This window comes from Aegilops tauschii, chromosome 5, assembly GCF_002575655.3.
Source record: "Aegilops tauschii subsp. strangulata cultivar AL8/78 chromosome 5, Aet v6.0, whole genome shotgun sequence".
Classification (NCBI taxonomy): domain Eukaryota; kingdom Viridiplantae; phylum Streptophyta; class Magnoliopsida; order Poales; family Poaceae; genus Aegilops; species Aegilops tauschii.
Window position 1 is genome coordinate 274,442,765 of NC_053039.3, and position 72,089 is coordinate 274,514,853.

The window sequence follows — 72,089 nt, forward strand, 5'->3', positions numbered from 1 at the left end:
CAAGAGGCGTGGCTATGGTTCGGATACGACCAAGCCCCCAAGTGATTCTGTGGCTTTACACCGATCAAGAGGCGTAGCCATGGTTCGGGTTCGACCATGCTCCCAAGTGATGCTATGGCATTGCGCCGATCAAGAGGTGTAGCTATGGTTCGGATACGACCAAGCCCCCAAGTGATCTGATATCAAGCTTTAAGAAGCTAAATCAAGGGGTAAACCGGACGCCGCTTTGTAAGCTCCATGTAACCACACGTGATGTAAGAAAACAACAGATACCCCGCTTTAGCTGAGGTTCCGGTTTATTATATTGATCATAATATATACAATGTCATAATATGTACATAAGCAGAGCCTGCTCAAGTATAGTAGGGCCGAAGATGAGCAATATTCCACGACCGGTTGGTCTCCTCCTCTGATTTACGTGAATCTTTGCGCTCTCGAACATCGATTAGGTAGTACGACCCATTGTGCAGATCCTTGCTGACCACAAAAGGTCCTTCCCAAGGGGGGGTAGCTTGTGCATATCCGTCTGATCCTAGATGAGTCGAAGCACCAAATCTCCTTCTTGAAAGGTTCTGGTTCTAACCCGGCGGCTATGATAACGACGCAGATCTTGCTGATAAATCGCCGAACGGGCTGCCGCCATGTCACGCTCCTCATCTAACAGGTCAAGAGCTTCCTGCCGTGCCTTCTCATTATCCGCTTCAACATATGCCGCTACGAGGCGAGTCATGACGGATATCACTAGGAAGAACCGCTTCCGCTCCATAAACCATGAAGAACGGCGTGTAGCCTGTCGATATGTTGGGTGTAGTATTGATGCTCCATAACACTGAAGGTAACTCCTCAACCCAACAACCCGGCGTCCATTGCAAAGGAACCATAAGCCGGGGTTTGATGCCTCTCAAGATCTCTTGATTGGCCCTCTCCGCTTGACCATTGGACTGGGGGTGAGCCACTGATGACACGTCAAGCCGGATGTGCTCACGTTGACAGAACTCCTTCATGGCACCCTTTGACAGATTGGTACCATTGTCTGTTATAATACTGTGTGGAAAGCCAAACCGGAAGATCACCTTTTTGATGAATTGAACTGCCATGGCTGCATCACACTTACTAACTGGCTCTGCCTCCACCCACTTCGTGAACTTATCAACCGCCACCAAAAGGTGGGTCTTCTTATACTTGGACCTCTTGAAAGGCCCAACCATATCTAGCCCCCAAGTTGCAAACGGCCAGGTGATTGGAATCATCCTCAATTCTTGAGCTGGTGCATGAGCACGCCGTGAGAATTTCTGACAGCCATCACATCTTTTAACCAACTCCTCGGCATCAGCATGAGCTGTCAACCAATAGAAACCATGACGAAACGCCTTGGCCACCAAAGATTTTGAACCGACGTGGTGCCCACAATCTCCTTCGTGGATCTCACGCAAAATTTCACGGCCTTCCTTAGGAGATACACAGCGTTTAAACACCCCTGTCACACTGCAATGATGTAACTCTCCATTGATAATAGTCATGGACTTGGACCGCCGGGTTATCTGTCTGGCCAAAGTTTCATCCTCTGGTAACTCGCCCCGGTTTATATACGCCAGATACGGAACCGTCCAATTCGGGATAACATGTAGAGCTGCCACCAACTGAGCCTCCGGATCAGGAATGGCCAAATCCTCTTCACCAGGGAGCTTGACGGACGGATTATGCAAAATATCCAGGAAGACATTAGGTGGAACCGGTTTACGTTGGGAACCCAGGCGGCTTAAAGCGTCTGCCGCTTCATTCTTCCGCCGGTCCACATGATCCACCTGATAACCTTTGAAGTGACCTGCAACAATATCCACCTCACGACGATATGCTACCATTAGTGGGTCATTGGAATCCCAAGTGCCAGACACTTGTTGAGCCACCAGATCCGAGTCACCGAAGCATTTAACTCGGCTGAGATTCATCTCCTTAGCCATCCGTAGACCATGGAGTAAGGCCTCATATTCAGCTGCATTATTAGTGCAAGGGGACATTAAACAGAGAACATAACAAAACTTATACCTCGTGGGGAAGTTAACACGACTCTAGCCCCCGAGCCCTCCAATTGCCTGGACCCATCAAAATGAATAGTCCAATAAGTGTGATCCGGCTTCTCTTCTGGCGCTTGTAATTCTGTCCAATCATTGATGAAATCCACAAGTGCCTGAGATTTGATCGCCGTTCGGGGTATGTATTTCAACCCATGAGGCCCGAGCTTGATAGCCCACTTAGCAATTCGACCAGTTGCCTCCCTATTCTGGATTATATCCCCCAAAGGAGCAGAGCTGACCACCGTGATGGGATGACCTTGGAAATACTACTTAAGCTTCCGGCTTGCCATGAAAACCCCATACACCAATTTTTGCCAATGCGGGTACCTCTGCTTGGATTCAATGAGTACCCCACTAATATAGTAAACCGGCCGCTGAACCGGATATTCCTTTCCTGCCTCCTTGCGCTCCACCACAATAGCCACACTAACAGCCCGAGCGTTAGCTGCCACATATAGCAGCAATGGTTCTTTATCAACCGAAGCAGCGAGAAACAGCGGATTAGCTAGCTGCCGCTTTAAGTCCTCAAATGCTTCATTAGCGGCGTCACTCCAGACGAAGTTATCCGTTTTCTTCAGCATCTGATACAAAGGAATGGCCTTCTCACCAAGACGACTGACAAACCGGCTCAACGCGGCAATCCAGCCTGCCAGGCGTTGAACATCATTGATACACTTTGGTTTAGCCAAGGAGGTGATGGCCTTGATCTTTTCCGGATTAGCTTCAATGCCCCTGTTAGACACCAAAAAGCCCAAGAGCTTGCCTGCAGGTACACCAAAGACGCACTTGGCCGGATTAAGCATCATTTTATAAACCCGCAGGTTATCAAAGGTTTCCTTCAAGTCATCAATCAATGTCTCCTTCTTCCTTGATTTTACCACAATATCATCCACATAGGCATGAACATTGCGGCCGGTCTGTTTATGAAGACAATTCTGTACACACCGTTGATAAGTTGCCTGTGCACTCTTAAGCCCAAAGGGCATGGACACATAGCAGAAGGCTCCAAAGGGAGTTATGAAGGTTGTCTTCTCCTGGTCCTTAACTGCCATTTTGATCTGATGATAACCAGAATATGCATCCAAAAAACTTAAACGCTCACAACCCGCCGTAGCATCAATAATTTGATCAATACGGGGGAGGGCAAAGGGATCTGCTGGACAAGCTTTGTTGAGATCTGTGTAGTCCACACACATACGCCAAGTGCCATTCTTCTTGAGGACCAGCACCGGATTAGCCAACCACTCAGGATGGAATACTTCAACAATAAATCCAGCCGCCAAGAGCCTGGCTACTTCTTCTCCAATAGCTTTGCGTCTTTCTTCATTGAACCGGCGGAGAAACTGCTTGACCGGTTCATACTTAGGATCAACATTGAGAGTGTGCTCAGCGAGTTCTCTCGGTACACCAGGCATGTCAGAAGGCTTCCATGCAAAGATGTCCCGATTCTCACGGATGAACTCGATGAGCGCGCTTTCCTATTTCGGATCCAAGTTAGCGCTGATGCTAAACTGCTTGGATGAATCGCCAGGCACGAAGTCAACAAGTTTAGTCTCATCAGCCGATTTAAACTTCAGGGCCGGATCATGCTCCGTAGTTGGTTTCTTCAATGAAGTCATATCTGCCGGATCAACATTGTCTTTGTAAAACTTCAACTCCTCTGTTGCACAAACCGACTCAGCATAAGCCGCATCACCTTCTTCACACTCCAGAGCAACCTTGCGGCTTCCATGCACGGTTATAGTTCCCTTGTGACCCGGCATCTTGAGCTGTAGATAGACATAACAAGGCCGTGCCATAAACTTAGCATAAGCTGGCCGTCCAAATAGGGCATGATACGGGCTTCTGATTTTCACCACTTCAAAGGTCAAGGTTTCTGATCTCGAGTCATGCTCATCTCCAAAAGCCACCTCTAGGGCTATCTTACCAACAGGATATACCGACTTACCAGGCACCACACCATGGAACACCGTATTGGACGGTTTAAGATTTTTATCTGTAAGCCCCATGCGACGGAAAGTTTCATAATAAAGGATATTGATACTACTCCCTTCATCCATGAGTACCTTAGTGAACTTATAACCTCCCACCTGAGGTGCCACCACCAGAGCCAGATGACCCGGATTGTCAACCCGGGGTGGATGATCGTCTCTACTCCACACAATGGGTTGCTCGGACCAGCGCAAATAACGGGGCACCGCTGGTTCAACGGCATTCACCATCCTTTTATGAAGCTTCTGATCGCGCTTGTCCAAGCTAGTGGTGAAGACATGATACTGTCCGCTATTCAACTGTTTCGGGTTGCTCTGGTAACCCGACTGCTGCTGCTGCTGATTGCCCTGATGATTATAGCCACCTTGGTTACCTTGATTACTTTGATTGTTATGTCCACCCTGATTGCCATGGAATCCCGAACCGGAATTTCCTCCGCCATAACCCGGCCCATGAGAGCCAGAGCCCGAACCGCCTCCTGATCCATGATCATACCGGAAAGAGTCCGAATTTTTGAACTCTTGCATGATATAACAATCTTTCCAGAGGTGTGTAGATGGTTCCTCCTTCGTCCCATGCTTTGGACAGGGCTGGTTCAACAGATACGACAAACGGTCCGGATTAGGATTCGGCATTCCATTCCGCCGGGGCGGTTTACCCTTACGCCGCTGGCCCTTGTCGTGCGTATTAGTGTTAGCCACAAAGGCTAAACCGTGGTCCGCTTTACGCTTGCCACCGTTTCCATGACCCGCCGGGTTGTGGTGCTGCCCCTTGGCGTTGCCGCTCTTCTTTCCCTTCCCTGTCTTGTCATCGTCAGACTCGGGATCCTTGGTACTATCAGAGTCGGCATACTTCACTAGTGCAGCCATGAGGGTTCCCATGTCATTACAATGACGTTTGAGCCGTCCCAACTTCAACTTCAAGGGTTGAAACCGGCAATTGCCTTCCAATGTTAAAACTGCGGTGTCAGCGTTGATGCGGTCTGATGAATGCAAAATCTCCGAAACCCGGCGCACCCAATGGGTTGTTGACTCTCCTTCCTCCTGGACACATGCAGCTAAGTCCACAATTGACATGGGCTGCTTGCATGTATCCTTGAAATTCTGAACAAACCGGGCTCTCAACTCAGCCCATGACCTGATAGAATTAGCCGGTAAACTCTTTAGCCAAGTGCGGGCCGTTCCTTCTAGCATCATGGTGAAGTACTTCGCACATGCCGCATCATCCACGTCCAGCATCTCCATGGCCATCTCGTAGCTTTCAACCCATGTTTCAGGGGACAAATCGGCGGTGTAATTCGGCACCTTGCGCGGGCCCTTGAAATTCTTGGGCAGGCGCACATTGCGCAATGTTGGGACAAGACATGGCACTCCCAAGGAACTAGAGGTAACTCCTGGTTCCACCGATGTGGTTGGACGAACCGGAGTAAGCTGTCGGGCCTCATGCTGCGCCACTAACTCGGCCTCTCTGCGTGCCCGAGCCCGGTCCACCACATCCTGAGCCTCACCGGCACCACCCGCCGGGTTATGGCCATGGGGCGGATCATGGTTCCGCGCATTGCTTGATACTGCCGGTTCATCCATACGCCTGATGTAACTCCGGCTTGGACGGGGAGTGGAATTAACCCGATCGCGACTATATGAGTAAGCCTCCTGTTGAATCAAGGCTGTCTGAAGAAGCTCCTTAACCCGACGCGTCTCAACCGCTGCTGGAGAATCGCCTTCGATCGGGATGGCCGCCAGCCGTGAAGCGGCAGCGACAATGTTGTCCATTGGGTTAGAGTAATGACCTGGTGGTGTGGGGACATGAGGTACCACAACGTTGTTCTGACGAGGCGGATCCACCAACGTGGCTGAACCGGCGCCCCTGCTCCGGGTGCCTCTGCCCGGTTTACCACCGGCGGATTGCTAGTTCCTGCTCCTGGGGTGTTAAAGAGATTTCTAGCTTCATAAACCGGCGGCAAGCGAGATCGGTGCCTCCTCTTCAGGACTTCGTTCAACGCACTCTGATCCAGCATAATCCGGTAAGCTTGTGCATCCAAAGCGGCCCGCTCCGCGGCTATCCTGGTATCCTCAGCTGCTAAGTCGGCTTTTGCCTGGGTGATCTGATCTTTCACTTTCCCGACTTCCGCATTGTGTGCATCCTAATCCGCCGGGTTAACCTCCGCCATCAGGGTTGCCAACACATCAAACAAATCAGATAGAACCTGAGCTGGCGGTCGCACAGGGCCTCCTGCCCCAGCCGCTGCCGCCGCTGTTGATCCGGAAATCATCACCGCTGCGGTCGAAGAGTTGAGCGCCGGTTGCGTGCCGGCCATGAAAATCGCCACCCGGTTTGGCAGATCAAAGGGGTCCGGAATACTGTCGCCATCGGAACAGCCCCCAATCTGGCCATCTTGTAACTGATATAACGACTCGGTCTCTCCAGTCGATGACTCGTCGCCGGAATAAACGACGGTCTCACCACCAGATTCCGATCTATCCTCAGATTCACCTCCATGGATAACTCCCACGAAGGCACGTTTCATGACAGGCTTGACCCGGGCAGATCTCGCACGCTGAGCCGCGGTGTAGATGTTCGGCTCAGGGCCCGGTTCACCGATCTTGCCAATGAAAACGTGTATGCCACCAAAGGGGACCCGGTACCCGTACTCGATTGAGCCGGCCTCAGGGCCCCGGCCTGCATCGTCGATGTAGAGCTTGCCGCGACGACTCTTGGTCATCCGGCCCACAGCGTAACCCTTGAGTCCTTCGAAGATGCCCTCCAAGAACTTGAAACCATCGTGCGATAGCCCCACGGTGGGCGCCAACTATCGTGGTTTTGTTACGGCAGATGTCCTAGAGAAAGGACTTAGTCGTGGAGCCATCGCTACGGGTTAGCTTGAAGGGGTTAAAGCGGACAAGGGACGCAAGAGAGTTTTTATACTAGTTCGGACCCTTCGATGAAGGTAAAAGCCTACGTCTAGTTGTGATGGAATTGATGGGGTTTCGATGACCAGGGAGCGAATACGCTTTGCCTGAGTCTCGAGTTGTTGTCTATTGTCCCTGAACCGCCGCCGGGTCGTCCCCTTATATACATGGGTTGACGCCTGTCGGTTTACAGACTCCGAGGCCGGCTCATAATCGTGTCCGGCTCGGTCTCTGCTACGCATATCTTACAACACAAGTTTACATCTCAATGCCAGTTTGTGTCTACATGCCTTAAACCGGCTTTGGGCCCTGGGCCTTCATGAAGCGTCACCGTCTGTCTTCATGGGCTTCAGATACAGATGAACTACTTATGAAGTTAACCCGGCCTCTCCTGGCCGGTTTACGCCCAGTGGTAATATCCCCAACACCATGTGTTACATGTATCTTGGCTATATGCATCAGAGCAAATGATGTAAATATGGGAAATGTACCTTCATGCTCATGAGTCCTTCTTGCAAACAGTATGTACATTAGCAAGAAGTTCTTATGCACATGACTGAGATGCATATACTTTCCTTGTGGTCTTGAGTTGGCTTAGGAAAGAATGAACCTGAGTAAACAAGGTTAGATAACACAGATACATCTAATAGCCAAAGCAAACAAAAGAAACCACAAGAGTACCAAGGCTGGGATGACATGTAGGGAGTGAGTACTGAGTACTCTATTGGATATAGACATGTCCCCAAAGGTAAAGATGTGTAATGAATTCGAGGATTTACTTCCCTTAGATGTCTTGCTCCCCCTGAATCTTGCATGGGATATTGGGAGAAGATAGGGAACAGAAAATCAGAGCAACGAAAAGAAAAAAAGGGCTAATGCAAACAATCAAATATGAACATGTCTTTACCCTCTTAAAGACATGTGACTTCTCTCCTCTTGAACACCAAGCATCTGGGGTTTCTTAAACTCTCCGCCTGAGTATTCTTTCCCCCTATAGGAATGATTTAGCTTAAGCTTTGATGTAATCTCTCTCTCCCCCTTTGACATCAATTTCCAAGAAGGGCTCTTCTGGATTTTTATTTCAAAAGGGTTTGGTCCTTGAGTCTCAAAGCAAAGTAGCAAGTCGAATGTGATGCTGGTAGAGGACAAGAATCATTGAGTGGAGCTGGAGCAGAAAGAATGCAGAAACAAGTGGCAAGCTGTCTTTTCTGCAGCGAAATCGGTAGCACCGAGTTGTGTGCTTCGGTGGCACCGAATGAATTCGGTTGGGCCGAAGAAAACAAACCGGTGGGACCGAGTTCATCACAGTGAAACACTTGTCATCTCAGCTCACTAGGCAATTAAGATCTCACAAGGATTTGCAAGGAATTTAGCTGAAAGATTTGCAATGAATTTCATGCAGAAAATGCAGAATCAGAAAAGAAAAGACAAGAAATGAAAAGATCTAGATGAAGTTTTTTTTTGAAAGGGGAAACACATATGCATGAGACAAATGCAAGAGGAAACACAAGAGAACTTCATCTAGAATTGGGCGGTGACAAAGTCACCTATGTTAGAGTATATTGACTTAGGAGACAAGTGAGGTCACTTGATCATAGGTCATACTCATCGTTTAAGCTCAAAATGGGGTTACCATTTTTCGTTTAAGCATCTTGATGTATTCACATCTTGTTGAGTTGCTTTGCCCCATGATTTGGAGTAAAGCTTCTCTAAGATGGAATAACATACCTTGGGTGGTGGTGTTGGTCTTGATCACGTAGTTGAACTTGTGTGGGTTGCTCAAGGTTGATGTAGCTCATCAAGAGTTGGGAGCACCACTTGGAATTTGAGTTCATCTACCTACATGGGTTAGTTTTGCAAGGAAGAACACTTGTGTATCCGAAATGACAATCATAAGATTTAACATAGAACTTGTCAAAGGATATATTTGAAGGGTTTTGTGCTTCCTTGTCTTCAACCACCATTTTGTGGAGACTTGGTGATGTAGAAATTGCTCAAGATATGAGTGAGTTGCAATTTCGTGGATTTAGATTCATCCAAGTACCTACAAGGGTTAGGTAGCATGCAAGGGTGCAAGAATATCCAAGACATATAGATAGCATCATGAAAGGAATATCAAGGATTAGTCAAAGGCTCATGCCTTGCATGTATTCAAATGAAGTTCCCACTCCAAGTTTGAAGCATCAATGATGTTCAATTCACCTCTCAAACGGAAAAAGACTTTCTCATCAAGCGGTTTGGTGAATATATCCGCCAATTGCTTATCGGTGCGAACATGCTTAAGATCAATGTCCCCTTTAGCAACATGATCTCGAATGAAATGATGACGAACTTCAATATGCTTAGTTCGAGAATGTTGCACGGGATTGTGAGCAATCTTAATAGCACTTTCATTGTCACAAAGCAATGGAACATGTTTCACATATATCCCATAATCTTTAAGAGTTTGGGTCATCTAAAGTAATTGAGCACAACATGATCCAGCGGCAATGTATTCCGCTTCGGCGGTGGATAAGGATATCGAGTTTTGTTTGTTTCTTGGAGGACCAAGGCACAAGAGATCTACCAAGAAATTAACAAGTACCCGAAGTGGACTTTCTATTAACCTTGTCTCCGGCATAGTCCGAATCGGAGTAAACAACAAGATCGAAAGAAGACCTCTTAGGATACCAAATGCCAAAATTTGGTGTGTGAATTAAGTATCTCACTATCCTTTTCACAGCCTTAAGTTGACACTCTTTAGAGGCCGCTTGATATCATGCACACATGCACACACTTAGCATAATATCAGGACAAGAGGCACATAGATATAACAATGAACCAATCATAGAGCGGTAAACTTTTTGATCAACCGGTTCACCGTCCTTAGTCAAGTCAAGATGTCCACTAGTAGGCATGGGTGTAGACATACCTTTGCATTCTTGCATATTGAACTTCTTGAATAAGTCCTTGGTGTACTTTGTTTGAGAAACAAAGGTACCTTCCTTAGTTTGCTTGATTTTCAAACCAAGAAATAATTTGAGTTCACTCATCATAGACATCTCAAACTTCTCCGACATTAGCTTTCCAAACTTCTCACTAAAATGAGGGTTAGTCGAACCAAATATGATATCATCAACATAAATTTGGCACACAAATAGTTCTCCATTAACCCTTTTAGTAAAAAGAGTAGAATCTATTTTTCCAATTTCAAAGCCTTTTTCAATAAGGAACTTGGTCAAGCATTTATACCACGCTCTAGGAGCTTGTTTAAGACCATAAAGGGCTTTGTGAAGTTTGTAAACATGATTAGGTTTCTTAGGATTGACAAAGCCGGGAGGTTGCTTAACATAAACTTCCTCCTCGATTTCACCATTTAGGAAAGCACTTTTAATGTCCATTTGGTACAAAGTGATGTCATGGTGATTAGCATAAGCAAGTAAGATGCGAATGACTCAAGTCTAGCAACGGGAGCATATGTCTCACCATAGTCCATACCTTCGACTTGAGTGTAGCCTTGGGCGACTAGGCGTGCTTTGTTGCGGACGACTTGACCATCTTCATCTTGCTTTTTGCGAAACACCCATTTGGTACCAATGATGTTGTGGTTGTTGTCGGGCTTCTCGACCAATGTCCACACTTGGTTTCTCTCAAAGTTGTGTAGCTCTTCATGCATAGCGTTAATCCAACCCGGATCTTCCAATGCTTCTTCAACCTTCATAGGTTCAATGCTAGAGATGAATGAGTAATGTTCACAAAAGTTAGCCAAACGAGTTTTACAGCGAGTGATTCTCCCGGTTTGGATATCATTGTAGATTTGTTCGACGGGATGGTCTTTGGCGATTCTTGCTCGAACTCGTGGAAGCTTTGGCTTGGCTCGGGGTGGAACATCCTCTTCATCTTGTTCTTCTTCTTGGTCTTCTTCATTGTTGACGTTATCATTCTCTTGTCTTGGTGGAGAAGGAGGTTGTTGATGTTCATCTTGGTGTACTTACTCGTTTTCTTCGTCTTGGTGTGTCCCGCTTGTGGATGCTTCCGTATCAATTTTTGGTTCACCTTGTCGTGAGGTAGAAGCTTCCACTTGGACGGATGAGGTAGTCTCCTTCACCTCCGTTGGACGAATCTTGCCAATAGACAAGTCTTGGATTGCTTCCGAAGGGTCTTTGTCTCCTACATCAATTGGCAATTGCTCTACTTGCGAGCCGTTAGATTCATCAAACTTCACATCTACCGTCTCTTCAACCTTTCGGGTGAAATTGTTGTAGACACGGTAAGTGTGAGAGTTTGAGCCATAACCAAGTAGGAAACCTTCATGAGATTTAGGAGCAAATTTAGAACGACGATGCTTATCAAGAATGTAGCACTTTGAGCCGAATACTCAAAATTATCCAACTTGGGGTTTGTTACCGGTGAGGAGCTTGTATGCCGTCTTGCCGAGTAGCTTGTGAAGATACAAGCGATTTGTTGCATGACAAGCTGTCTCAACCGCTTCCGCCCAAAAGTGTTTTGGAGTCTTGTACTCATCAAGCATCATTCTTGCCATCTCAATAAGAGTCCGGTTCTTTCTCTCAACAACTCCATTTTGTTGAGGCGTGTACGTAGCCGAGAACTCATGTGAAATCCCTTCTTCGTCAAGAAAGGTGTCCACATTTGCGTTCTTGAACTCTGTTTCGTTGTCGCTCCGAACCTTCTATATCTTCACGTCAAATTGATTTTGGGCCTTCCTAGCAAAGTTTTTGAAGATCTTTTGGACCTGCGATTTGTCATCAAGAAAGAACACCCACGTAAATCTTGAAAAATCATCAACTGTGACTAGACCAAATGAGTTACCACCGAGACTCTTGTAGGCATTGGGACCAAAGAGATCCATGTGAAGTAGCTCGAGTGGTCTTCTCGTGGTCATGATGTTCTTTGCGCGATGACTTCCTCCAACCTGTTTTCCTGCCTAACAAGCACTACAAAGTCTATCCTTGTCAAATATGACATCTTTTATTCCAAGGATATGATCACCTTTAATAAGCTTATCAAGATTTCGCATACCCACATGACCTAGCCTTCTATGCCACAACCAACCCTTAGAAGATTTAGCAATTAAGCAAGTTCTAGGTTGAGCCTTTTTAGTGAAATCAACAATGTAGAGATCACCTCTACGTATACCGGTAAAGACCATTTTATGATTGTCTCTTCGAAACACTTGGCAATCTACCTCAGTAAATAGGACATTGAAACCGAAATCAGCAAGTCTAGATACTGAAAGTAAATTGTACCCAAGAGATTCAACGAGCATGACATTTTGTATGGAGCTATCATGTGAGATGGCCACCTTACCGAGGCCAACCACCTTACCCTTTGAGTTATCACCAAAAGTGGCATACTTCCAAGGGCCGTCGTTTTCAGCAAGCTCACGGAACATATCTTTATCTCCGGTCATATGATCAGTACATCCACTATCAAGGACCCATTCATTTCCTCCAGCCATGTAGCCGTGAAGATTTGCCATAAGACCAAAGTGTCTCATAGCATCATCAAGATCATAGTCACTATCATCATCCTCATCATAGTATCCATGTTCAACATCATCTTGTGATTGATCAACTCCTAGAGAGGGTAATTCATTAGATAAATGATCATTTCTATGGTTATCTCTGTGAATTCTAATAGCTTCGGAAATGATATTGCTAATGATCCCAACATCTCCTATGGCACGCATGAGATTGGTAAGCTCAAATAGACAATCACCAAAGTTAGGATCACTAGAATTCATCTTACTCAAGGCAATAGACTTATGGAGAATTTCGTCTAAATTTTTCAAGGAATAATTTGGAAATCGTTCCTCAAGAAATCTCCATATAGTATAGGCACAATCAAGAGTAGGTAAATTAGCAATCAAATTTTTGGGCAATCCTCTTATGATAAGATTGATAGTTCTAAGATTGCGAATCATGTCAAGATCCTCTTCGGGTGTGGGATGCAAAGGATCAATAAGAGGTGCACAAGGGCTAGTAATGTACTTGTTTAAATGATATTCATTGAAAATCTCAAGCATTTCATTTTTCCACTCATGAAAATATTCTCCATCAAGAATAGGCACTCTACGTCTAAGACTCCCCAAAGTAGACACATCCATCTTCCTCCAAAGGTGTTTAAACCAAGGCAATGGAGACCAAGGCTCTGATACCAATTGAAAGGATCGAGAAGAGGTGTCTAGAGGGGGGGTGAATCGACTCTAATCAAGAAAAGTTGCAGTTTTTAATTCTTTAAGTTTATGTGGAGTTTTAGCACAAGTTTAAACATTCACAATACATATCAAGCAAGCATGCCAAGAGTATATGAGCAGCGGAAAGTAAAGTGTGCAAGTTGCAAGAATGTAAAGAGAAGGGATTGGAGTGTGCAAACGCAATTTGGAGACACGGAGATTTTTTATTCGTGGTTCCGGTAGGTGGTGCTATCGTACATCCACGTTGATGGAGACTTCAACCCACGAAGGGTAACAGTTGCGCGAATCCACGGAGGGCTCCACCCACGAAGGGTCCACGAAGAAGCAACCTTGTCTATCCCACCATGGCCGTCGCCCACGAAGGACTTGCCTCACTAGGGTAGGTCTTCATGAAGTAGGCGATCTCCTTGCCCTTACAAACTCCTTGGTTCAACTCCACAATCTTGACGGAGGCTCCCAAGTGACACCTAGCCAATCTAGGAGACACCACTCTCCAAGAAGTAACAAATGGTGTGTTGATGATGAACTCCTTGCTCTTGTGCTTCAAATGATAGTCTCCCCAACACTCAACTCTCTCTCACAGGATTTGGATTTGGTGGAAAGAAGATTTGAGTGGAAAGCAACTTGGGGAAGGCTAGAGATCAAGATTTATGTGATTGGAATGGAATATCTTGACCTCAACACAAGTGTAGGTGGTTCTCTCTCAGAAAATATGTGTTGGAAGTGTAGGCATGTTCTGATGGCTCTCTCCATGAATGAAGAGTGGGTGGAGGGGTATATATAGCCTCCACACAAAATCTAACCGTTACACACGAATCACCAAACTCGGTGAGACCGATTCAAAGAACTCGGTCAGACCGATTTGGTTCATAATGTGACCGTTAGGTGTTTCGGTGGGACCGACTGGATCAACTCGGTGGGACCGATGTGCTAGGGTTAGGGTAAATCCAAAACTCGGTTTGACCAATTACTCAAACTCGGTGGGACCGATTTGGGTAATAAGCGAAACAGAGAGTTGGCCAAGCAAACTCGGTGGGGCCGATTACATATCTCGGTGGGACCAAAATTATTGCAATAGGCAACAGAGTTTGCAAGCCCATCTCGGTGAGACCGAGATCCCATCGGTGAGACCGAATTGATTAGGGTTTCTGGCAGTGGCTATGTCAATTGAACTCGGTGGCTCCGGATAGAAAGAATCGGTGGATCTGAGTTTGACTTTTGGTTTGGGACATATGTGGATGTGAGAAAGTAGTTGAGGGTTTTGGAGCATATCACTAAGCATTTTGAGCAAGAACCTCATTAAGCAACACCTCATCCCTTCTTAATAGTATTGGCTTTCCTATGGACTCAATGTGATCTTGGATCACTAAAATAGAAAATGTAGAGTCCTCAGCTTTGAGCTTGAGCCAATCCTTTGTCTTTAGCATCTTGAAGGGGTTCCACATCCTCTAGTCCATTCCACTTCATTGTTGAACTTATCTGAAACATACTAGGTAGAAACATTAGTCCAACAAGAGATACGTTGACATTAATTACCAAAATCACTCAGGGAGCACTTGTGCTTTCAGTATTACCGAGAGGGCCCAGAGATACCTCTCCGATACTCGGAGTGACAAATCCTAATCTCGATCTATGCCAACTCAACAAACACCTTTGGAGATACCTGTAGAGCATCTTTATGATCACCGAGTTACGTTGTGATGTTTGATAGCACACAAGGTATTCCTCTGGTATCCGGGAGTTGCATAATCTCATAGTCGAAGGAATGTGTATTTGACATGAAGAAAGCAATAGCAATAAACTGAATGATCAATATGCTAAGTTAACGGATGGGTCTTGTCCATCATATCATTCTCCTAATGATGTGATCCCGTTATCAAATGACAACACATGTCTATGGTTAGGAAATCTTAACCATCTTTGATCAACGAGCTAGTCTAGTAGAGGCTCACTAGGGACGCAATATGTGTTTATATAGTCACACATGTATTTAAGTTCCCGACCAATACAATTCTAGCATGAATAATAAACTTTTATCATGAATAAGGAAATATATAATAACAACTTTATTATTGCCTCTAGGGCATATTTCCTTCACCGAGCTTGGGGTGAACAATAAAATCAGAAGAAAAAATCCGATTCTTTTGTGGCAAACATTGATAAATGTTTGAGTGCTTGTAAAATTCCCTAATGAAATGACATTTGTGGAAGTCATGGCAGAAAAAAAAACTTCAAAATGCTTTTTAAAATAGCATTTTTAGAGCATCGTTTTTTTGCCACGACTTCTACAAATGTCATTTCACGATAAAACTTTGCAAGCGTTGAAAACATTTGTCAATATTTGCCACAAACAAAATTCAGCAAATTTTGAGTTTTTTTCATTTTTTTATTTTACTATTCCCGAGCTCATTTGGGCTGGAGCTAATAAATTTCGTGTCCAAGATTCTCTCCCTTTCCGGCCTCATGTTCATCTCAAACTTTGTATTTTTCGTTATGTTCATGTATGGAAAGAGGATTAGCCCTGTTCAAAATAATAATACTATGTTGAATTAAAATCGTGAATTGTAAAATATTTGATGCCCCCCTCCTCCAAGAGAACCATGCACAATAAGTGTTGAAACAACAATATATAATTGTTTTTCTTATGGAAGGAGAAGGAAGAACATAAAGCTGCTATAACCTCATTGTCTTTTTGTTGCAAAAATAATCCAGATCTATTATCAAAGTTCACCGGAAGCACAAAGCACCTCAAGCACAATAAAAATCACATCAAGATTCCAAGACCACTGAACAATCACTATCGCCGCCTAAACGAGTTGCCGACGCGCCGTTGTCGTCGCTCCCCTACCGGAGGCTGCTTGACCTTGTCGATGATAGTTCGGAAATCTTCGTTTACGTGCCCCTAAGGACCAGCGCCCTCGAGCTGCAGTCGTCGCCATTGAACCGTTGAATAAATCTAAAGCACAAGACATCAAATCTCGCCACCTGATGAGAAATCCTGACCTCGTTGTCCCAAGAAGAAGGTAGGAATTTACGTCAGAGCTCCGTCTACTATGTTCATATGGACAAACCGAGGAGGATCGGAGCCTGAAAGACAAACTCGATGAAGAAGCATCGCCATCCGTCTGAGCGCCACACATGTGAGGACTAAAAAACTGTAACCTAAACTACTAACTTGAGCGAAGGCACCGGGATTCCCCTCTTCGCCACCGACCACCAGAGCGGCAGGCAGAGGGGAGACGAATCCACGGGCTCGTCGGCGAAGCCTAAAGGGGAGAGTTTGCTCTAGCCGTCAAGGGATAGGGAAGGAAAAGTTAAACATGTCTGTAACTTCATAGTTCATGCACCATATCTGTAACTACTTTTTGCTTCTAAAAAGTGCAACTACTTTGTATTTAATGTATGTTTGTTTTATACTGTCTGATCTGAGACTACTTCCTCCTCTCATGTCGTGTGTGTGAAAGCAGCAGCGGAGCTACGTGCAGTTCTGGGGTGCCACTGCCTCCTAGCTGTAGGCCGTAGTCTAATTAGTGAAGGAAAAAAATTATAGAGGGTTAAATTAAGAAGTGTTTAGTCATTTGGCCCCCAAAGATGCATATTTTTTGTTTGCCGCCCCCACCCCCGAGATCTTCCGCTAGCTCCGCTACTGCGTGAAAGAATCCATATTCGCATATGCAAGACATGGTATACCACGTGTGGAGGCACGAAGACATGAAGTTTACTCGAATTAATGTTGTCACACACTTTTTAATATTATTGTTGCTTAAGGTAGTAAGTGATTTCATTTAATCATCTACGCCAATAGGTTCACGAATCTATATAACCAATATATGTGATACGAGCTGGCTTTCGTTGTGCTCACACTTCTAAAAATTAATTTATGAATCTAGCATCATTAAATAACACTCATAATCAACATTTTGTGTCTAAAATCCAGCCATGATGAAATCACATGCTGGCAACTTGCTCGGAACAAGTTATCATGTTTACACATTATGAAAAACTGAGAAAGGAAATAACTCCAATTCAACTATTCAATGCAAAACAACCATATCGCAATATACCGTTAGTCAAGTCATATTGATTTTGTTGTTTTCTATAATCAATGTCAAACCATACTCACAGGAGCAACGAGTCACCAAATATCATAAATACTGTAAGAGTACAACAATTAAAGCACTTAAAAGAAATACTTCCAGGCATTTTTCTGTTGTTAATGGTCGTAACCGAATTCATTCACCATATACTTTTGATAAATATTTCATTTTAGAAGCGAAGAGCAATGCCGGGAAGAAGCAAGAGAAGTTACTCCGCCGTCTGCTGTAAACAAAAGCATCACGGCTAACCTCGCAACAAATGATTACATTGCAGACCTTGTCTCTGTAAACAAATATAAGATATTTTAAATTCACAGACGGAGTAAGACGTATTTACATGTAATAACACATTTCATTTCGAAATTATTCAGAAAAACATTTGGAAAACACAGGGATTTTATCCGAAGCTCTCGCTCATCGACCCTGAATACCGTCGGCCCCGGACACGTGCACGCGCGACCCCCGGCACGATCACGGCCGTCCAAGGTTGCCCGCTCCCCATCCAACGGCCGGGCGCCACCAGGGTTTTGCCGCGGGGGTACAAATAGCCTTCTTCCCCCTCCGCCGCCGCCTCCTCCCTCTCCTCTCTCGCCACGCCGCAGTTGGGAGCCAGGCCCCCAACTCTTATCAAACCCTAAACCAAAAAATACCTCAAAAAAAATCCGCAAAATCACGAAAAAAAATCTACCCTTCGATCGGTGATGGCGGCGCAGGCGGCGAGTTCGGCGTCGGAGGGCGGCTCCCCGGCCGCGGCGGCCGCTGCGGCTGCAGCGGCGGCGTCGTCGTTCCCGGCGACATCGCTGTACGTGGGCGACCTTGACGTGAGCGTGCAGGACGCGCAGCTCTTCGACGTCTTCGCCCAGATCGGCGGCGTCGTCTCCGTGCGCGTCTGCAGGGACGTCACCTCGCGGAAGTCGCTCGGATACGCCTACGTCAACTACAACACCCCGGCCGACGGTGAGCCAGCCCTTCCCCGTTCCCCACGTCGGCGATTAGCGCTTTTTGCACTGCTAGGTTACCGGTCGAATTAGTCTTTTTCGCGCTCATTGCATGAAGCTGTCGGATTTGTTTTTGTTTCGATGCGGTTGCGTTCGTTGGTGGTTTCTGTTAGATTGTTCAGGCGGTGGCTGAGGCAGTTAGGGATTTGGCGGTTGGTGGTTCACAGCTTATAACACGGTGTCACTTGATTTGGAAGTTTGGACTCTGGTCGACATTTTTTGCTGAACTATGTATAAATGTGCTCCTTTTCCTCTTTTGGGATTTTATCCTGACCTCGCAGCTAGTTGGTGTCCACGATCCTGGGGTTATTTAATTAAATTTGTGGAGCGTACGCACATTAGAATCAAAAGTTAAATAGGGTGCTGTGCTAGCTTGGTGGCCAGCATATAGGTTTCTTTAGTTCCTCGTCCTTGGAACAAGGCTCTGCAGCGCGAAGGGCTGGTTGTGGATGAAGGGTGAGGGAGAAAGGGTGGATGGTGAAGGGCGAGGAAGAAGAGTGAGAAAAGTGTGTGAGCGAGCGGGAGAGCTGCAGGATGAGATCCCTGCATGTAGTGGTGCCGGCGGCAAAGTCTTGTTGCTGCACCAGGGTTTTGAGGCGGTTTTGGAATGGTGGTTTTGGCTTTTAGTTCATGGTGGCTGGTTTGTTTGCCAATTTTGTCTTCCTCTGAGGTAGTTACTGGTTCGGCGGTCGATGAACGGTTACAAAAATTGTTATTCACGTGTTTGGAAAGTTTGGACTGTAGTTTATGAATGAGTTTATGAATGTGACCAATAGGACTATAGTTGATTCTGATCCTACTGTTTTTACGCTTTTGCTGTTTTATCCCAGGCATGTGGTGTCTACAATCCTGGGGTGTGTTTACTAAAGTAACACAAATACATTTATTTAAGCTTGTACTATGTTTACTGAATGCTTGTGTTTGGTAGCTTTGCTCCTGCGAAGATGATATTTAAAGCTAGGTAACTGTTTGTGGAATAATAGCTGGTGTTGTCCTTGGGAAGTTTCTACATTTGATCAAATGTTTCCATGGTTCACTCTCTCCTTGATATATATATATATATATATATATATATATATATATATATATATATATATATATTGCCTTATAGAACCACTTCCATGCATATTTTCTTGTTGTATATCTGCAAGGCCTTTTAGTGGTTTCATACTGATTTTGAAATATCTTGCAGCTGCACGGGCTCTTGAAATGCTCAACTTCACTCCTATCAATGGGAGGCCTATCAGGATAATGTATTCTAACCGTGACCCCAGCTTGCGCAAGAGTGGCACAGCAAATATATTTATTAAGGTGCGTGCAATATTCAGTATGCAATTATTGACTCTTATTGTTGTGGCGCTACTATATTTATCTAACCTGTTATCTTGTCCTTCCATCTTCTGCAGAATCTTGACAAGTCAATTGACAACAAAGCTTTGTATGACACATTTTGTGTGTTTGGAAACATTCTTTCATGTAAAGTTGCAACAGATCCTGCTGGGGAATCAAAGGGCTATGGCTTCGTTCAGTATGAGCGGGATGAGGCTGCTCATGCTGCTATCGAGAAACTGAATGGGATGCTTATGAATGACAAGAAGGTGTATGTTGGGCCTTTTGTTCGTAAGCAGGAGAGAGATAACTCTCCCGGCAATGTCAAGTTCAATAATGTCTATGTTAAGAACCTAGCTGAGACTACCACTGAAGATGACTTGAAGGAAATCTTTGGGAAGTTTGGAGCAATAACAAGTGTTGTTGTAATGCGGGATGGGGATGGAAGATCCAAATGTTTTGGATTTGTGAATTTCGAAAGTCCAGATGAAGCTGCTCTGGCTGTTCAAGATTTGAATGGCAAGAAATTTAGTGACAAGGAATGGTATGTTGGAAGAGCGCAGAAAAAGTCAGAAAGGGAGATGGAATTGAAAGAGAAGTTTGAAAAGAACCTTCAAGAGGCAGCGGATAAGTATCAAAACACCAACTTGTATCTGAAGAACTTGGATGATACTGTTGACGATGAAAAGTTGCGAGAACTTTTTGCTGAGTTCGGAACTATTACTTCCTGCAAGGTTTGTTTAAATTCTCAGCTGCTGATCTATACATGATGCTATGCTTCCCACATGTGCTACTAATTGAAACTCTTTGTCACAGGTTATGCGTGATTCAAACGGCGCTAGCAGAGGTTCTGGATTTGTCGCTTTTAAATCTGCTGATGATGCTTCCCGAGCTGTAAGCTTGAGCTGTACTTGTGTAAATAAGTATGATTTAATTTGTGCTTCTGATTATTTTTGGTTCCTAAAGTTATTTATTCTTTCTTACAATGTCCCATGTTAGCTTGCTGAAATGAACAACAAGATGGTTGGCAATAAACCACTTTATGTTGCACTCGCACAGCGCAAAGAAGATAGGAAAGCTAGGCTGCAGGTAAGAACTTCTGTGAGTGAAATTGTATTTTATATGACTGATGTTCCTGATATATATGCTTGTATAGTATTTGCTCACCTAGTTTTTCAGCAAAACCTACTGAGATGAACACCTAGACAATCTGATGGCACTTATTGTTCAATTTGTGGACCTAGTGCTTTCTCATGATACTTAAGTTCAGTATTACCAGCTAAATGTTCCATCATGTGCATTTTTAAGTATGTTTTGACTGTCAACAGTCGATAGAATTGTGGTGTTTTATGAAAACTTTCTTCGCTCACATGGTTTCCAAGCAATTTATTTGGTCATTCATGGTGCTTTTCTGCTGTAGTTCAATTTTCTGTCACTAACTGTTGTTCGTTGCAGGCACAGTTTTCACAAATGCGCCCTGTTCCAATGGCTCAAACTGTTGGTCCTCGTATGCAAATGTTACCTCCTGGTGTTCCAGTTGGTCAGCAAATGTTCTATGGCCAGCCACCAGCGTTTATTAACCCACAGGTGAGTTGAGTCAAAAAAAAATTCTCATTGTCAATATTATGTTGTTAGCTTGCTAGATTTGAACCTACACTTCATAACATTATTATGTTAGGCATATAAATTTTCTCAAGCAAGCATGTACCATTGCTTTAGCATGAAAGGTCATTACCAATATTTTCTCATTGTTGGCATTTTGACATGGTGCGGTTTTATCATTTTGTTGTAAAATACAGCAACGTGGCCATAAATACTTCTGTTAGGATAACGAAGTTTTCATCAGGAAACAGTGCAATTTGCTTTTGGGTTTTCCATCATGTAGATCTAGAATTTCCTTGTTTAATATCACACATGATATTTGTACAATCATTATGGATTGACAAAGTGTGGTCTTTTTGTAGCCTGGATTTGGCTTCCAGCAACCTTTCATGCCTGGAATGAGGCCAGGTGGTGCTCCAATGCCAAACTTTATGATGCCTATGGTTCAGCAAGGACAACAACCACAACGCCCAGCTGGTAGGCGAGCTGGTGCTGGAGGAATGCAGCAATCCATGCAGATGGGTCAGCAGCAGGTAACCTGCAGATATTGCTTCATTTCTCTTCAATATGCCATATTTTCCTAGGGGTTTTTTGAGCCATTCAACAATCAGTCTTGTTTTAGAGGGTCTAAAATCTAATTATTATTGCAGATGATGGGTAGGGGTGGTGGTCGTGGTTACCGCTATCCGACCGGCCGTGGCATGCCTGATCCTGCTATGCATGGTGTTGGGGGTGTGATGACATCCCCATATGAGATGGGAGGGATGCCTATGAGAGATGCCGGTGCGTCACAGCCAGTTCCAATTGGGGCATTGGCTTCTGCACTTGCCAATTCACCCCCAGAGACGCAAAGAATGGTACGTGGACGAGGCTCTCTAGGTATTGTATTGTTTTGTTAGGAAAGATGTGTTTGTTGAGCTTGACCTTGTTTTGTTTGTTGCTGCAGATGCTTGGCGAGAACTTGTACCCTCTTGTTGATCAGCTGGAGCACGACCAGGCTGCCAAGGTGACCGGCATGCTTCTGGAGATGGATCAGACCGAGGTGCTTCACCTGCTTGAGTCGCCAGACGCTCTCAAGGCCAAGGTCGCCGAAGCCATGGAGGTTCTCCGCAGCGCTCAGCAGCACACCAACCAGTCCCCTGAGCAGCAGCTGGCTTCGCTCTCGCTGAATGACGGCCTCATCTCTTCCTAAGCTCCACGGCGACAACTTTTGCACCATATCAAACTTATCTAGACTGAAAATGACTTGGTTTATTGGAGACTTAGCTTTTGCCAGTAGTTGAACTAGTCTTTTAGGCTTCCCATGGATTGGCTATTTTATTTGCATGGATTGGTTGTTTTGTTTAAGTTATCGTCTGCTTGTCACTGAATTTATCTTGCTTTCTCGTTCGTGGTTGTTTCTATCTCTGAGCACTGTTTGGTTTGTGCCTATGATGTTGTCTATCTCGCTAGCAAGGAAGCAACTCTACCCGAGGGTTGCTGCAGTACAAAACGTATATGTAGGCCGCTAAATATATTTAGAGGCTGAGGCAACAGGCAAATTTAGTGAAAATTCCTTATGCGTGGGACCAAGTTCTTTATTGATTTTGTGTATACTTAAAATTGTTCTGGCTAGTATCTCTCACAAAATCAATACGTAGTGGAGGGAAGCCGACTCGCCTCGTCAATAAATAAAGACCACGTTTGAGACGCTTTAGAGGAACGGAAACCCTGACTCGCTCGGTTGTCGGTTGTTGCAATGGCTGGCGGAGGCAGAGGACACGGCGGCGGGTGGAGCTCCCTGCCGGCGGAGCTTATACATGAAGTATCGAACCGTCTGCACGCCGACGTAGACCAAATCCACATCCACCAGGTATGCTACCACTGGCGCGCGTCCACCGCCCCGCTCGCAGCCTGCCGTCCGTGGATCGTCGCCGCCCACGACCGCCACCGCAACCCTGTCAGCGCCGTTAACCTTGTCTCTAACCACTCCTTGCTGCCCCGCGGTGGAAAAAGGATGCACTCCCGGGCCCTAGCCCCGGCCGGCCTCCGCCGCTGCTGCTGATCCTCTGGGAGCCCCTCTCCCAAGCCGAGATCCCTCTGCCGCCTTTGTCAGCCGTCGCCCAACTATTCCTCTCCAGCGACCCGCTCACCTCGCCGGCGGGCTGGATGGCGATCGCGAGCCAGAAAATCCCGGGCGCACAGATCGGGCACATGCCCTTCTTTTGGCGCCCTTGGAGACGCGGCCTGGACGATACAACCCGAGCACCCTATAGGCCGGATCGACGGCGCAGCCTTCCACCAAGGCAGGCTCTACATCTCCGACATGAGCATGAGACTCAGCATCTTCGATCTACAGCAGCATCCTCCCAAGCGTCTGCGGCTTATCTCCCTCTACACTCCTCTGCGGACGCGGTATCCAAGCCGCTTACCCGGCCCCGGGGATCCTGGTGGCATGCGACAACCAGCTGTTGCTCGTCATGGTGTATCGTGGACAAGGACGCCCCAGCCTCGTGATCCTTGTAGAGGTGCACCGCCCGGATTGGGCCGCCGACCGCCTCAACATCCAGGGGAGAAGGTGACGGATCTCGGCGACTGCTCGCTCTTCTTGGGCCGGGGTGACGGCCTCGCGCTCTCTGCGAAGGACTTCCCTGCCATTAGGAGAAATTGTGTATATTTTGTGAAGCACGACACAAGAAAGCATGAGCAATGGGTTATTGTGTTTGATTTGGAGTCAAACGCTTTGGACCGAATTCCTCACCCACAAGAGCACATGGAGGGCGGCAGCAAAAACAGTGGCTGGTTAGGCTATTCGTGGTTCTGCCCTAGAAGGTCCTTCGTCGAGGCCCTATGATGTATAATACTCCCTCCATTCCATACTGTAGTGCGCCTATACTTTTCGAGATTCAACTTTGACAATAATACATAAATCGTTTTACTGATTTTTTTATGGTCAAAGTTAAATCTTCAAAAGCATGGACGCACTACATTATGAAATAGAGGGAGTATCTCATTCAACTATTTAATTATGGCAGCAACAAGCTTTGTATGAATTTATTTATTTTGTGGTCATTAACATGCTCAGTTGATCTGGAAGTAAAGAAGGAGGGATTTTCATATTAGAGTGACCTCATCTATAAATCACAAAATAAGAGGTGTTGTCGACCTGACAATTATGAGCTGCCCTACTCCTCCAACGAATCATAAATTGAAGCATGAACCCTGATAGATTCCACGTTTTGTATGGAATTGTTAGGCTGATTCGCTATATCTCTCTCACGAGTTCTGAATGCTATCTCTCACAAGTTGACTTAAAATTGTTTAACTGTCTTTGTGTGAACAATACTGTGTTAACTGAACTTAACTGAAGTGAGTAGCAAATGTTTGATTCAGTCCTGGTTTGTTTCATCTGGAACAATTCTGGTAGCATCTATGAAACAGATGCAATCTGAAATGTAGCAACTGTTTAAATAAACACCAAGCAGTAATCTGCATATGTTTGGTTCTGTTTAAGGATTGTTTTTATTAGTAACTTCAAACTGAATTTAATCCTGGAGCCAAAACACTGTGTTTGCTGGAGTAGTTGCCACTGCATCAAAACCACATGACATATGGTCGTGAGGTTTGGAATAAACTATCTCATCTGGCTACTGTTCTTGTACATGCTCTGTCCTCTTGCTGCTGTTTTTGTACATGCTTTCCTTCCAATATGTACTGAGAGAATATATTGTGACATTCTTCAGTATTCAGGCTTCTGATATCAGAAATGGAACCCTTTCCTTCCAATCAGTTGAGCCTCAGCGATGTTTGTCATTCAGTTCTGATGGTACTAGTAAGTTTGCTATTGGTGGTGAGGTATCAGGCCATTCCACCTTGCTTTTTCTTTTTCTTCATGCACTTTTTTCTGTAGGGTAAGTTAATGTAAATTCAAGGATAATTTATGAAATGTTATAATCTGCCGAACTTTTAATTTGGAGTACACAGGATTTGGATACTGTCAACAATATAGAGCATGAAATGTTCACTTTTTTTGCTCTCTAAATTGTGTGTCATTATTTTGTTTGCACCTGTTCTTATATGGGTGAAACTTCACTTGTTCTTATATGGATGAAACTTCAATTCTATAGGAGAGTAGTAAACATTTGGTATATCTACATAATCTGTTGGATGGCAAATGGATTTCTGCCCATTAATTCATACTCCTATTTCTGCCCATGGATTTATTGTCATTCTCTGTCAGGTCATCTAAGGCCTTGATAGACCAAATTTTGAGATTCAAATAAATTCAAAGGCCTTGACTAAATTATTCAGATTAATGCAAATAAATTCAAACAATTTCAATAAATTAAAATAATTCCAAATAAATTCAAATAATCCAAATAATTCCAAATAAATTCAAACCTGAACATTTTCAGTTAGTGGCTCAAAACTGTTCCACTAGAGGAGTAGACATTTAACTTAATCAATCTACCATCTAAACAAATACTCCTATTAATTCCACTAGAGGACTAGACATTTAACATAAGGTAGTCTCATTTTAATTTAACTGTTTCTATTTTAGTTGCAATAGCCCATTAGAGTAACTTTTCATTTCTGAAACTTTCAGCCTCAAATTGCAGATCTCCTGGTGCATCCCTTGAACAACAAAACATGCAAAAGGCTGGGAGGTCTGAACTCTAGCCTATCCTTTTTGTGACATTTTGGTGACTACGCAAAACGTAGTAATCAACTCTTATTGCTTTTTGTAGAGGGCCATCTTGAAGCATCTATGCAATTCAGCTGGAGGACCATAGATGATGATCAGGTGAGAGTCCATAATCTATGCCCTAATAATTTCGATTGCCAAAATCTTTGTCTGATTGAATGTTTCCAAAATTAACACGATTGAATGTTTCCAAAATTAACAAAACCTTGCCATTTCTTGATTGAATGTTTCCATAATTAACATGATTGCATGTTTTCAAAATTAACAAAATCTTGCCATATCCTGATTGAATGTTTCCAAATTAACATTTCCAATTTTGCAGGAGTACGTACCTAGCAGCAGCAGCAAAGGCGGGACAAAGGAGGCCGGCCAGAGGCGAGGCGAGTTCGTGTGGTCAAAGTAGAAAGACCAGCTGCAGGTGGTCGAAGCAGCAATAGTAGGTGTCGACGGCGGGGGCAGCAGCAGTAGTAGGCGTCGGCGGCGAGGAAGGAGCTGGCGGGGAAGGACTACCTCATCAACAGAGCCGGCGGGGAAGGACTACCTCATCAGCAGAGCCGGCGGGGAAGGAGAGACTGGGCCGGCGATTGGAGTCTCCCAGCAGCAAAGACGGAGCACGGGGAAGGATCGCGGCGGAATCATGGAGGTTGGCGGCAGTGCAGGTGCAGGTGGGTGACGTCGCAGTGGCTGGTCGCGCACCGGACACCACATCTCCAACGTCACTCTGATACGTCTCCTTCGTATCTACTTTTCCTAATGCTTTTCCTCTTGTTTCGGACTCTAATTTGCATGATTTGAATGAAACTAACCCGGACTGACGCTGTTTTCAACAGAACTACCTTGGCGTTGTTTTTTGTGCAGAAATAAAAGTTCTCGGAATGGAACAAAACTTTTTGGATAACTGTTTCAGAATATGTAAAAAATACTGGCACGAAGAACCACCGGAGGGGGGCCCTGGCTGGGCACAAGACACCAGGGCGTGCCCCCCTCTGGCGCGCCCTGGTGGGTTGTGCCCACCTGGTGGTTTCACATACCCTAATTCCGACGCAATAAAACCTATTTTCGGAGAAAAAAAATCAGTGAGGACGTTTCATCGCGTTTCACGATACGGAGCCGCCGCCACCTCCTGTTCTTCATCGGGAGGCCAGATCTGGAGTCCGTTCAGGGCTCCGGAGAGGGGGATCTTTGACCTTCGTCATCACCAACCCTCCTTCATCGCCAATTCCATGATACTCCCCATCGGAAGTGAGTAACTCCTTCATAGGATCACTGGTCAGTGAGGAGTTGGATGAGATTCATCATGTAATCGAGTTAGTTTTGTTAGGGCTTGATCCCCAGTATCCATTATGTTCTGAGATTGATGTTGTTACAATTTTGCCATGCTTAATGCTTGTCACTTTGAGTCCGGGTGCCTTGATTTCAGATCTGAACCATTTATGTTTTCACCATTATATCTATGTTCTAGATCCGATCTTGCAAGTCATATTCACCTATTACGTCTTATGATCCGTAAACCCCAATGTGACAGTAATTGGGATACTTTCCGGTGATGACCGTAGTTTGAGGAGTTCATGTATTTACTATGTGTTAATACTTTGTTTCGGTTCTCTATTGTAAGGAGGCCTTAATATCCCTTAGTTTCCTTATGGACCCCGCTGTCACGGGAGGGTAGGACAAAAGATGTCATACAAGTTCTTTCCATAAGCACGTATGACTATTTACGGAATACATGCCTACATTATATTTATGAACTGGAGCTAGAGCCGTATCGCCCTAGGTTATGACTTTTATATGATGAATATCATCCAACGAATCCACCGATCCAATGCCTATGAATTTTCCACATATTGTTCTTGCTAAGTTACTACTGCTGCTATTACTGTTACACTTGCTACAAAATCATTGCTATCACTGTTTTGCTGCAGATATTTAATCTCCAGGCGTGGTTGAATTGACAACTCAACTGCTAATACTTACAAATATTCTTTGGCTCCCCTTGTGTCATAAATTTGGGATGAATACTCTACCCTCGAAAACTGTTGCAATCCACTATACTTGTGGGCTATCAAGACCTTTTTCTGGCGCCGTTGCCGGGGATCATAGCTATATTTGTTGAGTCACTTGGGATTATCATCTATTTATCACTATGAAGAATCTGAAGGATACCAAGACTAATATTTTTTCCTCTAAGACGAGGGAGGTAAGGAACTGCCATCTAGCTCTGCACTTGATTCACCTTCTATTTTGAGTAAACTTGCAACACGACCACATGCTATTAATGCTGATATGTCGCAAGTTATTGATGATTCTACTTCTGCTATTAATGATACTCATGATGATGCTAGTACCATTCTTGATGATAATGTGCCGCTAGGTGAATTTATTGATGAACAACTTGCTAGAGCCAAAGATATTGAGAATGCTGAAACTGATGAAGTACTTGAAATTGAAAATCTTGAAACACCGATTAGACCTAGCTCTCCTAGATATGAAATGCCTAAGGTACCCGAAGGTTATGTTATGGATGAGGAAATAGCTAGAGACTTTCTTACTTGCAATGATAGAGATGATCTTAAAAAATTATTATGCAAACTGAAAGAAAATTTTTTGAATGCTAGAATGAAATGTGATCCTAAGTTTGCTACTTCACCTATCTTTGTTATTGATAAGGATTACGAATTCTCTGTCGACCCAGAGTTAATTACTTTGGTTGAATCTAATCCTTTCCATGGTTATGAAACTGAACTATTGTGGCACACCTTACTAAGTTAAATGATATAGCCACCCTATTTGCTCATGATGAGAAAATTCGCTACTATTATATCCTCAAATTATCTCCGTTCTCATTAAAGGGTGATGCTAAGATATGGTACAATACTCTTGCTCCTGGTTGTGTGCGTATTCCCCAGGATATGATTTACTATTTCTCTGAAAAATATTTTCCTGCTCATAAGAAACAAGGTGCCTTATAGGAAGTATTTAACTTTGTGCAAATTGAAGAAGATAGTCTCCCACAAGCTTGGGGGAGGCTTCTCCAATTGCTTAATGCTTTGCCTGATCATCCTCTTAAAAAATGAAATACTTGATACCTTCTATAATGGACTAACCGATGCTTCTAGGGATTTCCTAGATAGTTGTGCTGGTTGTGTTTTTAGGGAACGAAGTATTGAACAAGCTGAGGAATTACGGAATAACATATTGAAAAATTATGATGATTGGACTCTTCCTGAACCACCGCCTAAACCCACTCTGAAGAAGAGGGGTATCTTATATCTCAGTCCTGAAGATATGCAAGAGGCAAAGAAAGGTATGAAGGAAAAAGGTATTAAAGCAGAGGATGTTAAAAATTTACCGCCTATTGAAGAAATACATGGACTTGATACGCCACCACCAAAGGTGGTAGAGGTAAACTCTTTAACGAAATTTGATGAAAGTGACATCCCTTACAATATGCATCCTAGTCAATGCCTTTATGAGTTCGATAACTATATTAGAAAATAAGATCACTTCAATGAGAATGTTATGAAACAATTAAAATACAACTCTCATATGATTGCTCACTTGAGTAACATATTATTTAGAATCACTAATGATGCTAGAGGTGTAAGAAAACATGCCTCTATGGTTCAAGCCCAGCTAGAACAAGTTGCTAAATCCCAAAGAGAATTGCTTGATGAAATGAATAATAATATGAATGACCATGCTATTAGAGTAGTAACTAGAGGAGGTAGAATGACTCAGGAACCACTCTATCCTGAGGGACGCCCTAAAAGAATTGAACAAGACTCTCAATTAATTAATACGGATGCACCTAGTCCTTCTAAAAGGAAAAGGAAAAAGAAAAATGATAGGACTTTGCATACCTCTGTTGGGGAACGTAGTAATTTCAAAAAATTTCCTACGCACACGCAAGATCATGGTGATGCATAGCGACGAGAGGGGAGAGTGTTGTCCACGTACCCTCGTAGACCGAAAGCGGAAGCGTTAGCACAACGCGGTTGATGTAGTCGTACGTCTTCACGATCCGATCGATCAAGTACCGAACGCACGGCACCTCCGAGTTCAGCACACGTTTAGCTCGATGACGTCCCTCGAACTCCGATCCAGCCGAGCTTTGAGCGTCAGCACGACGGCATGGTGATGATGATGATGTTCTACCGACGCAGGGCTTCGCCTAAGCACCACTACGATATTATCGAGGTGGATTATGGTGGAGGGGGGGCACCGCACACGGCTAAGAGATCAATGATCAATTGTTGTGTGTTTGGGGTGCCCCCTGCCCCCGTATATAAAGGAGCAAGGGGAGGAGGCGGCCAGCCAGGGAGAGGTGCGCCAAGGGGGAGTCCTACTCCCACTAGGAGTAGGACTCCTATTCCTAGTAGGAGTAGGAGAGGGGGAAGGAAAGGGAGAGGAGGAGAAGGAAAGAGGGGGCCGCCCCCCCTTGCCCGAAACCAATTCGGTTTGGGCCTTGGGGGGGGGGGCGTCCCACACTCCCCTTGCTGCCCTCTATTTCCACTAAGGCCCATGTAGGCCCATTAAGCCCCCGGGGGGTTCCGGTAATCCCCGGTACTCCGGTAAAATCCCGATTTCACCCGGAACACTTCCGATATCCAAATATAGGCTTCTAATATATCAATCTTTATGTCTCGACCATTTCGAGACTCCTCCTCATGTCCGTGATCACATCCGGGACTCCGAACAACCTTCGGTACATCAAAACTCATAAACTCATAACATAACCGTCTCGAAACTTTAAGCGTGCGGACCCTACGGGTTTGAGAACTATGTAGACATGACCGAGACACGTCTCCGGTCAATAACAAATAGCGGAACCTGGATGCTCATATTGGCTCCCACATATTCTACGAAGATCTTTATCGGACAGACCGCATAACAACATACGTTGTTCCCTTTGTCATCGGTATGTTACTTGCCCGAGATTCGATCGTCGGTATCTCAATACCTAGTTCAATCTCGTTACCGGCAAGTCTCTTTACTCGTTCCTTAATACATCATCCCGCAACTAACTCATTAGTCACAATGCTTGCAAGGCTTATAGTGATGTGTATTACTGAGTGGGCCCAGAGATACCTCTCCGACAATCGGAGTGACAAATCCTAATCTCGAAATACGCCAACCCAACAAATACCTTTGGAGACACCTGTAGAGCACCTTTATAATCACCCAGTTACGTTGTGACATTTGGTAGCACACAAAGTGTTCCTCCGGTAAACGGGAGTTGCATAATCTCATAGTCATAGGAACATGTATAAGTCATGAAGAAAGCAATAGCAACATACTAAATGATCGAGTGCTAAGCTAACGGAATGGGTCAAGTCAATCACATCATTCTCCTAATGATGTGGTCCCGTTAATCAAATGACAACTCATGTCAATGGCTAGGAAACATAACCATCTTTGATTAACGAGCTAGTCAAGTAGAGGCATACTAGTGACACTCTGTTTGTCTATGTATTCACACAAGTATTATGTTTCCGGTTAATACAATTCTAGCATGAATAATAAACATTTATCATGATATAAGGAAATAAATAATAACTTTATTATTGCCTCTAGGGCATATTTCCTTCAGTCTCCCACTTGCACTAGAGTCAATAATCTAGATTACACAGTAATGATTCTAACACCAATGGAGCCTTGGTGCTGATCATGTTTTGCTCGTGGAAGAGGCTTAGTCAACGGGTCTGCAACATTCAGATCTGTATGTATCTTGCAAATTTCTATGTCTCCCACCTGGACTAGATCCCGGATGGAGTTGAAGCGTCTCTTGATGTGCTTGGTTCTCTTGTGAAATCTGGATTACTTTGCCAAGGCAATTGCACCAGTATTGTCACAAAAGATTTTCATTGGACCCGATGCACTAGGTATGACACCTAGATCGGATATGAACTCCTTCATCCAGACTCCTTCATTTGCTGCTTCCGAAGCAGCTATGTACTCCGCTTCACACGTAGATCCAACCACAATGCTTTGTTTAGAACTGCACCAACTGACAGCTCCACCGTTCAATGTAAACACGTATCCGGTTTGCAATTTAGAATCGTCCGGATCAGTGTCAAAGCTTGCATCGACGTAACCATTTACGACTAGCTCTTTGTCACCTCCATAAACGAGAAACATATCCTTAGTCCTTTTCAGGTATTTCAGGATGTTCTTGACCGCTGTCCAGTGATCCACTCCTGGATTACTTTGGTACCTCCCTGCTAAACTTATAGCAAGGCACACATCAGGTCTGGTACACAGCATTGCATACATGATAGAGCCTATGGCTGAAGCATAGGGAACATCTTTCATTTTCTCTCTATCTTCTGCATTGGTCGGGCATTGAGTCTTACTCAACTTCACACCTTGTAACACAGGCAAGAACCCTTTCTTTGCTTGATCCATTTTGATCTTCTTCAAAACTTTGTCAAGGTATGTGCTTTGTGAAAGTCCAATTAAGCGTCTTGATCTATCTCTATAGATCTTGATGCCCAATATATAAGCAGCTTCACCGAGGTCTTTCATTGAAAAACTCTTATTCAAGTATCCCTTTATGCTATCCAGAAATTCTATATCATTTCCAATCAGCAATATGTCATCCACATATAATATCAGAAATGCTACAGAGCTCCCACTCACTTTCTTGTAAATACAGGCTTCTCCAAAAGTCTGTATAAAACCAAATGCTTTGATCACACTATCAAAACGTTTATTCCAACTCCGAGAGGCTTGCACGAGTCCATAAATGGATCGCTGGAGCTTGCACACTTTGTTAGCTCCCTTTGGATCGACAAAACCTTCCGGTTGCATCATATACAACTCTTCTTCCAGAAATCCATTTAGGAATGCAGTTTTGACATCCATTTGCCAAATTTCATAATCATAAAATGCGGCAATTGCTAACATGATTCGGACAGACTTAAGCATCGCTACGGGTGAGAAAGTCTCATCGTAGTCAATCCCTTGAACTTGTCGAAAACCTTTCGCAACGAGCTTTACAGACAGTAACATTACCGTCAGCGTCAGTCTTCTTCTTGAAGATCCATTTATTCTCAATGGCTTGCCGATCATCGGGCAAGTCAACCAAAGTCCACACTTTGTTCTCATACATGGATCCCATCTCAGATTTCATGGCCTCAAGCCATTTTGCAGAATCTGGGCTCACCATCGCTTCTTCATAGTTCGTAGGTTCGTCATGGTCTAGTAACATAACCTCCAGAACAGGATTACCGTACCACTCTGGTGCGGATCTTACTCTGGTTGACCTACGAGGTTCAGTAACAACTTGATCTGAAGTTTCATGATCATCATCATTAACTTCCTCACTAATTGGTGTAGGTGTCACAGGAACCGGTTTCTGCGATGAACTACTTTCCAATAAGGGAGCAGATACAGTTACCTCATCAAGTTCTACTTTCCTCCCACTCACTTCTTTCAAGAGAAACTCCTTCTCTAGAAAGGATCCAAATTTAGCAACAAAAGTCTTGCCTTCAGATCTGTGATAGAAGGTGTACCCAACAGTTTCCTTTGGGTATCCTATGGAGACACATTTCTCTGATTTGGGTTCGAGCTTATCAGGTTGAAGCTTTTTCACATAAGCATCGCAGCCCCAAACTTTAAGAAATGACAACTTTGGTTTCTTGCCAAATCACAGTTCATAAGGCGTCATCTCAACGGATTTCGATGGTGCCCTATTTAACGTGAATGCAGCCGTCTCTAAAGCATAACCCCAAAACGATAGCGGTAAATCAGTAAGAGACATCATAGATCGCACCATATCTAGTAAAGTACGATTACGACGTTCGGACACACCATTACGCTGTGGTGTTCCGGGTGGCGTGAGTTGCGAAACTATTCTGCATTGTTTCAAATGAAGACCAAACTCGTAACTCAAATATTCTCCTCCACGATCAGATCGTAGAAACTTTATTTTCTTGTTACGATGATTTTCAACTTCACTCTGAAATTCCTTGAACTTTTCAAATGTTTCATACTTATGTTTCATTAAGTAGATATACCCATATCTGCTCAAATCATCTGTGAAGGTGAGAAAATAACGATACCCGCCGCGAGCCTCAACATTCATCGGACCACATACATCTGTATGTATGATTTCCAACAAATCTTTTCCTCGCTCCATAGTTCCGGAGAACGGCATTTTAGTCATCTTGCCCATGAGGCACGGTTCGCAAGTACCAAGTGATTCATAATCAAGTGGTTCCAAAAGTCCATCAGTATGGAGTTTCTTCATGCGCTTTACACCAATATGACCTAAACGGCAGTGCCACAAATAAGTTGCACTATCATTATCAACTCTGCATCTTTTGGTTTCAATATTATGAATAGGGACAATTCCATTTCTCCCCCTAACTTGAGCCACCACCTGGGATTTCCCCTAGTTTTCAGGTATGCTAAAAAATACCCCTCTTCCATCTGTGGCCCTTACAGAAATCCCCCTCCGGGCCGTTTCCGTCGGGTCAATGGTCTTTGACCGGTAACTGGGCGTCTGTTGGACATTTTGCCCCTGGTTCTTACATGTGGGCCCGTATCAAAACGTTATCCACTCGCTCACTCTGTTTCTTCTACCTCGCGACCACACACAGACTGGAGCAAGGTGATTCACCGGCGGCACACGAACGACATCGTTCTGGAGATCGGGCAGTGAGGCCGCGTGGATGTGCACCTCACGCATGTTGTCCGCAAGCTCTTCTGTCGCCGTGGAGGTAAGTTATTCTTCTCTGATTTGTGTGCGCCCGCGGATTTCTCATTAGGGTTTGAGCTAAAATTGAGGATTTGCTCTCTCGTAGGTCGATGGGGTCGGCATAGTGCAGTTCTCCTCCGAGTTCTACATGCCGGATCCGAGTTATTGCGGCCTTGAGAAGCTTTCCAAGCATTGGTGCCCGGGGCACGGGCTCGTTCCCGCTCGCCGTGTCGCCTGGGGAGGAGCAAGCACGGGGAGACGTTTTCTTGGATGCCCACTTGATGTAATTTGGTGGATTGTATCTGCTTTGCAACAAATTGGTGCCAAGATCGCATTTTGACGATATTTTTTATGTTGCAGCTTCCTGATGAATGTGAATGGGCTGTGTGGGTTGACCCTCCTCCTCCAGATCTTGTAGGGCGTGCATTTGAGACACTACATGATGGACTAGAAGCAAGTTGGCTCAAAGCTCATCGTTTAGAGAACAGGGTGACACATCTCAGAGAGAAAAAGAAGAAGTTAAAGTTACAGTTGCAGAAGAAGCATGATCAGATGGAAACATGGGCATTTTTGATGATAATTGTTGGCATATGCATTCTATCATATTTGTTTGGTTCAAAGAATGCCTATTAGTCAGTGAGAACAAGCTAGTTTGGCACTGAGTAGAAATTAGCTTGATGTTGTGAACTTTTTCATGATGTGCGTAGTTCCTGGTTGTGTAACTTTGATGCTATGCATCTTTTCGAAAGACAAAGCAATTGAAAAGCATCAGTTGGATCTTGTGATCTCTCTCTGTCTTATTGTTTTTGTTTGTACCTCTCCAATCCATGTTACTCATCGATCAAATGGTCCCAACGAAACATGATCGACATCCATTTGAGCGACAAGTAATACGTGCCGGAGGAAGTGGTTGACAACATCAATGATCAATGATACTGCATCATTGTGGTCACTCAAGATACCAACAATGTATAATAGGATCAACATCAATGATGAACAACATCAAGTTATGACCAGGATCAATTCCAAATAATACCAACAAAATGCCAACATCGACAACAAGGTATGACAACAGTAACATGAGACAACATGATCCATTACATAGATTCACACAGCAACATGAGACAACATGATCCATTACATAGGTTCACACAACATGAGACAACATGATCCATTACATAGTTCACACAACAACATCAACTAAATAGTTCAAACAAACAGATGGTTCAAAGCTTCACAACAAGTTTCCCCTCTTGCTCCTAGTGTTGCATGCAGGATTAGAAGAGAGCCTGGACTTGCTCCTAGTGCTCCTAGCATCAGCTGGCACCTTCTTAGGAGAGGCAGACCTGCTAAGCTGGTTGCTTCCAGTTACAGAACCACCAGTCGTGAGCGTATCGCCTTTCGACTTCTTCTTTGGTGAAAGAGGGTTGTCACCTCTATCTGCTGGCCTTTTGTAATTTTTCCTTGGGCTGAAAAGTAACAACACAAGCTTTTATTAGTTAATAATGAAGTAATTTGTTAGATAAATCAATTAGTTGTAGTTATAATAGCAGGTTACCTCATAGTAGTTCCTGCAGCACTTGCTACAGTTGGTGCATCAGTTACAGGAACTGGTGCATCAGTTACAGGAACTGGTGCATCATCTTCAAGATCTGCTTGTGCTTCTGTTTCTTCTACTGCATCATCCTCATTTGTTGCTGCAGGTTCATCTGTATCAAATAGTACATCATTGTGTTCAGGTGCATTGTCAGCACCCCAGTGCTCATCCTCTTCTCCAAAAGTTGGGTCAATTAACTCTTTGCACTTGTTGCCATGGTGACCAAGTCTGCCACATCTAGGGCATTTCTTTCTCCTGCCCCCAAGTCCTTTTCCTTCTGACTTTTCCCTAATCCTGGTCTTTCTAGGTCTACCAGGGGGCCTGTTTGAACTGGAGCACACAGTTTGAACCCAGGATCAACTACATCCCATTGTTGTTTCCCCTCCATTGCAGGCAAGTTTTCAACATATGTTGCATTGAACATTTGTACTGAGTAATATGGGTGCACATACTGGTCAATCTCACTGGCTGGACCTCTCATTGATGTAATGAAGTATAGTGCATGTATGCAAGGTTGTCCTGTAATTTGCCACTTTCTGCAGCTACAAGTGTTAGCTTTCAAGTCTACAGGATATCTCCGCTCCCTCTTTTCTCTGTCAACTGTAGTGACCTCTGCCTCATGTGTACTTCTTTTCACTACAGTCATGTCCAACCCCTTTGATTTTGCAAGCAACATTTTCATAACTTTTGGAATTATTACATGACCAACATATGTTGCTGCAGCAATGCTTTGCCTAATGTCAAATTTCTCCATTATGTATTGTCTTATTCTGTCAAGCAGATCAACAATGTGTAGCCCTTTCCACTTTCTAATCTTTGAATTAAAAGACTCTGCAAGATTATTGTTAACATAATCTAGCTTGCAAGTTTCATTGAAAAGAGCCCTTGCCCATAACTTAGTGTGGTGCTCCTCTATGTACTATTGCACACCTTGCTTGCTGTACAACTGAGTGAGATGGTACTTGTGCTTTTTCAAGCTGTAGGTCAAAGAACAGGGCCACAAGTTCTCATCAAAGAATTTTCCTCTAAACTTTTTACTAAAATTAGCTGCAAGATGCCTCATGCATTCCCTGTGCTCTACACCTGGGAACACATCTTCTACAACTGACTCAAGTCCCTTGCAGGCATCAGTGTGAATAACCAATCCTTCTGGATGGCCTATTAGGTCTTTCAAGTTCTGGAAAAACCAAGTCCAACTCTCAATGTTCTCTGTCTCTAGCACTCCATATGCAACTGGAAAGATCCAGTTACATGCATCTACAGCACAAGCACTAACAAGCTGTCCTCTATACCTTCCATTTAATGCTGTTGCATCTACTGCTAGATATGGTCTACAGCCAACTAGAAAACCTTGCCAAGAGGCCTTAAATGATACAAAAACTCTCCTAAAGCACTCTTTGTACCTTTTCTGTCCATTGAGTTTAAACTCTACAGTGTGTCTATCAATATTAACCACACTACCAGAGATGCCTTTTCTACTTCAGCTTTGAAAGTATACAAGAGTTGGAATGAATCAGTCCATTTACCATAGATGTTATCCAGTGCCATTTGCTTACCATAAAAAACTCTCATGTAAGGGAGCTGCACCCCATACTTCTTTTTCAAGTCTGTCTGCAGAGTTGGCACTGAAATATTTGAGTTCTCCCTCACCCAGTTCTTCACAGCATCTGCCACCCACCTACTCTTTGCAGACCTGAGCCTTTGCCTCCTTGTAACACTTGGGCATATGTGAGCTGTCTTGTTCACTTTAACCTGCAACAAGTAATAGTCAGCAACAGTCCATACAATTATGAATGCACAGTTATTACTAAGGAAAGTTATTATTTACACTAACTACATTAGTCCTACAGTGTATTACCTGAAAAAGTGTGCTATTTCTCATTCTGGAGGCATGCATCCTCCACTTACACCTTTTGTAAGCACAGTGAACAGTTAGTCTACTGGGCTCACTCTTGTCAATTATAAATTCACTCTGGGTCTTGATTGAAAAGGTGGCAAGTGCATTCCTACAATCTATGACATCTGAAAATATAGTTCCTTCTGCTAAAGAAGGATCATCTCTGTTATACTGCACATCAGGCCTACCCTCATCCTCTGTCTCAGAATATCCCATGTCCCCGTCCTCCTCTCTTTCATCAGAGTCTGTCTCCTCAAATTGTGAGGGTGGAATGTAATCTTCACCATCATCCTCATTAGGTGGTTTCCTAACAACAAACTCTGGGTGCATTCTTTCATCCTCATCGTCTGTGGGCACTTCATCAGGAAATTCCTCTTCTATGATTGGATCTGTTGTTGCTTTGCTATACTCAGGACACGGTTGACTAGGCAAGTTGGCACTTGGGGTTCCTGGTTGCTGTACTGTGCTGTGAGTTCCGTTTCCTCTTCTAGCCTGACTGCTATCAGGCTCTGAAGTTGTAGCTGCTGATTTCCTTCCTCTAGATTCACACCTTTGAGACTGTGAACTAGTAGCTGCTGCTTTCCTTCTACTAGCTGCTGCTTTCCTTCTACTAGTTTGATTGCTTCTAGGCTGTGAAGGATTGGGTGCAGATCTTGCTACTCTGCTCTCTGTTTCCCCTCTTTTCCTTTGTATGACATTAATTTCCAGGTGCACTGAATTGCTCTCAGCATTTGTGGCAAACATAACCCCTAACTCATCATCATTTTGAATTGGCACCCATACAGTATTCTGCATGTCCCAATATCTAAATTCTACAGCATCAAAAATACCCCATGGCTATTTATCACTTATAGCACCTCTAAATTGGACAAATGTTGATGTTTTGTCCACCACTAAAGGAAATGTGAAGCCTGTACCGGCTCCTTTTGTGCCACCATTGCCTATGATAGTGGTCTCCATTCTACAGTTGAGACGAAAATCTCTCTCTGGTTTCATCCTACGATAAAAGCATGTAGTAACCACTAAGAGCGCATTCAATCGGGGTAAATCTATGTACAGTAACAGAACACAGATCCAGGTCAAGATTCAAAGAAACTTGGGAGAAGAAACTTACCCTGCTGGATTTTGCATTCCCGTCGTCTGCGTCGTCTGCCTGGATGCTTCTTTGGCACCACCACAATCACCGGCAGCCGCCATCGTCGACACCGCCTCCTTTAGCGCTGTAGCAGAGGGAAATAGACGGTGGATAATCACCTCCACTCCCACCGCATCCCGACGCCCGCAGTCCTACAGATCCGCCGCAGCTACTGGACCGCCGGTGAGGGATTTAGGGTGACCTAGGTTTAGGGTTTCGGTCGCCAAGAGGGGAACGAGAGAAGAGGTGCTTCGCGAGGTAGAAGAGAGAGTGAGCGAGTGGATAACGTTTTGATACGGGCCCACTGAAGGAAATATGCCCTAGAGGCAATAATAAAGTATTATATATTTCCTTATATCATGATAAATGTTTATTATTCATGCTAGAATTGTATTAACCGGAAACATAATACATGTGTGAATACATAGACAAACAGAGTGTCACTAGTATGCCTCTACTTGACTAGCTCGTTAATCAAAGATGGTTATGTTTCCTAGCCATAGACATGAGTTGTCATTTGATTAACGGGATCACCTCATTAGGAGAATGACGTGATTGACTTGACCGATTCCGTTAGCTTAGCACCCGATCGTTTAGTATGTTGCTATTGCTTTCTTCATGACTTATACATGTTCCTATGACTATGAGATTATGCAACTCCCGTTTACCGGAGGAACACTTTGTGTGCTACCAAACGTCACAACGTAAATGGGTGATTATAAAGGTGCTCTACAGGTGTCTCCAAAGGTACTTGTTGGGTTGGCGTATTTCGAGATTAGGATTTGTCACTCCGATTGTCGGAGAGGTATCTCTGGGCCCACTCGGTAATGCACATCACTATAAGCCTTGCAAGCATTGTGACTAATGAGTTAGTTGCGGGATGATGTATTACGGAACGAGTAAAGAGACTTGCCGGTAACGAGATTGAACTAGGTATCGAGATACCGACGATCAAATCTCGGGCAAGTAACATACCGGTGACAAAGGGAACAACGTATGTTGTTATGCGGTCTGACCGATAAAGATCTTCGTAGAATATGTGGGAGCCAATATGGGCATCCAGGTCCCGCTATTGGTTATTGACCGGAGACGTGTCTCGGTCATGTCTACATAGTTCTCGAACCCGTAGGGTCCGCACGCTTAAAATTACGATGACAGTTTTATTATGAGTTTATGTATGTTGATGTACCGAAGGAGTTCGGAGTCCCGGATGAGATCGGGGACATGACGAGGAGTCTTGAAATGGTCGAGACGTAAAGATCGATATATTGGACGACTATATTCGGACTTCGGAAAGGTTCCGAGTGATTCGGGTATTTTTCGGAGTACCGGAGAGTTACGGGAATACGTATTGGGCCTTATTGGGCCATACGGGAAAGAAGGAAAAGGGCCTCAAGGGTGGCCGCACCCCTCCCCTTGGTCTGGTCCGAATTGGACTAGGGAAGGGGGGTGCCCCTTCCTTCCTTCTCTTTTTCCCTTCCTCTTTTCCTATTCCATATGGGAGGTGGAATCCTACTAGGACTAGGGAGTCCTAGTAGGACTCCACACTTGGTGCGCCCCCTCCTAGGGCCGGCCTCCTCCTCCCTTGCTCCTTTATATACGGGGGCAGGGGGGCACCCCAGAGACAACAATTGATCCTTGAGATCTCTTAGCCATGTGCGGTGCCCCCCTCCACCATATTACACCTCGATAATACCGTTGCAGAGCTTAAGCGAAGCCCTGCGTCGGTGGAACATCATCATCGTCACCACGCCGTCGTGCTGACGAAACTCTCCCTCAACACTCGGCTGGATCGGAGTTCGAGGGACGTCATCGAGCTGAACGTGTGTAGAACTCGGAGGTGCCGTGCGTTCGGTACTTGATCGGTCGGATCGTGAAGACGTATGACTACATCAACCGCGTTGTGATAACGCTTCCGCTGTCAGTCTACGAGGGTACGTGGACAACACTCTCCCCTCTCGTTGCTATGCATCACCATGATCTTGCGTGTGCGTAGGATTTTTTTTGAAATTACTACGTTCCCCAACAGTGGCATCCGAGCCTGGTTTTATGCGTTAATGCTATGCACGAGTAGAACACAAGTGAGTTGTTGGCGATATAAGTCATACTGCTTACCAGCATGTCATACTTTGGTTCAGCGGTATTGTGAGATGAAGCGGCCCGGACTGACATTACGCGTACGCTTACGCGAGACTGGTTTCACCGTTTGGAGCACTCGTTGCTTAAAGGTGACTGGCGGGTGTCTGTCTCTCTCACTTTAGTTGAACCGAGTGTGGCTACGCCCGGTCCTTGTGAAGGTTAAAACAGCACCAACTTGACAAACTATCGTTGTGGTTTTGATGCGTAGGTAAGAACGGTTCTTGCTAAGCCCGTAGCAGCCACGTAAAACTTGCAACAACAAAGTAGAGGACGTCTAACTTGTTTTTGCAGGGCATGTTGTGATGTGATATGGTCAAGACATGATGTGATATAATGTGTTGTATGAGATGATCATGTTTTGTAACCGAGTTATCGGCAACTGGCAGGAGCCATATGGTTGTCGCTTTATTGTATGAGATGCAATCACCATGTAATAGTTTTACTTTATCACTAAACGGCAGCGATAGTCGTAAAAGCAATAAGTTGGCGAGACGACAACGATGCTACGATGGAGATCAAGGTGTCGCGCCGGTGACGATGGTGATCATGACGGTGCTTCGGAGATGGAGATCACGAGCACGGTGCTTCGGAGATGGAGATCACAAGCACAAGATGATGATGGCCATATCATATCACTTATATTGATTGCATGTGATGTTAATCCTTTATGCATCTTATCTTGCTTTGATTGACGGTAGCATTATACGATGATCTCTCACTAAAATTTCAAGATAAAAGTGTTCTCCCTGAGTATGCACTGTTGCAAAAGTTCTTCGTGCTGAGACACCACGTGTTAATCGGGTGTGATAGGCTCTACGTTCAAATACAACGGGTGCAAAACAGTTGCACACGCGGAATACTCAGGTTAAACTTGACGAGCCTAGCATATACAGATATGGCCTCGGAACACAGAGACCGAAAGGTCGAGCGTGAATCATATAGTAGATATGATCAACATAGTGATGTTCACCATTGAAACTACTCCATCTCACGTGTTAATCGGACATGGTTTAGTTGCTTTGGATCACGTAATCACTTAGATGATTAGAGGGATGTCTATCTAAGTGGGAGTTCTTAAGTAATATGATTAATTGAACTTAAATTTATCATGAACTTAGTCCTGATAGTATTTTGCAAATTATGTTGTAGATCAATAGCTCGCGTTGTTGCTTCCCTGTGTTTATTTTTGATATGTTCCTAGAGAAAAATTATGTTGAAAAATGTTAGTAGCAAAGATGCGGATTGGATCCGTGATCTGAGGATTATCCTCATTGCTGCACAGAAAAATTATGTCCTTGATGCACCGCTAGGTGACAGACCTATTGCAGGAGCAGATGCAGACGTTATGAACGTTTGGCTAGCTTAATATGATGACTACTTGATAGTTTAGTGCACCATGCTTAACGGCTTAGAATCGGGACTTCAAAGACGTTTGAACGTCATGGACCATATAAGATGTTCCAGGAGTTGAAGTTAATATTTCAAGCAAATACACGAGTTGAGAGATATGAAGTCTCCAACAAGTTCTATGGCTAAAAGATGGAGGAGAATCGCTCAACTAGTGAGCATGTGCTCAGACTGTCTGGGTACTACAATCGCTTGAATCAAGTGGGAGTTAATCTTCCAGATAAAATAGTGATTGACAGAATTCTCTAGTCACCATCACCAAGTTAGTAGAACTTTGTGATGAACTATAATATGCAAGGGATGACGAAAGTAATTCCCGAGCTCTTCGTGATGCTGAAATCGACGAAGGTAGAAATCAAGAAAAACGTCAAGTGTTGATGGTTAACAAGACAACTAGTTTCAAGAAAAGGGCAAAGGGAAGAAGGGGAACTTCAAAAAGAATGGCAAGCAAGTTGCTACTCAAGTGAAGAAGCCCAAGTCTGTACCTAAGCCTGAGACTAAGTGCTTCTACTGCAAAGGGACTGGTCACTGGAGGCGGAACTGCCCCAAGTATTTGGTGGATAAGAAGGATGGCAAAGTGAACAAAGGTATATTGGATATACATGTTATTGATGTGTACTTACTAATGTTTATAGCAACCCCTCAGTATTTGATAGTGGTTCAGTTGCTAAAGAGTAGTAACTCGAAAACGGGAGTTGCAGAATAAACAGAGACTAGTAAAAGGCGAGGTGACGATGTGTGTTGGAAGTAGTTCCAAGATTGATATGATCATCATCGCACACTCCCTATACTTTCGGGATTAGTGTTGAAACTAAATAAGTGTTATTTGGTGTTTGCGTTGAGCATGAATATGATTTGATCATGTTTATTGCAATACGGTTATTCATTTAAGTTAGAGAACAATTGTTGTTCTGTTTACATGAATAAAAACCTTTTATGGTCATACACACCAACGAAAATGGTTTGTTGGATCTCGATCGTAGTGATACACATATTCATAATAATGAAGCCAAAAGATGCAAAGTTAATAATGATAGTGCAACTTATTTGTGGCACTGCCGTTTAGGTCATATTGGTGTAAAGCGCATGAAGAAACTCCATACTGATGGGATTTTGGAATCACTTGATTATGAATCACTTGATGCTTGCGAACCGTGCCTCATGGGCAAGATGACTAAAACGCCGTTCTCCGGAACTATGGAGAGAGCAACAGATTTGTTGGAAATCATACATACAGATGTATGTGGTCCGATGAATATTAAGGCTCGTAGCAGGTATCATTATTTTCTGACCTTCACAGATGATTTGAGCAGATATGGGTATATCTGCTTGATGAAACATAAGTCTGATACATTTGAAAAGTTCAAAGAATTTCAGAGTGAAGTGGAAAATCATCGTGACAAGAAAATAAAGTTTCTATGATCTGATCGTAGAGAAGAGTATTTGAGTTACGAGTTTGGCCTTCAGTTAAAACAATGTGAAATAGTTTCACTACTCATGCCACCTCGAACACCATGGTGTAATGGTGTGTCCGAACGTCGTAATCGTACTTTATTAGATATGGTGCGATATATGATGTATCTTACCGATCTACCACTATCGTTTTGGGGTTATGCATTAAAGACAGCTGCATTCACGTTAAATAGGGCACCATCAAAATCCGTTGAGACGACGCCTTATGAACTGAGGTTTAGCAAGAAACCAAAGTTATCGTTTCTTAAAATTTGGGGTTGCAATGCTTATGTGAAGAAGTTTCATCCTGATAAGATCAAACCCAAATCGGAGAAATGTGTCTTCATAGGATACCCAAAGGAGACAGTTGGGTACACCTTCTATCACAGATCCGAAGGCAAGACATTTGTTGCTTAGTATGGATCCTTTCTAGAGAAGGAGTTTCTCTCGAAAGAAGTGAGTGGGAGGAAAGTAGAACTTGATGAGGTAACTGTACCTGCTCCCTTATTGGAAAGTAGTTCATCACAGAAATCTGTTCCTGTGACTCCTACACCAATTAGTGAGGAAGTTAATGATGATGATCATGTAACTTCAGATCAAGTTACTACCAAACCTCGTAGGTAAACCAGAGTAAGATCCGCACCAGAGTGGTACGGTAATCCTGTTCTGGAGGTTATGTTATTAGACCATGACAAACCTACGAACTATGAGGAAGCGATGATGAGCCCAGATTCCGCAAAATGGCTTGAGGCCATGAAATCTGAGATGAGATCCATGTATGAAGAACAAAGTATGGACTTTGGTTGACTTTCCCAATGATCGGCGAGCCATAGAAAATAAATGGATCTTCAAGAGGAAGACGGACGCTGATAGTAGTGTTACTATCTACAAAGCTAGACTTGTCGGAAAAAGGTTTTTGACAAAGTTCAAGGTGTTGACTACGATGAGATTTTCTCACTCGCAGTGATGCTTAAGTCTGTCCGATCCATGTTAGCAATTGTCGCATTTTATGAAATCTGGCAAATGGATAAACAAAACTGCATTCCTTAATGGATTTATTAAAGAAGAGTTGTATATGATGCAACCAGAAGGTTTTGTCAATCCTAAAGGTGCTAACAAAATATGCAAGCTCCAGCGATCCATCTATGGACTGGTGCAAGCATCTCGGAGTTGGAATATACACTTTGATAAGTTGATCAAAGGATATAGTTTTATACAGACTTGCGGTGAAGCCTGTATTTACAAGAAAGTGAGTGGGAGCACTACAACATTTCTGATAAGTATATGTGTATGACATATTGTTGATCGGAAATAATGTAGAATTATTCTGCAAAGCATAAAGGAGTGTTTGAAAGGAGTTTTTCAAAGAAAGACCTCGGTAAAGCTGCTTACATATTGAGCATCAAGATCTATAGAGATAGATCAAGACGCTTGATAAGTTTTTTTCAATGAGTACATACCTTAACAAGATTTTGAAGTAGTTCAAAATAGAACAGTCAAAGGAAGAGTTCTTGCCTGTGTTACAAGGTGTGAAATTGAGTAAGACTCAAAGCCCGACCACGACAGAAGATAGAAAGAGAATGAAAGTCATTCCCTATGCCTTGGCCATAGGTTCTATAAAGTATGCCATGCTGTGTACCAGATCTATTGTATACCCTACACTGATTTTGGCAAGGGAGTATAATAGTGATCTAGGAGTAGATCACTGGACAGCGGTCAAAATTATCCTTAGTGGAATAAGGAAATGTTTCTCGATTATGGAAGTGACAAAAGGTTCATCGTAAAGGGTTACGTCGATGCAAGTTTTGACACTAAATCTAGATGACTCTAAGTCTCGGTCTAGATACATATTGAAAGTGGGAGCAATTAGCTAGAGTAGCTCCGTGCAGAGCATTGTAGACATAGAAATTTGCAAAATACTTACGGATCTGGATGTGACAGACCCGTTGACTAAAATTATCTCACAATCAAAACATGATCACACCTTAGTACTCTTTGGGTGTTAATCACATAGCGATGTGAACTAGATTATTGACTCTAGTAAACCTTTTGAGTGTTGGTCACATAGAGATGTGAACTATGGGTGTTAATCACATGGTGATGTGAATTATTGATATTAAATCACATGGCGATGTGAACTAGATTATTGACTCTAGTGCAAGTGGGAGACTGAAGGAAATATGCCCTAGAGGCAATAATAAAGTAGTATATATTTCCTTATATCATGATAAATGTTTATTATTCATGCTAGACTTGTATTAACCGGAAACATAATACATGTGTGAATACATAGACAAACAGAGTGTCACTAGTATGCCTCTACTTGACTAGCTCGTTAATCAAAGATGGTTATGTTTCCTAGCCATAGACATGAGTTGTCATTTGATTAACGGGATCACCTCATTAGGAGAATGACGTGATTGACTTGACCCATTCCGTTAGCTTAGCACCTGATCGTTTAGTATGTTGCTATTGCTTTCTTCATGACTTATACATGTTCCTATGACTATGAGATTATGCAACTCCCGTTTACCGGAGGAACACTTTGTGTGCTACCAAACGTCACAACATAAATGGGTGATTATAAAGGTGCTCTACAGGTGTCTCCAAAGGTACTTGTTGGGTTGGCGTATTTCGAGATTAGGATTTGTCACTCCGATTGTCGGAGAGGTATCTCTGGGCCCACTCGGTAATGCACATCACTATAAACCTTGCAAGCATTGTGACTAATGAGTTAGTTGCGGGATGATGTATTACGGAACGAGTAAAGAGACTTGCCGGTAACGAGATTGAACTAGGTATCGAGATACCGACGATCAAATCTCGGGCAAGTAACATACCGGTGACAAAGGGAACAACGTATGTTGTTATGCGGTCTGACCGATAAAGATCTTCGTAGAATATGTGGGAGCCAATATGGGCATCCAGGTCCCGCTATTGGTTATTGACCGGAGACGTGTCTCGGTCATGTCTACATAGTTCTCGAACCCGTAGGGTCCGCACGCTTAAAGTTACGATGACAGTTTTATTATGAGTTTATATATGTTGATGTACCGAAGGAGTTCGGAGTCCCGGATGAGATCGGGGACATGACGAGGAGTCTCGAGATGGTCGAGACGTAAAGATCGATATATTGGACGACTATATTCGGACTTCGGAAAGGTTCCGAGTGATTCGGGTATTTTTCGGAGTACCGGAGAGTTACGGGAATACGTATTGGGCCTTATTGGGCCATACGGGAAAGAAGGAAAAGGGCCTCAAGGGTGGCCGCACCCCTCCCCTTGGTCTGGTCCGAATTGGACTAGGGAAGGGGGGCGCCCCCTTCCTTCCTTCTCTTTTTCCCTTCCTCTTTTCCTATTCCATATGGGAGGTGGAATCCTACTAGGACTAGGGAGTCCTAGTAGGACTCCACACTTGGTGCGCCCCCTCCTAGGGCCGGCCTCCTCCTCCCTTGCTCCTTTATATACGAGGGCAGGGGGGCACCCCAGAGACAACAATTGATCCTTGAGATCTCTTAGCTGTGTGCGGTGCCCCCCTCCACCATATTACACCTCGATAATACCGTTGCGGAGCTTAAGCGAAGGCCTGCGTCGGTGGAACATCATCATCGTCACCACGCCGTCGTGCTGACGAAACTCTCCCTCAACACTCGGCTGGATCGGAGTTCGAGGGACGTCATCGAGCTGAACGTGTGTAGAACTCGGAGGTGCCGTGCGTTCGGTACTTGATCGGTCGGATCGTGAAGACGTACGACTACATCAACCGCGTTGTGATAACGCTTCCGCTGTCGGTCTACGAGGGTACGTGGACAACACTCTCCCCTCTCGTTGCTATGCATCACCATGATCTTGCGTGTGCTTAGGATTTTTTTTGAAATTACTACGTTCCCCAACACCCACATGTAAGAACCAGGGGCCAAAATGTCCAACAGACGCCCAGTTACTGGTCAAAGACCATTGACCCGACGGAAACGGCCCGGAGGGGGATTTCTGTAAGGGCCACAGACGGAAGAGGGGTATTTTTGAGCATACCTGAAAACTAGGGGCAAATCCCAGGTGGTGGCTCAAGTTAGGGGGAGAAGTATAATTATCCCTTATGAATATGTGTATCACTACTATCGAGATTCAACAAAAATAGACCACTCTTCAAGGGTGCATGACCATAAAAGATATTACTCATATAAATAGAACAACCATTATTCTTTGATTTAAATGAATAACCGTCTCGCATCAAACAAGATCCAGATATAATGTTCATGCTCAACGCTGGCACCAAATAACAATTATTCAGGTCTAAAACTAATCCCGAAGGTAGATGTAGAGGTAGCGTGCCGACTGCGATTACATCGACTTTGGAACCATTTCCCACGTGCATCGTCACCTCGTCCTTAGCCAATCTTCGCTTAATCCGTAGTCCCTATTTCGAGTTGCAAATATTAGCAATAGAACCAGTATCAAATACCCAGGTGCTACTGCGAGCATTAGTAAGGTACACATCAATAACATGTATATCACATATACCTTTGTTCACCTTGCCATCCTTCTTATCCGCCAAATACTTGGGGCAGTTCCGCTTTCAGTGACTAGTCTGTTTGCAGTAGAAGCACTCAGTCTCAGGCTTAGGTCCAGACTTGGGTTTCTTGTCCCGAGCAGCAACTTGTTTGCTGTTTTTCTTGAAGTTCCCCTTCTTCTTCCCTTTGCCCTTTTTCTTGAAACCGGCGGTCTTGTTAACCATCAACACTTGATGCTCCGTCTTGATTTCTACCTCCGCAGGCTTTAGCATTGCGAAGAGCTCGGGAATTGTCTTATCCATCCCTTGCATGTTATAGTTCATCACGAAGCTCTTGTAGCTTGGTGGCAGTGATTGAAGAATTCTGTCAATGACGCTATCATCCGGAAGATTAACTCCCAGTTGAATCAAGTGATTGTTATACCCAGACATTCTGAGTATATGCTCACTGACAGAACTATTCTCCTCCATCTTACAGCTGTAGAACTTATTGGAGACTTCATATCTCTCAATCTGGGCATTTGCTTGAAATATTAACTTCAACTCCTGGAACATCTCATATGCTCCATGACGTTCAAAACGTCGTTGAAGTCCTGGTTCTAAGCCGTAAAGCATGGCACACTAAACTATCGAGTAGTCATCAACTTTGCTTTGACAGATGTTCATAACATCTGGTGTTGCTCCTGCAGCAGGTTTGGCACCTAGCGGTGCTTCCAAGACGTAATTCTTCTGTGCAGCAATGAGGATAATCCTCAAGTTACGGACCCAGTCCGTGTAATTGCTACCATCATCTTTCAACTTTGCTTTCTCAAGGAACGCATTAAAATTCAACGGAACAACAGCACGGGCCATCTATCTACAATCAACATAGACAAGCAAAATACTATCAGGTACTAAGTTCATGATAAATTTAAGTTCAATTAATCATATTACTTAAGAACTCCCACTTAGATAGACACCCCTCTAATCCTCTAAGTGATCACGTGATCCAAATCAACTAAACCATGTCCGATCATCACGTGAGATGGAGTAGTTTCAATGGCGAACATCACTATGTTGATCATATCTACTATATGATTCACGCTCGACCTTTCGGTCTTAGTGTTCCGAGGCCATATCTGCATATGCTAGGCTCGTCAAGTTTAACCTGAGTATTCCGCGTGTGCAACTGTTTTGCACCCGTTGTATTTGAACGTAGAGCCTATCACACCCGATCATCACGTGGTGTCTCAGCACGAAGAACTTTAGCAACGGTGCATACTCAGGGAGAACACTTATACCTTGATAATTTAGTGAGAGATCATCTTATAATGCTACCGTCAATCAAAGCAAGATAAGATGCATAAAAGATAAACATCACATGCAATCAATATAAGTGATATGATATGGCCATCATCATCTTGTGCTTGTGATCTCCATCTCCGAAGCACCGTCATGATCACCATCATCACCGGCGCGACACCTTGATCTCCATCGTAGCATCGTTGTCGTCTCGCCAACTTATGCTTTTACGATTATCGCTACCGCTTAGTGATAAAGTAAAGCATTACAGGGCGATTGCATTGCATACAATAAAGCGACAACCATATGGCTCCTGCCAGTTGCCGATAACTCGGTTACGAAACATGATCATCTCATACAGTAAAATATAGTATCATGTCTTGACCATATCACATCACAACATGCCCTGCAAAAACAAGTTAGACGTCCTCTACTTTGTTGTTGCAAGTTTTACGTGGCTGCTACGGGCTGAGCAAGAACCGTTCTTACCTACGCATCAAAACCACAACGATAGTTTGTCAAGTTAGTGTTGTTTTAACCTTCTCAAGGACCGGGCGTAGCCACACTCGGTTCAACTAAAGTTGGAGAAACTGACACCTGCCAGCCACCTGTGTGCAAAGCACGTCGGTAGAACCAGTCTCGCGTAAGCGTACGCGTAATGTCGATCCGGGCCGCTTCATCCAACAATACCGCCGAACGAAAGTATGACATGCTGGTAAGCAGTATGACTTATATCGCCCACAACTCACTTGTGTTCTACTCGTGCATATAACATCTACGCATAAAACCAGGCTCGGATACCACTGTTGGGGAACGTAGTAATTTCAAAAAATTTCCTACGCACACGCAAGATCATGATGATGCATAGCAACGAGAGGGGAGAGTGTTGTCCATGTACCCTCGTAGACCGAAAGCGGAAGCGTTAGCACAACGCGGTTGATGTAGTCGTACGTCTTCATGATCCGACCGATCAAGTACGGAACGCACGGCACCTCCGAGTTCAGCACACGTTCAGCTCGATGACGTCCCTCGAACTCCGATCCAGCCGAGCTTTGAGGGAGAGTTTCGTCAGCACGACAGCATGGTGACGATGATGATGTTCTACCGACGCAGGGCTTCCCTTAAGCACCGCTACGATATTATCGAGGTGGATTATGGTGGAGGGGGGCACCGCACACGGCTAAGAGATCAATGATCAATTGTTGTGTCTTTGGGGTGCCCCCTGCCCCCGTATATAAAGGAGCAAGGGGAGGAGGCGGCCGGCCAGGGAGAGGCGCGCCAAGGGGGAGTCCTACTCCCACTAGGAGTAGGACTCCTCCTATTCCTAGTAGGAGTCGGAGAGGGGGAAGGAAAGGGAGAGGAGGGGAAGGAAAGAGGGGGCCGGCCCCCTTGCCCTAAACCAATTCGGTTTGGGCCTTGGGGGGCATGCCCCACACTCCCCTTGCTGCCCTCTATTTCCACTAAGGCCCATGTAGGCCCATTAAGCCCCCGGGGGGTTCCGGTAATCCCCGGTACTCCTGTAAAATCCCGATTTCACCTGGAACACTTCCGATATCCAAATATTGGCTTCCAATATATTAATCTTTATGTCTCGACCATTTCGAGACTCCTCGTCATGTGCGTGATCACATCCGGGACTCCGAACAACCTTAGGTACATCAAAACTCATAAACTCATAACATAACCATCATCGAAACTTTAAGCGTGCGGACCCTACGGGTTCAAGAACTATGTAGACATGACCGAGACACGTCTTCGGTCAATAACCAATAGCGGAACCTAGATGCTCATATTGGCTCCCACATATTCTACGACGATCTTTATCGGTCAGACCGCATAACAACATACGTTGTTCCCTTTGTCATCGGTATGTTACTTGCCCGAGATTCGATCGTCGGTATCTCAATACCTAGTTCAATCTCGTTACCGGCAAGTCTCTTTACTCGTTCCGTAATACATCATCCTGCAACTAACTCATTAGTTGCAATGCTTGCAAGGCTTATAGTGATGTGCATTACCGAGTGGGCCCAGAGATACCTCTCCGACAATCGGAGTGACAAATCCTAATCTCGATATACGCCAACCCAACAAGTACCTTCGGAGACACTTGTAGAGCACCTTTATAATCACCTAGTTACATTGTGACGTTTGGTAACACACAAAGTGTTCCTCCGGTAAACGGGAGTTGCATAATCTCATAGTCATAGGAACATGTATAAGTCATGAAGAAAGCAATAGCAGAATACTAAACGATCGTGTGCTAAGCTAACGGAATGGGTCAAGTCAATCACATCATTCTCCTAATGATGTGATCCCGTTAATCAAATGACAACTCATGTCAATGGCTAGGAAACATAACCATCTTTGATTAACGAGCTAGTCAAGTAGAGGCATACTAGTGACACTCTGTTTGTCTATGTATTCACACAAGTATTATGTTTTCGGTTAATACAATTCTAGCTTGAATAATAAACATTTATCATGATATAAGGAAATAAATAATAACTTTATTATTACCTCTAGGGCATATTTCCTTCAACCTCTAGTGAACCTGAAATAGAAAACCCCCCCGAAGCTAATAGTGATGTTTCCATCTCTGATACTGAAACTCAATCTGGTAATGAACATTCACCTAGTGATAATGAACAAGATAATGATAATGTTCATGAAGACACCCAACCAAACAATAAAGAGACAGATAATGATGTTGAGATAGAACCTGCTGTTGATCTTGATAACCCACAACCTAAAAATAAAAGATATGACAAAAGAGACTTTGTGGTTACAAAACATGATAAACAAAGAGAACCATGGGTTCAAAAACCCATGCCCTTTCCACCTAAACCAACTAAGAAAAAAGATGATGAAGAATTTGAACGTGTTGCTGAACTTAGGCCAGTCTTTTTGCGCACTCGCTTGACTGATATTTTAAAGATGGCCCCTTATGCAAAATACATGAAAGACATCATCACTAATAAGAGGAAAATACATGAAGCTGAAATCTTCACCATGCTTGCTAATTATTCTTTTAAGGATGGAGTACCTAAAAAACTTGGAGATCCAGGAATACCAACTATACCTTGCTCCATCAAAAGAAATTATGTTAAAACAGCTTTGTGTGATTTAGGAGCTGGTGTTGGTGTTATGCCTTTCTCCTTATATCAAAGACTTGATTTGAATAAACTCACACCTATTGAAATATCTTTGCAAATGGCTGATAAATCAACTGCCATACCTATCGGTATTTGTTTTGATGTGCCCGTTGTTGTTGTTGCAAATATTACTATTTTAACTGACTTTGTTATACTTGAGATGCCCGAGGACGACAACATGTCAATTATCCTTGGTAGACCCTTTTTGAATACTGCAGGGGCTGTTATTGATTGCAATAAAAGCAAGGTCACTTTTCATATCAATGGTAATGAACATGCAGTGCACTTTTCGAAGAAACAATTCGTGAATGGTATTAATGTTATTGAAAAATCTCCGACACTCACTATTGGAAGTTTTCAACTACATCTGCCTACTGCCAAAAAGACATATGTAATGGTTATTGTTGGGGACATGCATATCCCCATTGAGGTAACTTGGCGTTTTACGGAAGTTCTTCGGTTTCGTGCTAATCGAAGGAGGTTGTTAATAAGACCTGATCAACCTTATTAATGGATCATTTTTTAGAGGTATGAAGTTGATGAATTTAGTAGGCACTACCTCCTGTCCCTATCTTTTGTTCTCTGTTTTTCTTAGTTAAATAAAATAAAATGCCATGTTTATCATTTTTTCTAGATTTCCCGTGCAATAAAAAATGACCCAAAAATAAAAGTGCTCAGAATGCCCTGAAAATTTAACATGATTTTTTCTGAATATTTCTGAATTTTTTGTGCAAATAACATTAGAGGGGGGGGGGGGGTGCACCTGGTGACCACAAGACACTAGGGCGCGCCAGCAACCCCAAGCGCGTCCTGGTGGGTTGTGGTCCCCACATGAGCCCCCTCACTTATCTCTTTAGTCCATGTCATCTCCTACCTCCAGAAAAAATCACCATTGCTCTCTCTCTCTCTCTCTCTCTCTCTCTCTCTCTCTCGTGTTCTTGCTCTCAAACCCGCGGATTTCGATCTCTTTGCTCGAAGCTCCGTTTCCAAAACTGTTTTGGGGGATTGCTACTTGGTATGTGACTCCTCCATTGCTCCAATTAGGTTTTTCTTTAGTGGTTTGTATTTTGAATAATTAGCTACTCTTGATGCTGCTGTAGATGAGCTTGCATGTTGAATTCTTAGAGTTCTAAGTAGTTTGAATGCTTGATATGGCCTCTATGCATCCTTATGAGTATCTGCTATCAATCTTGTGAAGTTATGTTGACATAAATTTTTTGGACTAAATTTTCCAGAATTTTATCTATAGGAATAAGATGAGTTTCTTTAGGAAGTTTGCCTCCAAGAAATGCAAAGGGAGTCATTAGGGAATCATCGGACAATGACCTCCACACTCGGAGAAGGGCGGAGGTGCGGCCGTGCGAATGGCCGCATAATCCCTTCATGGAGGGGGCCGGGATTCATCAAGAGTTCGCCCAATTAGCCGCAAATGCCGGGCTAACCAACTTCATCGTAGCTGAGTGTGAACAATACCATCTCCTTACAAATTCCTTTGTGTAAATTTTGAGTAGGAATAATCCCCCTGAGGTGCAGTTTAATTTATATGATGAAACCCGTGAGATGCCACTCACTGGTTTTTGCGATATATGCTTGATCCCTTCTGACAGGGAAATAAGAGAGCCTAGACCTGCAGAGTTTGAGGACTTTTATCTTACTCTGGCAGTGGGAGATGAGAGAGGTGTTTCGAGTGTTACCGCCACTAGCTTGCAGTTTCCTTCTGTGCATTATTTTGCGCTATTTATCGCTAAGTGTTTAATTGCTAGAGAGAAGGTCGGTGCACTCAGTACCCCCGACTTCGCCATTTTATGTCGTGCACTATATGACCATAACGCCTATCAGAACGCCCAGGCAGCGGCAGAGGAGGAGCCTCAAGAGTGGGACACTCAGGTGCCGCCACCGCTGCACTTCGACATTGGACAAGATGGCTACTACGGATGGTGATCACCAAGCTAGGCCAAAAGCCTAAGCTTGGGGGAGTACGTATTTCCACCGACATTATATTCATGCTCACACATTTCTATTCCAGTTGTCGGTGTTCATACTTTTTCATTGTATTAGCCATGCTAGATTTATTTTCTTGCTTTCTTCTTGTGTGTTTGAAAAACTTTGAGAAAACCCAAAAATATTTCCTATTTCTTTTCGGTTTTTCTTTCTAGTTTAATTACTTGTAGTATTAAAATAAAACTGAAAAATATTTCTCGATTCTTCTTTTGCTTGTTGGGAGCTTTGCCGTGTAAATAGTTTTTCTCGTTTTTGTTTTTCCTTTTACCTTAATTTGCTTTCTTCAAGAAAAACTAAAAACTCCAAAAATATTTTCAGTGTGTTTCTCTGAAATTCTTTTCCTTTTTATTGAGTCATAGCAAGAAGAAGACCACGATGAAAATATTGAGTGGCTCTCATATGCATTACTGTTGATCTAACAAAGAGCCCAAATTGCTTTGTCTTCTCCTTTTGTATAAAATGTTTGTAGATTCCAGCTTAGTCCGTGACACTCTTGCACTATTATTATTTTCATATCATTTGGTCGTGCAAGTGAAAGGCAATAATGACGATATTTGATGAACTGGCTATGGCAGAGAGAAACGGGTATGAACTCAACTTGTTCTGTTTTTGTAAATATGTTTAACCTAGTATCCATGATTCAGCATATTATGATCAAACATGTTTGCAATGACAATTAGAGATTATAGTTTCTCATGCTATGCTTAAGTAGTTAGGAGCAGATAATGATTTATCTTGGATGTAGTATGATGATATAGTATCCTCCTCTGAATGTTTCAAGTGGCTTGACTTGGCACATGTTCATGCACATAGTTGAATCAAAACCAACATAGCATCTACGATATTTATGTTCATGGTGTTCATATCCTACTTATGCCAGCATCCAATGTTCATTATTCATAATGCATGTTCATGACCATTTTCGCTCTTTAGCTGGCTGCTTCTCAACCTATTTGCTAGCTGAGGGAGTCCTGGATTAGGGGGTCCTCGGACAGCCGGACTATATCCTTTGGCCGGACTGTTGGACTATGAAGATACAAGATTGAAGACTTCGTCCCGTGTCCGGATGGGACTCTCCTTGGCGTGGAAGGCAAGCTTGGCAATTCGGATATGTAGATATCCTCCCTTGTAACCGACTCTGTGTAACCCTAGCCCCCTCTGGTGTCTATATAAACCGGAGGGTTTAGTCCGTAGGACAACAACAATCATAATCATAGGCTAGCTTCTAGGGTTTAGCCTCTACGATCTCGTGGTAGATCAACTCTTGTAATACTCATATCATCAAGATCAATCAAGCAGGAAGTAGGGTATTACCTCCATCGAGAGGGCCCGTACCTGGGTAAACATTGTGTCCCCCGCCTCCTGTTACCATCCGCCTTAGACGCACAGTTCGGGACCCCCTACCCGAGATCCGCCGGTTTTGACATCGACATTGGTGCTTTCATTGAGAGTTCCACTGTGCCGTCACCATAAGGCTTGATTGCTCATCTTGTTGTCAAGGACAACATCACCTCGGGGGGAGCCCTGGCTGTAGGCCAAACCCTCCGATTAGGCGGCTTCGTCATGACCGCCCGTTCGGCCGTTGCGCCGATGATGACTTCTCGGGCCATCAAAAATAGTCTCCACGTCGGCTCGGGATTCGCTTAGCAGATGGATCCAATGGAGCTCTCTTCCCTGAACAAGCTCTTGGATCGCATCGCCACCTGGATCGGGCTTAAACCCGACCAAAGGGAGATCAATTCTCCGCCGGTCACCCATCAGATAGCGGTGGTGGAGGAGCAACGCATCGATTCTTCCTCTATCTTGAGGACGAACTATGTCCGGATTCCCGAGCTCTCCGAGCTTGGATACCCGTCTACGGGAGGACATGGCCCAGGCTTTGAACCTAGAATCAGACAGCGGGCCAGATCTATTGGGCAGCATCCCAGAGCTCGAACTGCCAAGCTCGGAAACTCCTCCGCCCCTGGGTCTCAGATCGAGTCAGGGTTCAGACCTAAATCTACCCACCCACCTAGATATAAGTAATCTTTCCCACATTAGACAAGAGCCCCAAGAGACAGTACATCACTATTGGGCCAGATTCCTCCTTGTAATGAGCAATGTTAAGGACTGTCGCGAGGAAGACGCAATTTCATTCTTTTGCAAAAATTGCACGGACAAGGGAATCCTCAACGCCATAAGTCACCGTGACATAACACACTTCGCTGACTTGGTGGCTATAGTACAGAAGTACTGTGCGATGGAAAGCGCTTGGAAAACCCAAACAAAATTCTGGGATCCTCCGGCTCTCACTAAACCCCCCGTCCGAACTAAAAGGGTGTACTCTCGTAAGTCACCCGATCCAATTACAAAGAAACAAAAGCCCACTACAGGGTGTGGAACCGTATTGGAGGGATGGCTCAATGGGCCATGCAAAATTCACAGTACATCGGATACCATGCCAACACATAGCCTTAGAGCATGTTGGGTACTCCGGCAGGTGGCCAAGAGCGGGGAGGATATCCTCATCAACAATGCAACAGAGCACCATCCCGTGGAAATAACAATACAGTATTGACAGTCTTCGAGACCTTCGCCTCAAATAATAGGCGTAAGTGTGCACTCCACAACCTTGCCGAAGTCTGCCACATAGCAGCAATAAATCCATGGAGCGACACGACTATAACCTTCAATGCCAGTGACGAACCTAAATTCCGAACAGCCCGAGCACCGGCCGCCTTAGTCCTTAGTCCAATTGTGGACGGCTTCCGGCTTACTAAAGTGCTCATGGACGGTGGCAGCGGATTAAACCTCATCTATGAGGAAGCCCTTCGAAAAATGGAAATAGACAAGAGCCGCATTGAGCAAAGCAGCACGACCTTCAGAGGAATCATCCCTAGTCGGGAGGCACGATGTGCAGGAAAAATCACACTAGATGTGGTATTCGGTACACCGGAGAATTATAGGTCCGAATAAATCACGTTCCAAGTGGCCCCGTTCAGTAGTGGATACCATGCCCTTTTAGGGCGGGAGGCGTTCACGATCTTCCATGCTATACCCCATTACGGGTACATGAAGCTCAAAATGCCCGGGCCCAATGGAATCATCACTCTAGCTAGTGATCCGGACATAGCACTCCGCACCGAAAATAAAACCGCCGCACTAGCCCTCGAGGCGTTATCTGAAGCCCTTGCGGCCGAAGAACTAACTGCGCTGCATTCCACAGTGGACAGGGACGACGTGATACTTGACAAAAGACCCAAGTCCACCTTGTTTAAACCAGCGGACAAAATAGTCAAATTCCAAGTCCACCCAACGGACCCTGCAAAAACAGCATCCATCGGGGCACAGTTAAACCCCACAGTAGACGCCGCACTGCGGGAGTTCTTGCGCGAGAATTGGGACATCTTCGCCTGGCATCCTTCAGACATGCCAGGAATCCCACGCAGGCTGGCCGAGCATAGCCTTAACATTCTGAAGGGGTTCAAGCCGGTCAAGCAGACTCTTCGGCGTTTCTCTGAGCCTAAGCGACAAGCCATGTGAGAGGAGCTAGCAAGTTACTTGAGGCCGGATTCATTAGAGAAATAAAACATCCGGACTGGCTAGCAAACCTGGTGATGGTACCAAAGAAGGACAAATCCTGGCGCCTATGTGTCGATTTCAAGGACCTTAACAAGGCTTGCCCCAAGGATCCCTTCCCTCTCCCCCGCATCGCTCAAATTATTGATGCTACCGCAGGACACGACTCATTGTGTTTCCTCGACGCATACTCCGGATACCATCAAATTAAGATGGCAGAGTCCGATCAAGCCGCAACGGCATTTATCACTCCATACGGCCCCTTCTGTTTTAACACCATGCCTTTCAGGCTCAAAAACGCCGGTGCAACCTATCAACGCATGATTCAGACATGCCTGGAAACACAAATTGGCAAAACAGTGGAGGCGTACGTAGACGACGTGGTCATCAAAAACAGACACGTCGAATCCTTAATAGACGACTTGAGGCTCATGTTCGACAATCTCCGAACATATGACATCAAGCTCAATCCGGAAAAATGCGTTTTCGGCGTGCCCACCGGAAAGCTCTTGGGCTTCATCGTCTCCAGCAGAGGAATTGAAGCAAATCTGGCTAAAATACGAGCTCTGTCACAGTTGGCTATCCCAACAGACCTCAAGCAAATCCAAAAATTAACTGGATGTGTGGCTGCCTTAAGCCGCTTTATCTCCCGATCAGGGGAAAAGGCACTACCCCTTTATCGCCTTCTTCGACGCACCAAATACTTCGAGTGGACGGATGCGACCACGGCCGGATTGGAAGAAATAAAAGCCGTTTTGGCCACCAACCCAATCTTGGCCGCGCCAAATGTCGGCGAACCAATGCTGTTATATATAGCGACAACACACCAAGTTGTAAGCGCAGTGCTCGTCGTCAAACGAGAGACGGACGGACATAAGTTCCCGCTTCAAAAGCCGGTATACTATGTATCCACTGTCCTCACTCCATGCAAATCACGGTACCCACATTATCAAAAGATAGCATACGCGGTCTTCATGGCATCCCAGAAATTACGACACTACTTTCAAGAGTGTTCAATTACGGTGGCCTCTGAAGTACCACTCAACGACATAATAAATAACCGTGATGCCACGGGCCGGATTGCTAAATGGGCTATTGAGCTCCTCCCGTTTGACATAACATACAAACCACGACGAGCCATGAAGTCACAAGTACTGGCTGATTTCGTGGCCGAATGGACAGAAGCCGAACTCCCTAAAGAGTACGGCGCGTACTCCAATTGGATCATGCACTTTGACGGCTCTAAGATGCTGGCTGGTCTAGGGGCAAGCGTCGTCCTGACATCCCCCACCGGAGATACAGTCCAATACGTACTCCAAATATTATACACAGACTCCAACAATGCAGCAGAATACGAGGCCCTGTTGCATGATCTCCGGATAGCAGTCTCCATGGGCATTCAACGCCTAGAGGTGCGTGGGGATTCAAACCTCGCAACATCTCAAATAAATGGAGACTTTGACGCAAGGACCCAAAAATGGCGGCTTACCGCAACGCCGTCCTCAAAATGTCAGCTCGGTTCGAGGGGCTTGAATTCCACCATGTGGTCAGGGAAAACAATCAAGCGGAGGACATCCTCACCCGCATCGGCGCTAAGCGCGACCCTGTCCCACCTAATATCTTCTTGGAAAGGCTGTTTAAGCCATCCGTGGTATGGGAAGGAGAGACCAGCAACAACAGTCCGGACCTGGCCACAACACCAGATACCGAACACTCTGACGTAATCGAAGGCTCTGCCATCGAAATAACGCCTTCGGCCCACATGATTATGGCTGTCATCGCCCCGTGGACAGAACCCTTCTTGGCCCACCTAATCAGGCAAGAACTCCCTTAGGACCCAAACGAGGCACGCTGCATTGTACGGCGGTCTAAAGCCTACAAGGTTCACAAGGGAGAGCTTTATAAAAAAAGCGCTACCGAAGTACTTCAAAGATGCATCTCCGAAGAGGAAGGACAGCATCTTTTGGCAGAAATTCATGCTGGACTTGGCGTCCACCACGCCGCAGCTCGGGCCCTTGTAAGCAAGGCCTTCCGTACTGGTTTTTACTGGCCGACGGCCCGAGCAGACGCACATGACCTCGTTCAACGTTGCATCGGTTGCCAGCTTTTCGCAAACCAAAGCCATATGCCACCTACCACTCTCCAAACAATCCCCATTACTTGGCCCTTTGCGGTCTGGGGGCTTGATATGGTCGGACCCCTTAAAGGGGGAAGCCATAAGAAAAAATACCTATTGGTCATGGTGGATAAATTCACCAAATGGATAGAAGCCAAACCAGTTAAAACGGCCGAATCCGGACCAGTGATAGACTTCATATCCGGGGTTGTACACCGTTATGGCGTCCCCCACAGCATCATCACCGATAACGGCTCCAACTTTACAGCCGACGAGGTAAAAACTTGGTGCGGCAACATGGGCATTAAGCTCGATTATGCCTCTGTCTATCACCCCTAAACAAACGGTCAGGTTGAGCGGGCAAATGGTCTCATTATGAGCGGCATTAAACCCAGACTAGTGCGATCCTTGAAGGAATCAGATACACACTGGGTCGAGGAGCTCGACTCCGTACTATGGGGGCTGTGGACCACGCCAAATCGCACTACCGGATACACACCGTTCTTTATGGTGTACGGCGCAGAGGCGGTACTGCCCTGCGACATAATTCATGACTCACCTCGAGTGCGCATGTATGAAGAGAAAGAAGCCGAGCTTGATCGGCAGGACAGTTTGGACGCCCTGGAGGAGGAGTGAGACGTGGCAAAAGCCCGCTCTGCATTCTATCAGCAACAGGCTCGACGGTATCAAAGCAGAGAAGTACGGGCCAAAACTTATAACGTTGGCGAACTAGTTCTATGCCTACCGGAGAAGAAAAAGAACAAGCTCAAGCCCAAATGGGAAGGTCCCTTCGTTATCGACCAAGTTCTGACCGGCGGAGCATACCGTCTGCGGGATGCATCGGACAATCGACTCGAGCCAAACCCATGGAACACAGCCAGACTCCGAAGGTTCTATGCCTAGTGCCGGACTATGTGTTCGTCTCCTTACCTCCGTCAATTTTTTTATATATCTGTTATCTGTCTTTTCTTTCTTTCTTTCTTCCCTTTTTCTTCACAACCTTAAAAGGTTAAAATGTGTCTTGACTACACAATCTTGACGCGCTAGGCATGCTCATTATACCTGGGGGCTTCTTATATAGAAGCCTAATATAATTATGTTCCGGGCTTTATGCCCCCGCACATGTGTTACTTTTCCACATGTACCTTTTCTTCGCCATTATATGCATCGATATGACTTAAGTTTTGGCCAAGCCGGGTTGCCTGGCTCTTGTGTTTATGCCATACGTTCCCGTTAATTCGGCTAGGGCATAAGGGGAGCACCTCTGTGATTGTTACTGCCGGGTCAGCCGGATGTGTACTTCAGACTGGGTGAAGCCGAAAGCTAGCGTTCTTAAGAGAATATTCGGTCGGTGAACAAAAGATGACTTTTACTTATTGTAATACATGCCCCAGATGTTTATATCCTGGATCTCTTTTCACAGTTCGGACATGCACATTAATGCATGCGTACCTAGGGAAAGGAACCCTTAACGGAACTATTCTCCCTAGAAGATGTTTCTTACTATCCATGTAATATAACATAGCTAGTTGGGTACTTGTCTGTTCAAGCACTTATGACCCCTACGCCTGGTTTCCACGCGTACCTTGGTTTTTACATAACTGAGCGGGTATTCGGATACACTCCGGACTGTCGGGTCCGGAGGTCGAAGTGAAAAGGTCCGCCATGACAAATGATTTACAATCCGGCTAGGGACAAAATATGTCATTTGAAGTACACATTCACTTAGACTGACTAAATTCTTCTTCTATACCATCCAACAGGCTGTCTAGCCTACAATCCTGTTGGGAATACTTTGCGGCTAATTTTACCTGGTCATATACTAGACTAACGGGGATCTCTTTCCCATCAGGCCCTACAGGTCCGACCTCGGCCATGTGGTTCGGGTCAGCCTTGGTATATCGTGTCTTCACCATGGCCCAGGCTTCCCTTGCACCTTGTCGGCAGGCCGATATCTTCCATAATCGGAAGCGCCGCCGCGCTCCCTTGAGCATCTCTACGAGCTCCCCATGCCTCCTGGCAGGGAGGCGGATGGCCACAAGGCCTGGGCAATGCCCTGCATCACCTACCGAACTTGTTCGTGCAGTTGTGAGAGCTCTTGCAGAAGATCGCCTACAGATCCGGGCATCTCCTCTTCGGGATGACCCGTCAGCATACCTACAGATATAACTCTATTAGCCGGTTTCTTTGCCGAACTCTATAAAAGTTCATTCAAGCACTTACTAAATATGTCGCGTCGAAGCCTCTTATTCTCCTTTACGGAGTCAGCAAGCTGGGCCTGAACATCTTTCAGTTCAACGCCCAACAGGGTATTGGCATCTTGGAGATCGTTTTTCTCCCGCCTAACCCGTGTAAGCACGCGCTCGCCAGCCTCTAGCTGTCGTTGAGCATGTTGCTCATCCCCTCGAACGATCTTCGGATTCACTCCGGGATTATCTGCAGAATCTATTGTTAGATTTGCATGCATGCCGAATACTAACTGGTACATGTCATTTCATTCTCGATCACGGCAAGTATTACCAGATGGGGCCTTCTGGGACTCCTCCATTCCAGCAACTGCGGCCCGTAGCTGGGCTTTGCATTCCTCCAGCTCTTGAGACAACTGGGTATTCTTCTCCGTAAGAACCTACGCATATAATGATCCTTAAATCAGTTGTGCCAACTGTTTCAAGTCTCAGGGGCTACTGGTATACATAATTATCAGATTTTCTTACCCGTATATCTTTTACATACTGGTCCGTCGCTCTGGCCAGGCCATTTTGAGCAGCTCGGATGTACGCGTCTCCTGAGTTGAAGGCATCGAACGCCTCTTGAGAGAAACAAGTGTCGCGGAGTACGGCCCGGCGACGCCTGTGATTCATGGCACTCTCCAATTCGGAATTCGTGGCGGACAGCCTATCCGCATCCTCTGTAGGAGGGACATCCGGTGTTGGCTCCACGTTAGCGTCTGCCTCTAAGTCCGGCTCTGGAGCCCGGCTGGTAGAGGCGTGGCCGGCAGGCTCTCCGGATATAGTCCGGCGAGCGTTTTTTCTGCTAGGAAACATGGACGTTGTTACGTTTTAAAAGACGACAACCACGGAGCGGGGTTCTTTTTCGTACCTCTGCGACGGCGTCTCAGTCCTGACCGCCTTCCTTTTAAGCCTACCCGGTTTCGGTGCCCCTTGTTGGTGAGTCACTGCGGGTTCAGCATGGCATCCCGAAGACCTTCCCTGTAAGACACCATATGTGTGCGGTAGGTGAAGTGCAAAAAAGGGATCCTTCTCGGAAGTTGGGACTCCGGTTTTACTTACATGCGACGCAGGGAGTAGTCCAAGATAATCGGCTATGATGGCCACCAAGGCACCGTCACGGCTTAATTGATAGAACGTCCTGTCGATGAGCTCCACAAATGTGTCCGGATCTTCTTCGAGTTCGGGGTCGAGGGCCCGGTCAGGGTCCTCTGGTTGTGGAGGCGGGCTGTGGACCTCCCTCACAGCTTTTCGCAGTTCCTGCTATGAAATAGCAAGGTAAATACCTATGACGAAAAATGCGGGAAGGTTAGGAGTAAAAGGTAGCAGCTCACCCAGCTTGGGGGCGGGGTGTACATGGAGAATCCATCCCGTGGCTTAATGCGGATGAACTCCTCTTCCTCTCCTTTATATAAATCGGACAGTATTTTTGCTAAAGCAGCGACGGAGTCCGGTCCCTTACGACCGCAACGGGTGGCATCGTCTTCTCCATTGAAGTGCCACATGGGTTGTCCCCGATACTGAAGTGGCTGCACCCCCCGCATTATACATATCGACATAACCTCGATTATTGTCAATCCTGATTTGGCCAGCGTTTTTATCCGGTCCATCAGGTAAAGGACTTCTCCATTATCTTCCTCCCGGGGGCTGCGAGGGCGCCAGCTGCGGCGTTTCTTCAAAGGGGCGTTACTAAACTCAGGAAGGCCCATCCGAATAGGGTCCGGAAGGGGGACGTCCTCCATATAAAACCACTCTGAAGGCCAGTCTTCGGACGTCTTCTTCGGAGTACCGGACAGGTATCCGGCCCCGGCGATGCGCCATATCTCGGCTCCGCCCACTTGATATATTGACCCCTCCCGTGTATGGGGTACGAGGCAGAATAGCCTCTTCCATAGCTCGAAATGAGCTTCGCAGCCCAAAAACAGCTCGCAAAGGGCGACGTAGCCAGCGATGTGTAAAATGGAGGCGGGAGTAAGGTTATGCAACAGGAGGCCGTAGAACTCCAGGAGTCCGCGGAGGAACGGATGGATTGGAAATCCGAGTCCCCTCAATAAATAAGGGACAAGGCATACCCGCTCCCCCATGGATAGGTTGGGAAAGCTCTCTGCTTGCTCCCCGCCATTGTAAGTGGCTAATCCGGCTCGGACGGGGACCATATACGCAGGAAGGAGAAACCCCTGGGTCTGTAACTCCACTAATTGGCTGTGGGGAACGGAACACTTCTTCCAATTGCCCGGCTTGGGGCTACGGGAGCGAGAGGAGGAGCTGCGATGGCCGGCCAAGATGGGATGGATTTTTTTGGGCGCTCTCCGATGGATGCTCGCTGTGGGAGAATGGTGTGATCTGGATCTGACGATCCCCATCTCTTTAAATAGACGGTTTACTTACATGGTTAGGGTGGCAAGTGTAAAATGCACCGACTTCTCGCATTCGCTCGACACGTGGAGGATAGCCATTATTAGGCGCAGAAGCCGAGGAGTGCAACATTCATGGGAAGCCAGACACTACTCGACAGGTACTCAGAATTTGGAGAAGAACCCGCCTTGCAATGCCGAAGACAATCTGCGCGCTGGACTCATCGTCATTGAAGCCTGGTTCGGGGGCTACTGAGGGAGTCCTGGATTAGGGGGTCCTCGGACAGCCGGACTTTATCCTTTGGCCGGACTGTTGGACTATGAAGATACAAGATTGAAGACTTCGTCTCGTGTCCGGATGGGACTCTCCTTGGCGTGGAAGGCAAGCTTGGCAATTCGGATATGTAGATCTCCTCCCTTGTAACCGACTCTGTGTAACCCTAGCCCCCTCCGGTGTCTATATAAACTGGAGGGTTTAGTCCGTAGGACAACAACAATCATAATCATAGGCTAGCTTCTAGGGTTTAGCCTCTACGATCTCGTGGTAGATCAACTCTTGTAATACTCATATCATCAAGATCAATCAAGCAGGAAGTAGGGTATTACCTCCATCGAGAGGGCCCGAACCTGGGTAAACATTGTGTCCCCCGCCTCCTGTTATCATCCGCCTTAGACGCACAGTTCGGGACCCCCTACCCGAGATCTGCCGGTTTTGACACCGACACTAGCCTTAAGCCTGTATTAAGTAGGAATACTGCTTGTGCATCAAAAACCTTAAACCAAAGTTATTCCTGATGAGTCCACCATATCCACCTATATGCGGTATTACCCTGCCGTTCTAAGTAAATTTGCATGTGCCACCTCTAAACACTTCAAATAAACATCTATTTTTGTGTGCCTAGATTGTTCATTGAGCTACAGGGGGTAGTCGGTGAGGGAGTCCTAGATAAGGGGGTCCTCGGGCGTCCGGGCTATGTGACATGGGTCGGACTGATGGGCCGTGAAGATACAAGATAGAAGGCTTTCCCCCGTGTCCGGATGGGAGTCTCCATGGCGTGGACAGCAAGCTTGGCGGCCAGACGTGTAGTTTCCTTTCTCTGTAAACCGACTCTGTACAATCCTAGCCCCCTCCGTGTCTATATAAACTGGAGGGTTTAGTCCGTAGAGGCAATCACAAATCATACAGGCTAGACATCTAGGGTTTAGCCATTACGATCTCGAGGTAGATCAACTCTTGTAACCCCTATACTCCACGAAGTCAATCAAGCAGGAAGTAGGGTATTACCTCCATTAAGAGGGCCCGTACCTGGGTAAACATCGTGTCCCCCGTCTCTTGTTACCTTCGATCCTCAGACGTACAGTTCGGGACCCCCTACCCGAGATCAGCCGGTTTTGACACCGACATTGGTGCTTTCATTGAGACTTCCTCTGTGTCGTCAATAGAAGGATCGATGGCTCGCCTTGTCGTTGACGACAAAATCACCTCTGGAAGGGCCCTAGCTCCTGGGCAGATCCTCCAGCTCGGCAGTTTTACCATGGGCGCCCGCTCAGCCAGTAAGCTAGAGCCAGTCCCCCAAACTGCCATGAATCATCTCCACATTGGCCTCGGACACTCCGACAGGATGGATCCGGCAGATGTCTCATCTTTGAACGAACTGCTAGATCGCATCGCCGCCTTGGGGGTCACCATAGACTATGATCGGATCGGGCTTAAACCCGATCAGAGGGAAATCAGGTCCCCACCGATCACCCATTTGGTTGCGGTTGTGGAGGAGCAAGCCAAGGATAACTCTCCCCCAATGCTGAGAACAAGCTATGTTCGGATTTCGGAGCCCTGCGAGCCGAATACCCATCTTCGGGAAGAGACTCCCTGTCCTCCGAACATAGAACCAGACATCGAGCCTGAAAACTCCCAGGATACTCCGGATCCTGGGCTAGTAACCTCAGAAATTCTTAAAACTCCGGATCCCACGGTGGGTCAGGGTTCGGATTTAAGCCCGCCCACCCACCACAAGAAATATTTCCGAAGCAATTCTGGTCCTCCGGACACATACGACCTAATGTATGTACAACAGCAACCTCAGGAAACAGTCCATCACTTTTGGGCCAAATTCCTCCTTGTTAAAAACAAGATCAAAGATTGCTACGACGTCGACACGGTTTCAGTATTTTGCCGCAACTGTACGGACGAGGGGATCCTCAATGCCCTCAACCAACATCGCATACTGCACTTTGCAGATTTGGCACACATAGTACAGAAATATTACGCCATGGAAAGCGCCTGGAAAGCCCAAACAGCTCGGTGGGAACCGCCGGCCTTTAAGCCACCCACCGGACGGACAAAAAGGATGCACCCCCACAGGGCACCTGATCATCACCCTATGGACAAGAAAATTAAGCCCTTAACGGGACACAGAATTGTCCTTGATGAATGGCTTGACAAGCCCTGTCGGATACACACGACGCCGAATTCCGAACCAACACACAGCCTTCGGTCATGTTGGGTACTCCGACAGGTAGCCAAGAGCGGTGAGGCTATCCTCACCAATACAAACTCCGAGAAATACCCTCCGGAGGACGACGATCTCAATGTCTTTACGGTCTTCGAGACCTTTTCTTCAAATAATCGGCGTAAAAGGGCACTCCGCGACCTCGCCGAAGTCAACCAAGTAGCCGCAGTAAACCCTTGGAACGATAGGGCGATAACTTTCACTGCCAACGACGAACCAAGAGCTCGATCAGTCCGCGCACCAGCCGCTTTGGTCTTAAATCCAATCGTCAACGGCTTTCGGCTCGCCAAAGTACTCATGGACAGCGGCAGCGGACCGAACCTCATCTACAAGGACACACTTGAGAAAATGCAAATAGACAAGAGCCGCATCAAGCAGAGCAGTACAACCTTTCAAGGCATTATCCCCAGTCGAGAAGCGCGATGCTCGGGGAAAATTAAACTTGATGTGGTATTCGGCACGCCGGAGAACTATAGGTCCGAAGAGTTAATCTTCCATGTGGCACCTTTCAACAGCGGATATCACGCCCTGTGGGGGCGAGACGCATTCACAATATTTCAAGCCATACCCCATTACGGGTATATGAAGCTCAAAATGCCCGGGCCCAACGGAGTTATCACTATCACCAGTGATCCGGACATAGCACTCCGCACCAAAAACAAAACCGCATCCCTGGCCCTCGAGGCATTATCTGAGGCCCTTGCGGCCGAGGAGCTCACCGCTCTGCATTCCATAGTGGATAGAGACGACGTAATCCTTGACAAAAGGCCTAAGTCCACTTCTTTCAAGCCAACAGACAAAATAGTCAAATTCCAAGTTCACTCGACGGATCCTAATAAAACAACAGCCATTGGAGCATAGCTGGATCCGATGGTCGACGCCGCTCTAAGAGCATTCCTGCGCGAGAATTGGGACATCTTTGCTTGGCATCATTCGGATATGCCAAGAATCCCACGCAGACTGTCCGAACACAGCCTCAACATAATAAAGGGGTTTAAGCCAGTTAAGCAAACGCTGCGGCGATTTTCCGAACCCAAGCGATAAGCTATGGGGAGGAGCTAGCCAAACTATTTGAAGCCAGGTTCATTAGAGAGATAAAACACCCAAATTGGCTAGCCAACCTGGTCATGGTGCCAAAGAAGGACAAATCCTGGCGCCTTTGTGTCGATTTCAAAGACCTCAACAAGGCCTGCCCTAAGGACCCCTTCCCACTGCCCCGCATTGACCAAATCATTGATGCAACTGCAGGACACGATTCACTGTGCTTCCTCGATGCATACTCCGGATATTACCAGATTAAGATGAAAGAATCTGATCAGGCCGCAACGACATTCATTACTCTGTACGGGCCTTTCTACTTCAACACAATGCCTTTCGGACTCAAAAATGCCGGCGCCACTTACCAACGCATGATTCAAACATGCCTCGAAAAACAAATTGGCAAGACGGTGGAGGCATATGTAGATGATGTAGTCATCAAAACTAAACATGTCGAATCATTGGTGGACGACTTACGCCTTACATTCGACAACCTCCGAACATATGACATACGGCTCAATCCGAAAAACTGCATTTTCGGTGTTCCGGCCGGAAAGTTGCTCGGGTTCATCATCTCCAGTAGAGGAATCAAAGCAAATCCGGCCAAAATCCGAGCCCTGTCACAGTTGGCAATACCAACAGACCTAAAACAGGTCCAAAACCTAGCTGGGTGCGTGGCAGCCTTGAGCCACTTTATCTCCAGATTGGGAGAGAAGGCGCTGCCGCTATATCGCCTGCTCCGACGTACCGACCACTTTGAGTGGACGGACGCGGCAACAGCCGGGTTGGAAGAAATAAAAACTTTGTTAGCAAACAACCCAATCCTTGCCGCACCTAACGTCGGCGAACCTGTGCTGCTGTACATATCTGCAACTCACCAGGTGGTGAGCGCTGTGCTTGTCGTGGAACGAGAGGAAGAGGGACACAAATTCCCACTCCAAAAACTAGTATATTATGTATTGGTGGTTCTCACACCATGCAAATCCCGATACCCGCACTATCAAAAGATAGCATATGCGGTTTTTATGGCATCTCGGAAGCTGCAACACTACTTTCAAGAGTGCTCGATCACGGTGGCCTCCGAAGTACCACTCAATGACATCATAAACAATCGAGACGCCACCGGACACATTGCAAAATGGGCTATCGAGCTCTTACCATTTGAAATAACATAGAAGCCACGCCGAGCTATTAAATCTCAGTTGTTGGCCGACTTTGTCGCCGAGTGGACAAAAGCCGAACTCCCTAAAGAGTACGACACATACTCCAACTGGGTGATGTACTTCGACGGCTCTAAAATGTTAGCCGGACTGGAGGCTGGTGTCATCCTAACATCCTCTACAGGGGACACAGTCTGTTACATATGACAAATCATGTATACGGGCTCCAATAACGCAGCCGAATATGAGGCACTACTGCATGGTCTTCGGATGGCTGTTTCTATGGGCATACAACGCCTCGAGGTGCGGGGGGACTCGAACCTCGCAATATCCCAAATAAATGGAGAATTCGATGCAAAAGACCCAAAGATGGCGGCTTATCGCAACGTCATACTCAAAATATTGGCTCGGTTTGAGGGGCTCGAGTTTCATCATGTGGCCCGAGATAGTAATCAAGCAGCGGATATCCTTGCTCGAATGGGCGCTAAACGCAACCCCGTCCCGCCTAACACCTTCGTGGAAAAGGCTTTTCAAGCCATCCGTGGTATGGCAGGATGAGAGCGGAAATACCAGTCCGCTGCCGATCACACCACGGATGCCGAACATGATTCGGATATCATCGGGGGCTCGGGCACCGAACCAACGCCTTCCGCCCATGTAATCATGGCGGTGATCGCCCCATGGACCGAACCCTTCTTAGCCTACCTCAATAGGCAGGAGCTCCGTGATGACCAGAACGAGGTCCGTCGCATAGTTCGACGCTCCAAAGCCTACAAAGTTCATGAAGGAGAACTCTACAAGAAAAGTACTACCGGAGTCCTTCAAATATGTATCTTCAAAGAGGAGGGACGACAGCTCTTGGCCGAAATACATGCTGGTCTTGGTGGCCATCACGCCGCAGCTCGGGCCCTTATAAGTAAGGCCTTCCGTACGGGTTTCTTTTGGCCCACGGCCCAAGCAGATGCACAAGACATCGTATAATGTTGTGTCGGATGCCAACTTTTTGCCAATCAAAGCCATATGCCGCCCACTGCCTTACGAACAGTCCCCATTACTTGGCCTTTCGCGGTCTGGGGGCTGGACATGGTCGGATCCCTTAAAGGGGGAAGCCATAAGAAAAAAATACTTGCTGGTTATGGTAGATAAATTCACTAAGTGGATAGAGGCCAAACTAGTTAAAACGGCGGAAGCCGGACCGGTGATAGACTTTATATCCGGTGTCATACACCGTTATGGTGTCCCACATAGCATTATTACCGATAACGGCTCTAATTTCATAGCCGATGAGGTGAAAAATTGGTGTGCTAATCTAGGCATTAAACTTGATTACGCCTCCGTGTATCACCCCAAACAAATGGTCAAGTTGAACGGGCCAATGGCCTGATAATGAGCGGCATCAAACCCAGACTAGTGCGGTCGTCGGATAAACACTGGGTCGAGGAGCTCGACTCCGTCCTCTGGGGGCTGCGAACCACGCCCAATCGCACGACCGGATACACACCTTTCTTCATGGTGTACGGCGCAGAGGCTGTCTTGCCCTGCGATATTATTCATGACTCACCTCAAGTGCACATGTATGAGGAGAGAGAGAGGCCGATCTCGATCGGTAGGACGACTTAGATGGCCTAGAGGAGGAGCGTGATGTTGCAAAAGCCCATTCCGCATTCTACCAACAACAAGCTCGAAGATACCAAAGCAGAGAAGTGCGGGCAAAGACTTATAATGTCGGTGAACTCGTTCTACGCCTACCAGAGAAGAAAAAGGACAAGCTCAAGCCCAAATGGGAAGGTCCCTTCATTATAGATGAAGTTCTCACTGGAGGAGCCTATCGCCTTCGCAATGCATCAGATAATCGCTTAGAGCCAAACCCATGGACCGCTGCTCGACTCCGAAGATTCTACGCCTAAGTCCGGATACATACCTTTGTTCGTTCCCTTTTTCTCCTTTTTTAGTTATTTCCCTTTTTTCGTTT

General features: G+C 45.4%; 1 protein-coding gene, 1 long non-coding RNA gene and 1 pseudogene across 2 annotated transcripts; all 3 read left to right on the top strand.

Annotated features, from left to right (window-relative positions):
• Window positions 1-17,843: 17,843 nt before the first annotated feature.
• Window positions 17,844-22,568, top strand: LOC109733739 (polyadenylate-binding protein 8). The gene is made up of 9 exons (XM_020292956.4): window positions 17,844-18,226; window positions 19,460-19,578; window positions 19,674-20,330; window positions 20,413-20,490; window positions 20,596-20,685; window positions 21,052-21,183; window positions 21,561-21,731; window positions 21,849-22,055; window positions 22,145-22,568. Exons 1-9 carry the CDS (start codon window positions 17,971-17,973, stop codon window positions 22,388-22,390), a joined length of 1,956 nt encoding a protein of 651 aa, XP_020148545.3. The 5' UTR covers window positions 17,844-17,970; the 3' UTR covers window positions 22,391-22,568.
• A 300-nt stretch (window positions 22,569-22,868) lies between these two features.
• On the top strand, window positions 22,869-24,129 carry LOC141023390 (uncharacterized; annotated as a pseudogene).
• Window positions 24,130-25,746: 1,617 nt separating this feature from the next.
• Window positions 25,747-26,295, top strand: LOC109767083 (uncharacterized). The gene is made up of 3 exons (XR_012184674.1): window positions 25,747-25,844; window positions 25,926-25,981; window positions 26,205-26,295. It is a non-coding gene; the product is annotated as an uncharacterized lncRNA (long non-coding RNA).
• The last annotated feature ends 45,794 nt before the right edge of the window (window positions 26,296-72,089 follow it).

Excerpts from the sequence above, each read along its gene's own strand:
- LOC109733739 (XM_020292956.4), top strand. The coding sequence starts at position 17,971 with ATGGCGGCGCAGGCGGCGAGTTCGGCGTCGGAGGGCGGCTCCCCGGCC. Across the intron at positions 18,227-19,459 it reads CTACAACACCCCGGCCGACG|CTGCACGGGCTCTTGAAATG; the intron begins GTGAGCCAGCCC and ends AATATCTTGCAG. Across the intron at positions 22,056-22,144 it reads CCCCAGAGACGCAAAGAATG|ATGCTTGGCGAGAACTTGTA; the intron begins GTACGTGGACGA and ends TTGTTGCTGCAG.